We start from the raw sequence: 72,089 nt of genomic DNA, 5'->3' as shown, positions 1-72,089 counted from the left end.
CAGCATTCTGAAGACATCTTGGGAAAAGACGCTGTGTGTACATGTGTCACCTAAAGACAGAGCTGTGTAACTGGAGATCCCCCACGTTGAATGTGATTGCAGCTGAGCACAATACTATCTAGAAGAAGCATTGTCTTCTCTTTTGCCACTGGGTTTGTCTTGACAGCCAAAGCACTTTCTTCAGTGGTCAAGGTCCTCTGGATTTCCAGAACACCATATTTTGGTGAAAGTGGTATCTGGGTCATGATCAGGTTTCTGCTCATGGACAAGAACAGCACAGACTTGCTTCCACAGCAAGCATTGGGCTTTCCAGCCTCTATAGTGGAAGAGGGAAAAGGAGAAGGAGGTCTGCCATGGGTTAGTGTATGAGTTTTCTATTGCTGTTGTAACAAATTATCACAAACTTGATAGCTTAAGATCACAAATTTATCATCTTACAATTCTGGAGATCATAAGTCTAAAATGGGTCCCACTGGGCGAAAGCCAAGGTGTCAGTAGGGCAGCTTCCTTCTCGAGGTTCTAGAGGAAAAACGATTTTCCTGCTTTTTCCTGCTTCTAGGAGCCACCTGCATTCCTTGTGTCTTGGCCCCTTCCTCCATCTTCAAAGCCAGCAGTATAGCACCTTTGAATCTTTTCTGCCTCTCTCTTCCACCTGTAATTGGCCCTTGTGATGAAATTGGGCTCACCTGGATTGTCCCATGTGATCTCCTTGTTTTAAAGTCTGCTGTTTAGCAAGCTTAATTCCATGTGCAACCTTAATCCCTCCTTGCCATGCAACATAACATATTCCTGTGGCCCAGGAATTAGGACATGGGCATCTTTGGGGATCCATTATTCTGCTTATCAGAGTTAAAAAAACAGATTTTGTGCTATGGAAACATGCAGAAAAAAATACTTATCCTTATTTTCCTTCAATCTTTCTCATGAAATAGAAAGATATTTGAATCCAAAAGAGAAGACTCTACATTGGTTTGAATCAAAGCTAAGGGTGGGTTAAGGAGGCACAATGAGCTCTGGGCTCCAGTATTGAAACAGAATTTGCCCAAAATACTGAATGAATTTAGGAAAGAGATTTCCAAATTGCTCATGGAAAGCTTTGAGTATTTATGGAGACTAGCAAAAGCATTAGAAGACTAGATATGGTCAGTGTACAAGTTTTTTAAAGGGAGAAGGTAGATCCCCTAAATTATAGGTGAATGAGTTTGACATTGCTTCTGGAAATAATTTTGAATGAAACATGAAAAGAATGGTTTGCTAGAGTTCTTTGCAATTGTGAAACAACATGGGCTCACTGAGAACAAATCATATCAGACAAATGTTATTTCCTCCTTTGACATGGTTTCTCCACGGTATGTTTAGAGGGAGATAGACTGTGCGTCACCAGACTGTGAGATCCTCATGGAACTTTTCTAAGGCAGAGACTATGTAGGATTTTTCTGTACATTATCAGTGGGTGTGCTGGATATGGCTCATGCTGGTGCCCAAGAGCTGATTGTGCAATACAAATCTTCCCAAGTCCACGTTCAATGACATCACCTTGGTAGTTTGAAATCTTTGTCCTGTTGTAGGTAGTTATGTCGTGGAGATCAGCAAACACTATAAGCCAGGCCTTTTTTCCCCTCTGTGTAGTCAGTTGTTAACCATTGACTACCACAATACTGCTTGTACTGCAAGTGTCTGGTACAGTGCCAAGACACAGCAGGTGCTCCATTCATGTTGGCTGAAGAAATAAATAACTTGAAACTAAACAAAGCCTACCATAATAAAACTGTGGTCAAGATGGAGACATCTGGGCTGGATGCTAGTGCAATAGAAATCCAAACAAATAATCAAAGAAACAAACAAAAAGAAAAGAAAGAAAAAAGAATCAATGTCAAGTTGGAGGGAATTTTCTGAGAGTAGAATAAAGAACTCTGTCCTTGGTCCTGTGAGTCTTGAGTAATCTCTACCACGTGAGAAAATGAGTATGTCGTATAATACAAAGAGGTCTTCATCATCTGTAGTGATGAACTGAATGTAGAGAGAAGAAATTTCACAGGGGCAAATGTAAAGTCTTATTGCTGGATTAAGAGAGAACTAAAATAACAAAACAAACTATGCAAATACAGGATGGATGAGGGGTGAGGGAACATAGCTTAGTGGCATGAACTGTGAAAAGCGGGTCTCACTATTCCAAACCGGTCAGACGGTGACTCTGAAGCATTGTGCCCAGATCCAGGCGCCACACAGTTCAGCATTCAGAGAAGAGTGACTAGAGTGATGGGAAGTACAAAATTTGTCATTTGAGGCAGGATAGAAGGAATTATGAGTGTTTTCACTGGAAAAGGAAAGACTCAAATGAGGTTGATACCAAATAATTGAATGACTGTCATATAGACAGGACCATGACGCTGCCCAATTCAAGGAGCATCATTGACTTGGTAGTCTAAGAAGAGCGACAGATGCCCAGAGCTGAGCAATGTGCGATCTGCACAACTGGAAGTGCTAGTCTTGCTTGTGGCAAGGAGTCGCGATTTCAAATAGTAAGAGCCACTGAGAGTTCTATTTCAGCTCAATCTCAGCAAGACCCTCAGAGCTCCTGAAGAGGATTTCGCTTGCCTTGGATGGATTCACAGCAGAGGCTGGATGGCCACATCTCGTGGAGGTGGAAGAGGGGATTCTGGCAACACAAAAGCAGAAGGAAGATTTTAGTGGATGACTTTTAACATTTTTCTAACTCTGAGATTCACTGATCATGGAGATGGGGACTGTCATTTATGGAGCTTCTACTCCTGCTAGACACTGTGTTAGGTGCTTTAAATTCCTGATTTGATTTAATCTTCAATACAACCCCACAAACTGGATATTATTATCTTTAATTTATGGATAAGAAATTGAGACTCAGAGGTTAATTCCTTATCCATAGCCATTCAATTGTTAGGAATTGTAGCCAGGATTTAAACCTGGGAGTATATGACTCCTCGATTTTTCCTGGACCACTGGGGATTAGGAGGAAAACTCACCCCCACCACCTCCCCAGGACTATTTGTAGTGTGACTTGTGTCAATACCAGTCAGGGAGACTTGTGGGAGGCAGCTCGCTGGAATGAACATAGAACCATGGCCGTGGGTGCTATTGACTGGCTAGTGGTAGCCATGTCCTAAAGGCAAGACTTCATACCTTGCCAGAGCTGATGATTCTGACGCTGAAGACACCCTTACCCAGCCTTAAGGCGCCTAATTTGTGAGACCAGAACCTTACTGGGCTCCTTCCCTTGGGCTGTCATCAAAAATTCACAATACCCCAGGCCAGGCATGGTGGCTCACATCTGTAATCCCAGCACTTTGGGAGGCTGAGATGGGATGATCACTTGACGTCAGGAGTTCAAGACCGGCCTGAGCAAGAGCGAGATCCTATCTCTACCAAAAATAGAAAAATTAGCTGGGCATGGTGGTACGCACCTGTAGTCCCAACTATTTGGGAGGCTGAGGCAGGAAGATCACTCGAGCCCAGGAGTTTGAGGTTGCAGTGAACTATGATGATGCCACTGCAATCTACCCAGGGCGACAGAACAAAACTCTGTCAAAAAAAATAAATAAATAAATAAATAAATAAATCCACACTACCCCAAAGAAAATGAAGATGCTCACAGAAACACAGTTCCTGACTGATTCCCTCTCTGCAGATTAAAGGCTGTGAGGCAGGAGTCTTTTCATCTCGCCTCCCCACTCACTCCACTGAAACTCAGGTTATGACCGCGACTCTATGGGTTTACAATCAGCCTCAGGATTGCTTGCGTGGAGCCAGCGACAGACTGGAGCCAGTTCCTGGGAGCTACCAAGTAGCTGACAAACGAGGAAGCATGATCTTTGACTCATCCGTTCATTACACAACTCATCAGCTTGGGTGTTCACAGTGCGTCACCTCACACCAGGGCCACACCTCCCCGTTGCTGGAATAGCTTGCCTGGCTAGCTCCTGAAGCACTCGAAGACCTTTGTTGACTTGGAAGAACCAGTGTCTTTCCTATTACCTAACGAGCTGTATCAAGACTGCAATTTCCTACTTGCCAGTAATGTAATTCTCAGGTGTGAGAATTTGACTGTGGGCTGATGTTTCGTCTTGAGCAATTATTTTGAATTTCTCTGGAGCCACTCCTGTTGACAATGGCTTATACTCACACCAAGGATTAAAGTCTACTTATTATCAGAGGGCAAACACCTGTCCTCACAGTGAACACAGCTGCAATTACAGCCAGGGGTTCATATCTCACTCTCTTTCAGGCTCTCAAAGGCATAATTTATTTTTGGCCTTCCTATTTTTCTGTCTGAATTATGTCCCTGCTCTCCAGGTACTTCAGACCCCACCATTATTCTGTTCCATCCCACCACCACCATCATTCTTGCCATGTCGGTAAACTGACAACAGGACCATAAACATTGGCACCACAGATGAGACAGAGAGCACAGGAAGCGCTGTCCAACCTAAAACAGCAAGTGCCATGGTCTCACCATGCAATTAACACGCCCCCTTAAACGGAGAGCTGTTGTAATGTGTGGCGGAAACAATGGGAAAGAAATTGGTAAAAGGCAGTGCATATCTTTATTTTTCTAGTGGATTCTAATATTGCCTTGGAATTCACCAAGCTCAGAACTTTATTTTAGGTTGGGTGTGGTGGCTCAGGCCTGTAATCCTAGCACTCTGGGAGGCCGAGGCAGGAGGATCGCTTGACCTCAAGAGTTCGAGACCAGCCTGAGCAAGAGTGAGACCCCATCTCTACTGAAAATAGAAAAATTATCTGGGTGAGGTGGCTCCCGCCTGTAGTCCCAGCTACTCAGGAGGCTGAGGCAGGAGGATCGCTTGAGTCCAGGAGTTCGAGAGGTTGCAGTGAGCTGCGTGACACCACTGCACTCTAGCCCAGGCGACAGAGTGAGACATTGTCTCAAAACAAAAACAAAAAGAAACTTCATTTTATTTATTTATGTTTTTTTAGAGAGAGGGTCTCACTGTGTTGCTCAGGATGCAGTGTACTGGTGCAATCATAGCTCACTGCAGCCTCAAATTCCCGGGCTCATGGGATCCTCCTGCTTCAGCCTCTTGAGTAGCTGGGACTATAGGCGCCAGCAGCCATGCCCAGCTATTTTTTAAATTTTTTGTAGAGATGGGGTCTTGCTGTGTTGCCCAGGCTGGTCACAAACTCCTGTGCTCAAGCAGTCCTTCTGTCTCACAGCCTCCCAGAATGCTGGGGTTACAGGAGTGCACCACTACTCCCAGCCCACCAAGCTCGGAACTTTACGAAGACATTAAAGTGAAATGTTGAGAATAACTGAAGAGTGCTATAACACACACTAGTTAAAAACCCACAGTGGGTTCTGATCTCCAACTCCTGCCCCTCTTCAGATGATACAAGTTGAATATTGTCTGCAGGCAGCCCACGTCTCCCGTCTAACACAGGCTTCCCTGCACCGCGATGTCTGCCTCTTTTTATAGGAGTCTGTTGCCACACGGCATCTTCTGCACATGCTGAAGGTGCAGTGTTTGGATGCTGAGTCTGAGAATAGCTGAGTGAGGCTGGTGCCCTGGGTCTCGAACCCAAGAGCTCTGAATGTGCGCTCTGCTGGGACCCCTCTCCTCTAGTGGCTGTATTCATACAGGTTGTGGTGACAAAAAGGAGTTTTTAAAGTCCTTTCCTATCTTAGGTCAGAGCTGAAAATGACTTCTCCATTCGTACAATGCTCTGGCATTTCCTGTGCAACAGTATTAAATGCCTCTATAGCAAGTGTAACTTGAGATACGGCTTTTTAATCACATCTTGCCCAATATCTCCTATTACACAGTTGCAGTCCTCTCATCCTCTGTCATTCACCACAAAGGCAGACAGTTGGCGACTCGTTGGGGTTCTTCAGCTGCAATCTGTAAGGGGTGTAGAAAGGTACTGTCTGTGTTGTTCTGCTGGAGACATCAGAGCAGGTTTGATGTCACCTAACGACACCTTTCTCAATCGAGACAGGTTGTTGGCTACAATGATCAGAGAATTCCAAAGAATGCTACTTCCTCATTAGAGCCATCCTTAATGGATAGTCCCCAAAACAGAGAGATTAAAAATAAAGTTTGGTACATGTATATCTGTAGGATAAATTTTTAGAATTGGAACTGTTAGGTCAAAAGGCACGTGTATTTGTAAATTTTCATACGGAGGTCGTATGAATTTATACTCCCACCAGCAACGTTTGAGTGCTTGTTTTCCCATATCTTTGTAAATAAAATGGGCTTTTAAACTTTGCCGATATTATAAGTGAAAACTAAAATAAAGTTTGCAACTAACTGTGAGAAAATTCATCCTTTTGTCACTGGAGAGTCTTAGCAGAAGGAGAGTTGGATTCTGCAAATGCTTGCTTGGGGTTTACTCATACCACCCAGGGGCCTGAAGAGAAAAAGGGGATAGAAGAGAAGAAGAGGCCAGGCATGGTGGCGCATGCCTGTAGTCCCAGCTACTCGGGAGGCTGAGGCAGGAGGATCCCTTGAGCCCAGGAGTTTGAGGTTGCTGTGAGCTAGGCTGATGCCACGGCAGTCTAGTCCGGGCAACAGAGTGAGACTCTGTCTCAAAAAAAAAAGAAAAGAAGAAGAAGAAGAAGAGAGGAGAGGACAGAAGCAAGGGGAGAGGGGAGAGGAGAGTACAGAGATCAAAAAAGGGATGAGGAAGGTGAGGAAGGAGAGAAGTAGTACGTTGGAGTAAACAGAGCATAGCCAGAGATTATAGGTCCTAGCTAATGGTGAGCCGGAAGTGGGGCTGTAGGCACTCATCATCTTGACTGTTCATGCCATTCTCAGACCTCAAAACAGGCATTAGACATGGATGCGCTGACTGCCCAAGAAGACCCTGCTAGGAGTGCCAGGAAAAGATGAGTTGCTTTGGGTAAACAGTGAGGTTTTGAAAGCTGCATCACTGATTATTATTTGGGATGGGAGAAATGATCACAGTGAATTCTGGACTAATCAAAAAGACCTCAGGTCGTACTACCATGGGGATAAAAACTAATGGGTCAAAAATTTTATTTTATTTTTATTTTAGAGATAGAGTCTCACTCTGTTGCCCAGGCTGGAGTGCAGTAGCCTGATCATAGTTCACTGTAACCTCAAACTCCTGGGCTCAAGTGATCCTCTTGCCTCAGCCTCCCAAGTAGCTGGGACTACAGGCATGCACCACCAAGCCCAGCTAATTTTTTCTTTTTTGATAGAAAGGGGGTTTTGCTATGCTGCCCAGGCTGGTCTCAAACTCCTGGCCTCAAGTAATCCTCCCGCCTGGGCCTCCCAAAATGCTGGGATAACAGGCATGAGCCACTGTGCCTGGCCTCCCTGGCAAAAAAATTAATTAATACTAATATCTATGGTTTGCACAGAGTGCAGTTAGTTGCCAGGAGAAAAGCTAGTCTTTTAACTTCTTTTGAGTTGTAAGGTACGAGGAGGCTTATGCAGATTACCCCATGTGTTGGTGGTTCATGAAGTTACGTGTGTCAGGCAGAGTGATACATTGGCCATACAGCCAGATCTCTGGTGAACCTACACACAGCTCAATAGCTAGCCTCCCCGGGTCCTAAAACACAGTTCGGTAACTGGGAGGTTACACAGACCCCAGTGTGGTTCCAGCACTAGGTGAGCCCCGCCCTTCCCTCAGCAGCAGGGGGAGCTGCCCTAGAGCTTCACCGTCATTCGAATCCAGCTCCTGTCTCTCATCTCCTGCTGTCCACACCTCTACTTACAGAACGCTCTTTGCTCTCCACCCGAGCTTCCAGTATCTGTCTGTTCACTCATAGCTTCAGCTCACGTCCTCTTACCGCCTGTTTTCCGTGTCTTCCAGCTTCTTCTCTTCATACCAATTGTTCAATACCCAGTGTCTCAAGTGATCTCTAGGGCCCTTTATATTTAATAGCTCTGACAATCTAATTTGGTCATCCTGCCAGTCCCCAAATACCATATCTGCTCTTCCAGGCTATTTGCCTGCCCTCCGATATGATTGCCACATTACGACTGTTCTAGAGAACACAGCAAAGACCGTTGTCTGTAACTTATGATATTTAGAGAGAAATAAGGTCTCTTCTATCTCTTTCCTCTTCAGAATGGGTCACATTGTTGGACAGCTGATGGTCCCTGATAGACTCAGGTTGCTGCAAGGTGAAAGGTGCTGTGTTGAGAGGGAAGAAGGCTTGTCTTCCATTGCTCATACCGTCATGGACGGGGGAGAGGGCATGAGCAGACAAGTTTGCCCCCTTTTTTCTCCACACAGTCCTCCCTGAGAGAGGAAGAGTGACTAACTGGAACAGTGAGCCTGGCATATCCTTCTTCGGAGGAATCTACTCTCAGCAAACTCAGATTCTCTGCTCCTCCCTGCAGTGAACTTACCAGAACGTGTCCTGACCCTCACGGAGGGAGGATTGCAATTTTGACCATAAACACTGGGGAGTCTGGGGAGGTCAAGACATGGTCTCCTTTATCAGCTAGAAGGTTAGTATTTTGATCTTGATCTGTGTAACTCCCATGATTATATCTCAGTTGCTTTGGAAGTTGGCTTAGGAAAGAGGAGTGTGGTTTATTAACACCACCTCACTTCCCAATACCGTACCATTCCTGAGTCTGGATGCTTGAGAAAGCACTCCAAGTGAGGTTTCAGTTCTGAATAGGGTGCTCACAGGGTCCTGAACAGCCTAAGGAACAGAGAAAGACACTGGGAAGGGACTTTGGCCTCCACAAAGGGAGTCCCAAGCCTGTGACTCTATGTAGAAAGATGCTTTATTCCTCATTTTCCTCTGTGGCTGCCAATCATTTTTCTGGGGTTTGACTGAAAGATTTATCAAATTCAAGTCTGTCCAGATATCAGCATCATCATTTTTGTGTCCTCTGATGGAAACATTCCTTGACTGGTTACTAAGATCTCTAAACCAGCAGAGCTCCTGATTGTGCAGTTATGAGAATCAAAAATTATTGAAGTGGGCCATTAGATGTCAAAGTGAAAGATGCTTCACTCATTTCCAACCTGTGGTTACTGGACCCTTATATTTGGGCTACAGAAGAAATTCAGAGCATATACTTCAGCCCAAACTTTCAAGGTTTTCTTCCAGTTCTTGCCATAACTGAATCTTCAATCAACAAGCTCACACATCTTTAAGGGCTGGCTGCTTCTGGGTGACAAGGACACATGGTGAGACAACTGAGTCCCAGGAGAATTAGCCTATATATTATTAAATTGTAAAATGAGTTTCTTGATCAGAGCCAGTGGCGTGTGTGATGCCTGGAAAAATCAAGGAGGACAAGGAAGACAAATTAAAACTCAGAAAAAGTGCCAGGCACTCACGCCTGTAGTCCTAGCACTTTGGGAGGTGAAGGCGGGAGGATCCCTTGAGGCCAGGAGTTCGAGATCAGCGTAGGCAACATAGTGAGACCTTTGTCTCTACAAAAAAATTAAAAATTAGCCAGGCATCATGGCATGTGCCTGTAGTCCCAGCTACTTGGGAGGCTAAGGCAGGAGGCTCCCTTGAGGCTGGGAGTTGGAGGTTGCAGTGAGCTATGATCGCACCACTACACTCCAGCCTGAGCAACAGAGTTCCTGTCTCAAAAACAAAACAAAGAAGAGAATAAATAAGTAAAATCCAGAAAAGTGTCTCTTTCAGGGAGGACCATCCTCTGTGATGGAAGGAGTCCATATAAACAACCTGCCGCTATGTAGCTGACGGCTCGCCTGCATCAGGGCATCATGTCAGGGGTTTGGGTTTGGTCTTACTGCTAGGAGAGCGAGCATTCAGTCAGGCAATAGTCAGGTCAGCCTTGATGAGGGGAAGTTAATATCCTTGAGTTGTACAAAACCTTTACTCTTGCCACCACGACTTCTGCCTTGGGCACTTTGGATAAACATTCCCGTGGGAGACAGAATGTCTCACACTTTATTTTGATAGGTTCTTCAACACTCTTCTTTCCCAAACCTTTCTGTCACCAATCCATGTCCTTTGTTCCAACTCCTTGAACATCTGGCCAAATGAGTAGCCATTTCCTGTGAATCTACATTGTACATTTCCCATGCATCTACGCTATAGACCCATACCTGAGGCCATCCTATACTTTACAGGCAAAGCAGACTGTACAGTATACCGTACCTGCCTATTGGGGGGATTTCCATTTCCCAATGTCTTGCAGGGCCCATCCTTAAGGGAGCCTATTAGCTCAGCATTCTGCTTCCTTCTTGTACCTGCACATCATGCAGAGTCATCTACATCAGGCCAATAAATGAGCCCATGTCAACAATGAGGAGGTAGTGTGACCAGGTAACACTCTGAGACTCTGAGCCACTTGCCTACAACTTATAAGTTTGGTACCTTTTGATGGAATGCTGCTAAGTGTGCTTGACTTGAGTTTGAGCCAAACTCCCGAAAGGCATAATTGCAAATGCCATAATCCCAAACGTTGAAATCCTAGAAGCTCAAAATCCTAAAAATATAATTCTGGAAAAAACAATAAAGATTTCTTTTAAGGACATTTATTTACATTTTTATTAAAAGGGGATTTATTTGAGAAACATACAAAAACATGACAGAACATTTCATAGGCTGCTTTACACATAAAATAAGCAATCATAACGTACATATTTTTGCAAGCATAAACACATATGCTAATGACAGTCACATGGGTATAACAGTTATGAGCTGACAAACTGTATTCATAAAGAAATAGGTGAAAAAGGGAAATGTGTAAGTGCATACCACCACGGAGGGTAACTGTGCACATCCAGCTTTATTTTTACTATGGTCATCTGAGGAAGTTTCAACATTTTTTAGGTAGAGGCACAATGCTTAGACCCAAAGTCAGTGTGGTGATAATGCACTTTTGTGGAGTCAAATTTGCAAAAAATGCATGAAATGAATTAGAACCCTCTAAAAGCCTTTACATAATTTATACCTGAACTGTTGGAAATGATGCAAAGGTGAAATACATAGCATAGTGAATTGTGAAAACTAACACCGACAATTTAAAACAGTGGGAGAAAACCTCAAAATAGAAAAAAGCAAACGAAAAACATCCCAACTCCCCCAAAACTAAAAAGAAAATTTGACATACGAAAAAGTGTATTGCAGAGCTATATTGTGTAGGCGATTGCACAGGGGAAGGCCATAAGAGCTGGCTGACTTCCACCGTTAATTTCATTTTGAAGTCTTGCCTCGCGATGAATAGCTGCTTTTTCTCTTATAGGGCACGGCTCTCCCTGGAGAGTATGTTCACATTCATTTTCTTCTTGGCACTTCTCTTTTTGAAATTATTCTATGACTTGATAAACAACAACATGAGCATTCCTTATTAAATTTTCCCATCTTCTGTGCCATGCTTCTAAGTTGTTTTAGGCACTCAGAAATCCATTCTGCATGCACTCATATATAGGTCACCAACTTGGCAGAAACAATACCGGTAACTGACAGCAACACTGTTGCATAAGTAGATTCTCATCCTACTGTGCACATAATTATTTTCAGGCCGGGTGTGGTAGCTCACGCCTATTTTTGAACAGTCAGTAACTTCACTGCCTTCTTCAGGCATATGTGGCTTTAATTTATTAAAATCTTCTGGAATTTCATCACCTGGAAGGAATGTCACTGCAGACAAATGATGCATTTTTCCACTGAAATGTTCGCTGTTGCTGTATTGTGTGGCTCTTCCATTCATCTAAATTTTCCATCAAATGCAAATAAAGACACTAACAAGGTAATATTCTACCTAACATGATGCAACTATGCTATGTGCAACCCAAAACACACTAATCTCTTCCCTGGAATTCAGCTCTCAGGATTTCAACATGCAGGAGTTTAATCTTTTGGAATTGTGATTTTTGGGATTTTAGACATTAGGGACTTTAGACTTTAGGGACTTTGATCTTCAGGGATTTTGATCTTCTGGGATTTCAACATTTGGTATTATGGTGTTTGAGATTGTGTCTTTCAGGACTGGTACCAGCTTGACTTTATGGCTTGGTGGACAGAAAGCATCTAGTTCATAGTGGACGGTCCATATTGCGTGGATTCTTCGTGTTCATTGACAGGAATTCAGTTTCTAGCTACTGATAGCAAGCCAAGACTGCTTCTCAGAAGGAGAATAGCTACTTGCCAAAGAGTACATGGCTTTTCTCCAAAATCCCGTGGGACTGAGTTTTGATTCTCCCGTTGAGGCTTGTCACAGGCTCAGCTTCCTGTGTCTACTCAGACACATCAAACACCAGCCGACCTGCAGGGGTCCTAAGTGCCAAGTGTTAAAAACAGCTGCGGAATTTTTTCTTTCTTTGGGTCTTACTCAATTTTGGAAGGTTTTGAGGTGACTCAGTAAAACTGTCAAAACAGCATGTTTAGGGTGTGGTGGCTCACACCTGTAATCCTAGCACCCTGCGAGGCCGAGGTAGGAGGACTGCTTGAGTTCAGGAGTTCAAGACAAGCCTGAGCAACAGCAAGACCCTGTCTTTAGTAAAAAATAGAAAAATTAGTCAGGCGTGGCACGTGCTTGTAGTTCCAGCTACTGGGGAGGCTGAGGCAGGAGGATCGCTTGAGCCCAGGAGTTTGAGGTTGCAGTGAACTATGACGACACCACTGCAATCTACCTGGGGCAACAGAGAGAGACTGTCTCAAAACAAACAAACAAACAACCCCCCCCCCCCAGCATGTTTAAATGTATATATTGTCTTCAAAATCCAAAAAAGTCTGTCAAACAATGTGCTTCTTTCTTAATGACAGAAGCTGCAACATGCACCTACTTCTTCCTTTGAAAGTATTAACTCAGTCCCTGGATTTTATGAGCAATTTATACTTTAATGAGGTGGTAACCCTCGATGTGTTCATGGGATACATCTCTCACTTAAGGCATATATACGTCTTATCCGAGGTGTCAAAAACACCTGCTACATCTGGCCTCCAAGTCCTTGATGTCATCAAGAAGCCAGCATCATGTCTGTGGAATAGGGAGAAAGTCAAGCATGGACTACAATGTGGCACAGAGGCAGAGTTGATGTAATCCCCGTGCAAGATAGTGAAGGTGTCTATATGGTTCTGTCTGCCCGGTGAAAGCAAATTGCAACTAATGCTTTCTCATTATTTGAATAGACAAACAGTTAGCATGACCATGGCTGCATACCAGATGTTAGGAACTGCACTGATTGGTCCAGTAAAAAGATCACATTTGGAGCAGCAGATACAATTTGAGTCACTACCTAAGGACCCTTGTAATAATCCTCTACATTTCTTTGAGATCTGACAGCTGCACAGGCAAAACGAGTATGTTAAAAGGTGATAGAAGAAGAACCTTTGCAACTTTCAACTCTCTGTAAATGTAAAACACACACCATATTTTGAAGACTTTGTATAAAAATAAGTACAATAAGAAGTTTTATATTGACTACACGTTGAAATGATACTTTTTTTTTTTTTTTTTTTTTTGAGATAGAGTCTCACTCTGTTGCCCAGGCTAGAGTGCCGTGGCATCAGCGTAGCTCACAGCAACCTCAAACTCCTGGGCTCAAGCAATTCTCCTGCCTCAGCCTTCTGAGTAGCTGGGACGACAGGCATGCACCACCATGCCTGGCTAATTTTTTCTGTATTTTTCTATATTTTTAGTTGTCCATATAATTTCTTTGTATTATTAGTAGAGACAGGGTCTCGCTCTTGCTCAGGCTGGTCTCGAACTCCTGAGCTCAAACGATCCACCTGCCTTAGCCCCCCAGAGTGCTAGGATTACAGGCGTGAGCTACCTCGCCTGGCCAATACTATTTTGGATACATTGGGTGAGAAAACTATACTATTAAAATTAATTTCACCTGTTTCTTTTTCCTTTTTAAAAATGTGGCTACTAGAAAATGTAAAGTTGGATGTGTGGCTCACATTATATTTCTATCGGACAGTGCCACTCTAAAGGCTTCATTTGCTTTTCTTACATAGTAGCCGTCATGACAGGGGTTGCGAAGTTACTTTGGAAATTATGTCAATTGCTGAATTTATTTATCCCAACTCTACACTCAACCATAAGATGGGTTTGGGGTCTCATAGGGCCCGACATGAGGCTGATTAGAATTAAGGCATTTATAATCTTATGATAAGGCTGCCACGGACTGGTGGTCCACAGTGGCATTCTAATCTCCCATTATTTCAAAGCCAAAGGTTTAGATATTTTCTTTTCCTAAGGATACGTTTACTCCTATTAATAGCCGTCTATTTGGAGAAGGTAAGAAATAAATGGCCGAGTATATCCCTGTCATGTTACAACAGAGTCTGCTTTTGACGGGAAGCACCTTCCCTTCTTTTAAGGGAAGTCTCTGAAATGAATCAGACCTGAAAGTTGAGAGAGGAGGCAGGATTCTATGGCGGTGGCTCAAGGAAGGCCTCTTTTCACCAGATTTGGAGTTTTTTGGTTCTATACATCAAATAAAACCTTGCAGTGAGCTGCCCGTCTGTTTCAATTCTGGATCTACTGCTCGGAAAACTAGAGACCACCAAAGAGTCAGACTATTCAGATGACCTCTTAAGTACCTTTGCCAGTGATGACAATTATGGATTCCAAGTCTCCTAGGTGAGGTACTGGCACTTGGCCTTGCTTGCGTGCCCTACGACTCATTCCATCACCCTTCCTGGGATTAGGGGGCCTGTTTCATACAGTTCCTCCCCTGTGCATCCTTGACCTACAAGTGCTTCACGAAGATTCTGGCTCTCCTTGCACCAATGTATTTCTCGATGGTTTAGTGATATGAGTATGTTGCTAGTCTCTATTGGGAGGTGGCATAGTTTTGAGGGAGGTGAATCACATAGGATGAATCCACTCCCTAATACCCATCTTCCTAAGTCTTTGCATTCCTCCCTGTACATTATACCCAGAAATTTCTGGCCTCTTGGGTGTCTTCAGTGTGATCTATCTTTGAGTCATGGCTTCCAGTTAAGCCAACTGAGGAAAAACAATTAGAATCACTCCCAGCTGCTGGAGATAGTGTTTTCATCCAAATCTCCGGAAAGAATACCATTATTAAAACATTTAGCCTCATCTTTATTTATGTCCTGCTTTCCTTAGTCAATCCTTTTTTCTCACACATGTTCTCCAGGGTTTTGCTGATAAAAATGAGCCAAGACTTAATATTCTTTTGATGTCTTTGGCCTTATTTCTGGTTCTGGATCCCTGAAGGCATGAGGAGATACAATTCCGGCTATACTCTGAAGGCAGTCGGAGATGGCAATAGTATAGGGGACGAAGAGAACTGGCTTCTTCGTCTTGCAAAGTAACTCCCTCTAGCAACATCATTGCGGGCTCCCTGACACAAGAGGAGGAGGAGGGGAAGCTGCAATTGCTGGCAAGAGAGGCTCTGTGGGATTTGGGATACTCTGAGTCACATGAATTCCCCTAAATCAATTCTTCGGGACTTATTTCTTTCTGATCCATGCTGTAACTTTTGCAATAGACCTGATGAGGCTGTGAATTCAATGAAATTTTTAATTTGACATTCAACAGGCTCAGAATTTGAGCACTAGGGAGCAGCGGGGAATGCCAAGCTGGTCATCAAATCCAAGAGCAAGTAGGAGACTGGAACAGAGATAAAGTCAGTAGGACCCAGAGCCAGTCACATGCAGGAACAGATTGGAGAGCAACCTCTTGGAGAAGTCAAGTGCAGGCAGGAAGTCAGTTGCAGTGGGTTGTGATCCTGAAATGAACCTTTCTTAGGTGTCAGCCTCCTGGGACTTTGGGAAGTCAGACCCTCATAAGGAAGGCTTAAGTGTTGGTATAAAACCAGGAAAATTCCCATTGTAGGAAGTGAGCAGTTTGTAACTGGTACATTCTCATCTCAGCTGTACAAAAGGAAAAAGCAAAGTTTTTGGCCACACTTCGATCATGGGAGTGGACAGAATTCCTCAGATGGACAAACTTTCAATGACTTCCTACTGCCTTCAGGATAAAGTCCAAATTCCTGAGCTGGCTTTTGAAGGCTCTGCATGCCCTAGAGCTGCACAGGAGCTGTATATGCAATCTGTAGTTAACTTTCCCTAGGGGGAGGACAGAAAAAGGGGGAAGAGCTTGGAAGGGAGAGAAAAGAGAGCAAGGGGGGCTGGGTGGAGGTGGGGGTGGGGCGGAGAGGGAGAGAGAACTACTACAGCCAGTAAGAAATCCTTGATGTAAGAACAGATGAAGGATTTTCAGAGCAGCCATGTCTGAGGAGCAAGTTTAAGTTGTTTGCCATGCGCTGTAGAATGGCATTGCAGCCCCCTTCCTCACAATTCGTAAACCTTAACAAAGCTTGAAGGCACTTTTACCTCTCCATTTTCTTCTTCCACACCCCTAGTCCTAGGTTTTGAGATAACGTAGAATTTTAATCAAGATGGGATAGAACAGGGACCCCTCTTAGGGGACTTCTGGGTCCCCTAAGCATGAAAATAAAGAAACACTTGAGCCCCTTCAGGAAAAGTTCTGGACACCTAGCTAGCCTGCAAGTGTAAATGAAAGTAACAATGGTCTTCTGCAGAAATTTAACTAATCTCTTCCTTTCTTTCTTTCTTCTTTCTTTCTTTCTTTCTTTCTTTCTTTCTTTCTTTCTTTCTTTTTTAAGAGATGGAGGGTTGGAGTGTCTGAGTGTTGCTCTGGCTCCTAGGCTAAAGTGCAGTGGCATCACCACAGCTCACTGTAACCTCAGACTCCTGGGCTCAAGGATCCTCTGGCCTCAGCCTCCTGGGTAGCTGGGACTACAGCCATGTGCCACCATGCCCGCCATGTGCCACCACACCCACCCAGCTAATTTGTTTTTTTTAACTTTTTGTAGAGATAGGGTCTTGCTATGTTGCCCAGGCTGGCTGGTCTCGAACTCCTGGCCTCAAGCAATCTTCTTGCCTCAGCCTCCCAGAGTGCTGGGATTACAGGCATGAGCCAGAAGTTTACCATATGTTTTTTGGTTGTTTTTGAGAAACACCCACCAGATGGAAAATGCAGATAAAGGGGAACTGAAGAATTGAATGGTTCTTTGTCCTAAATTTCCCCATGAGGGTCCTGTCACATCCCTCTTAATGTTCTTTTCTGCGAATCCATGAATCTCTGAATCCACCAATCCCCCCCACCCCTTTAGGATATCCTGCCTTTTTGGGCCAGGCCAATGTATAACCTCCATATATTTTTTTTTTTTTTTTTTTTTGAGACAGAGTCTCACTTTGTTGCCCAGGCTAGAGTAAGTGCCGTGGCATCAGCCTAGCTCACAGCAACCTCAAACTCCTGGGCTCAAGCGATCCTCCTGCCTCAGCCTCCCGAGTAGCTGGGACTACAGGCATGTGCCACTATGCCCGGCTAATTTTTCTCTCTATATATTTTTAGTTGTCCATATAATTTCTTTCTATTTTTAGTAGAGACGGGGTCTTGCTCTTGCTCAGGCTGGTCTCGAACTCCTGACCTTGAGCGATCCACCCGCCTCGGCCTCCCAGAGTGCTAGGATTACAGGCATGAGCCACCGCGCCCGGCCTAACCTCCATATATTGATTTGCAAGTTTGCCTGCCTGAAATATACTCCGGCCTTCAAAAACTCTGACTTGTAAGCCACAGAGGAGTTTGGGTTTGAAGCATTCACTGCTGGAACTCTTCATGGAGTCTTGCAAATAAAGCTTGTCTCCTGCGGTAGCTCTCAGCTTCAGTGTCTGGCTTGACTGCGCCAGGTGAGTGGACCCCAGTTTGATTCAGCAACAAAGGTTATTAAATTTTGCCTTATAATAAATCTCATTTGATTCAAAATTCTTACTACTCCATGTCATGCGAGCATCTATTTAGATTATGACTATTGCATATTTCATTACTCACTATTGTTTCCTTGTATTCTTTGTCTTCCCCTGTTGTTGAGATTTTTTAAATTTTATTTTTTTAAATTGACAAGTAATACTCGTACATATTCATGGATAGCTTTGGAGCTAAGAAATTTCACCAGGACATTTACTTCGTGTGTGTCTTTATTAAACCCACCTGGGACTAGGGAAGTCTTTTTAAAGAAGCAAGTCTTTTGATTTTCTTCTATCTTTTCCTTTCTCCTTCTGGAAATCCTATTATTAGACAATCAAGTGTTCGCCTGAGGGGTCCTCTATGTCTTGTATCTGTGCATTTCTCTTAGTATTTAGTATATTTTGGTTTTTTTGATCTGGGTTACTGGGATTCCACCCAATACTAATTTGATTTTCAGAAGTAATCATTCTCTTTAATTTCTACATTGAATTTCTAAATTTAGAAATCATACGTTTTAGTTCCATAATTTCATTTTCTATGCTCTAATGGTACCCCCTTAAAAGACCTCATTGTTTTTCCCCCTCATTATGTTTTAGTTGAAGCTCATTTCTGTTTCTCCCATTAATTCTGCCTCTATGTTAGCCACATCTTCTGATCATGCAATTTGGTCTTTTTCCTGGAAATTACATGTTTCCTTTGTTTATACTCTTTTTTTGCGTGATAACTTGACTAGTCAGCTTTTGGAATCCCTCAAGCAGTGGCAGACTGACTGCCCCTGGATTGTGGGCCAGCAGTAACTGGGACAGGAAGCCTTGACTTTCCTGTTGAGGTTTTTTTTGGGGGGGGTCTCTTTTATCAGCAAGAAAGCTGAACCTTCTTTCTAGTGCCACTGGCATCAGTGGAATCGACCAGTTTCTCCCAGAGATGGTCCCAGCAAGGGAGTAAGGCTGCCAACTTTGGATCCTCATCCCTAACTGCCAAACAATGAGCTCTTAGCTGTGTCTGGACTCTTCTTTTGGTGGGTGAGTTGTCCTAACTGGGAACGACTGAGGATCAGAAGTGATTAGTGAATACAGGTTGTCATTTCCCAGAATTCCCCGAGGTTGGGCAAGTCCACCACCACTACCATAATTCAGTGGGACTCTGGAGGACAGAGAACGCGTTCTACCTCTACTCCTATCTCCACTCCAAGGCTTAGGGGTCAAGGGGAAACTTCCCCTTCGCCCTCTGAAGTTTCGCTGAAAAATCAACTCACAAAAGGCAGATTAACTGGAGAAAAGGCACACAGCGTTATTTAACACGTGCACAGGGAGAACCACGCAGTGACTGCCCACCGCCTAGTGGGGTTCAGAAGCTGATATGCCACTGGGCAAAACAGGTTAGGGGAGCAGGGAGGAGAGGAATTCTGTAGAGGGGCAATAAAGGGTTCCTAGGGAGAATGGATCAGAGAATGAATGGAACAGAGACTAATTTATAAATAGTTCTCTTTGGCAGTGAAAGGGTCTGTCCAGGTGTGGTTACATTCTTGGTCTCACTGGGAGGGGAAGAAAAAACAATTGTTCTCCTTAACCAGTCTGGATCTTGGGCAAATAAAGGCCTGAGCTTTGGGTGAGATGGTGGGGGCTGGGTGCAGGAAGGTCAGAGAGACCTTAAGGCTTCTTCTCCATCTCAGAGCCCCCACCCCCACCCCGGTCCCAGCTTGGGTTCAGTCTCATTAGACACAGCAGTGCTACTCCTCCCTACATCCCCCTCCCCTTGGGCTAACGCACCAAAACAAAGTAAGAATTTTAAGTGCCAGTCACCGTAGTGACAAAGTTCAAAACCTTAGTTTCTAAGAAAAAAAAAAAAAATTTAGGGAAAAAACCCCTTCTGTTAACTTTTCCATGAGTTTTCCTCTGCCTTACTTTCCCTATCTGGTACCAGAGCTCTTGTTGGCTGAGTTCTGAGTTCTAAGTTCCGTGTGGCCTGGCTTTTAGATTCTTGCATGCTGTGGCATCCACTGGTGAGTACAATTCTGCTGGGTCACTCCACCCAAAGATCAACAAAATGACATCCAAGGGTCTGAGCCTCAACTCTCCAGCCTCAATGCCCCACCTCCACTCCCCTATCCTCAACTTGTGGAAAAATGCATCCTCCTGGTGATAAACCTCTACTGAGATGTTCTTCAAAGAATGGCTGGAAGTGTCTGCGTCTGATCCACAGAAAAGCTTGCAAAGGTGAAGAATCCTGGCCTTCATCACACGGGAATGGGGTGCTGCTGTTGGCATTTAAAATGATTCTTTTTTTTTTTTGGTTTCATTATTTATTTATTTTTTTTAAGACAAGGTCTCACTCTGTCCCCCAGGCTAGAGTGCAGTGGCTTCATCACTCACTGCAACCTCAAACTCCTGGGCTCAAGTGATCTTCCTGCCTCAGCCTCCCCAGTAGCTGAGACTACAAGTGCACACCACCATGCCTAGCTAATTTTCTTTCATTTTTCATAGAGATGGGGATATCACTATGTTGCCCAGGCTGGTCTTGAACTCCTGGCCTCAAGTGATCCTCTTTCCTCAGCCTCTCAAAGTGCTAGGATTACAGGTGTGAGCCACTGTGCCCAGAGTAAACTGATTCTTATTGAGGCAACAGTTTGACAACCTTCAAAGCCTTGTGGAAGAAAACTCCCTTTCAGATGGCTGGTTCTAGAGAGATGTAAGCATCCCCATGCTCACTGCTCTCAGTGCCCAGAGTTAGAGAACACCTGGGAAATTGTCTTTGAATTATAAAGAACTAGTTGTCCATTAAAGGAAAAACACCTGAGGGCCAGTCGCAGTGGCTCAGGCGTCCTGTAATCCTAGCACTTTGGGAGGCCCAGGTGGGAGGATTGCTTGAGGCCAGGAGTTCGAGACCAGCTTGCCAACCCTGCCCGCTGCCCCACTCTACTAAACATAGAAAAGCAAGACCCCACTCCCTGTCTACTAAAAATGGAAAAATTAGCTGGGTGTGGTGGCATGCACCTGTAGTCATAGCTTGGAAGGCTGAGGGAGCAGGATCTCTTGAGCCCAGGAGTTGGAGGTTGCAGCGAGGTAGGATGACTGCCCTCTGGCCCAGGCAACAGAGAGACACTGCCTCTTAAAAAAAAAAAAAAAAAAGAAAGAAAAAAAAATTAACAGCTGGAAACATATCAGCCAAGAATGTTGCCCATATTGTGGGTGCTTATTCCAGGTAGTATGTGCAATGCTTTGCTGTGAACATATTAGCCTTCATATTTTGTGGACTATTCTTACAGGGAGTACAGGTCTATGCAGCTGCTTGCTAGGTTTTGCAGGTATATCTATTGGCTCTAACATACTGGACAAAATTATACTAGATGCAACAGCACTATTTATAACAGTTCAAATAAATCAGATTGATTTTCCCCTTGAACACTGGAATATTTACTCTGAATGATCCAGGGCTGAAGGTCAGTTCTCTTTGAAAAGATCACATAACCCTCTCCATCAGACTGTGAACAATTCTTTTCCTCAAGCCTCGAAGGAGAAAGAGCTACTTTGTCTACTGGGGAATGAAGCTTTAATTTTTACTTAGTGACCAGAGCCTAGTACTTGAGACCCATCTCATAGCAACACAAAACTTTTACTGGGACTGTAGCTTTCCATGTGCATTATCTCCTTTAATTCTCATATCAACTCTGAGAAGTAGAGAACATTGGTGTCCACTGAGGCACAAAGGGGTTGGTTGTACAGGAAGGAAATGGTGATGCTGGAAAGTGAACCCAAGTGCGGCTGCACAGTCTGCAGTCCTCACCACCATGCGATTAGCCGTAGGCATCATATTAGTGATAGAGCCATGCTTATCTTTATTTGTTCACTAATTCGTTCGATAAAAAGGACCTCGTGTCAGGTGCTAAGTTAGGTGCTTGGGACACAAAGTCAAGTCAAATTACAGACCCTCCCTGCCCTTGACATTCCCAATGTAATGATGAATGCAAACAACTAAAGGGGCAATTAAAATAATGAGTGTGTTATGTGCCAGGGCAAAAGTGAAGGGTGAGGCAGGGGAGGCCCAGATGCTACCACGTGAGGGTTAGTCAAGAAAATCCTCAGGGAGGACTTGGCATCGGAGTGGAGTCCCCAGGGCAGAGTGGGGCTTAGTTAGAGGACTTGGGGAACTCAGCTGAGGAAGCAACGTGTGCAAATGTCCCGGCAGGAAAGGCCAGACGTCAGGACACTGCAGGAAGTTGACTATGAGGAGAGTTGATGTGAGTGGGTCAGGAAAAGTGGTGAGAGAGAGACAGGCCGGAGGGGTTGGCTGGGGTGGGGTGGCCTTGCCTGCAACTCTTCTCTCAGATCACAGAGGCCCAAGTTCAGTCGATACAGGGGCTGCAAACCTCCTGCTCAACAGCATAGATGACCAGAAAGAGAAAATAGCTGAAAAGAATTATGAACATGCTGTGTACGTCTCTATGGTATACATGGCTAAAACTGACTTCTAAAAATGTAGAAAGTATGAACTGATTATGATCAGTGAAATACACTGAAAACGTTATTTAAATGCCAGGCCCATAAAGTTGTATGCATAAATTCTTTCAAACATTTAAAGAACAGAGAAGTTAGGTAAATAAATTTTTTCTACAGCATAGGAAAAAAAAAAATAGCCCAACTGACTTTGCACAGTTAGCATATCCTAAACTCTCAAGACTAGAAAATATAAAATAATAGCAAATAAAGTTCAGTAATGTATTGAAAAAACACTATAAAGACCAAGTAAGCACTTATTTCAGAAGTGCAAATATATGCAGACTCTGAAAATACTATTACTTCAAAGTTGAAAATGGTTTTGTTTGAAAAGAGGGAGGGAAATCACATTTGGGAAGACTGATCTTTGATTTGAACGACTTTCATGGGCCATTTAGATGCACAAATGCTAATCAATATTACCGGGCCTACCCCATCTTGCCTTGAAGAAACATTTTCATAAATGGAAAGGTGTCAGAAAGTGAAGGGTTCAGTTTGGTAATATAAATTGTTTCATAAGGTTAAAAGGAAAAGAGATGTGGAACAAGCAATAAGAAAACATTTAGACCCTCATTTAAATAAAATTAAGAAATGGAAGAAATTCCAATGGCTAAAAATCCTACATACAAAACTACCCAATTTTACCAGTCATTAAAAAAATCCATATATCTAAATAATGACTGTACAATATTTTCATCCGTCAAATTCAGAGAGATTTATAAAATAGCAATTCTTTTTAAATTTATTTTTATTTTTTGTAGAGATGGGGGCCTCACTATGTTGCTCAGGCTAGTCTCGATCCTGGCCTCAAGCGACTCTCCTAGTTTCCAAAGTGCTGGGATTACAGACATGAGCCACTATGCCCAGCCTAAAACAGCAATTCTGAGCTCCAATGAGGATGCCAAGTAATGAGCAATGCACATACCCTCTCTAGGTATTGCCAAAGTACTTTAGCAATATGTGTCAGAATACTGGGAGGAAATAATATCTTAACAGTGGTATTTATTTTTCCTTTGCAAACATTTGTATCGCTCCAAAAGAAATTCTGTCAATAGTGACTGCTGTTAGTAATCACTCCCCATTCCTCCCATCCTCCAGCCCATGGCAACCACTAACCTATTAATACTTCCTGTCTCTATGGGTTTGCTTAGTCTAGACATTTCATACAAATGGAATCATATACTATGTGGCCTTTTGTATCTGCCTTTTTCCGCTTAGCATTAATGTTTTCAAGGTTCATCTATGTCATCCAAATCAATACTTCATTCCTTTCTTTAGGGATAAATAATATTCCATTGTCTGGATATATCAAATTTTGTTTACCAGTTCATCAGTTGATGGGCATTTGGGTTGTTTCTAACTTTTGGCTGGTCTGAATAATGCTGCTACGATCATTTATGTACAAGTTTTTGTGTGGTTGTATGTTTTTGTTTCTAATTCTCTTGAGTATATACTTAGGAGTGCTTTTTTTTTTTTATTTCAGCTTATTATGAGGGATACAAAAGTTCAGGTTACATACGTTGCCCATGTACTGCCTATCCCCTCAAATCAGAGCTCCATGCGTGTCCATTCCCCAGACAGTGTGCATTGCACTCGTCATGTAGGTATATACCCATCCCCTCTTCGCACCCCCCCTCCCCGAGTCAGCACCTTCAAGCGTGACCATTCCCCAGACAGTGCGCAACGCACTCATCATGTAGGCATACACCCATCCCCTCCCCCCACCCCCCACCCCCACCTCAGTCTGATATCCGATTGGTATCATTCCCAGATGTGAATTTAGGTGATGATCAGGGAAACCAATTTTCTGGTGAGTACATGTGATGCTTGTTTTTCCATTCTTGGGATACTTCACTTAATATAATGGGTTCCAACTCTCTCCAGGAGAACCAAAGAGATGTCGTATCACTGTTATTTCTTATAGCTGAGTAATACTCCATGGTATACATATACCATAATTTACTAATCCAATCATGAATTGATGGGCATTTGGGTTGTTTCCACATCTTTGCGATTGTGAATTGTGCTGCTATAAACATTTGGGTACAGGTATCTTTGTCATAGAATGACTTATGTTCTTTTGGGTAGATGCCCAATAATGGGATTGCTGGATCAAATGGTAGGTCTATTTGAATCTGTTTGAGGTATCTCCATAATGCTTTCCACAGGGGTTGCACTAGTTTGCAGTCCCACCAGCAGTGTATGAGTGTTCCTGTCTCTCCGCATCCACACCAACATGTGTTGTTTTGGGACTTTTTGATAAAGGCCATTCTCACTGGGGTTAAGTGATATCTCATTGTGGTTTTTTTTTTTTTTTTTTTTTTTTTTTTGAGACAGAGTCTCACTTTGTTGCCCAGGCTGGAGTGAGTGCCGTGGCATCAGCCTAGCTCACAGCAACCTCAAACTCCTGGGCTCAAGCGATCCTCCTGCCTCAGCCTCCCGAGTAGCTGGGACTACAGGCATGCACCACTATGCCCGGCTAATTTTTCTCTATATATATTTTTAGTTGTCCATATAATTTTTTTCTGTTTTTAGTAGAGACGGGGTCTCGCTTTTGCTCAGGCTGGTCTCGAACTCCTGACCTGGAGTGATCCACCCGCCTCGGCCTCCCAGAGTGCTAGGATTACAGGCGTGAGCCACCGCGCCCGGCCTCATTGTGGTTTTGATTTGCATTTCTCTGATGATTAGGGATGTTGAGCATTTTTTCATATGTTTCTTAGCCATTCTTATATCTTCTTTTGAAAAATTTCTATTCATGTCGTTTGCCCACTTCTTGATAGGGTTGTTTGATTTTTTCTTGCTGATTTTCCTGAGTTCTAAATAGATTCTTGTTATCAGTCCTTTATCTGATGTGTACTATGCGAAAATTTTTTCCCATTCTGTAGGTGGTCTGTTTATTCTCGTGACTGTTTCTTTGGCTGTGCAGAAGCTTTTTAATTTAATCAGGTCCCATTCATTTATTTTTGTTGTTGCTGTGGTTGCCTTAGGGGTCTTCTTTATAAATTCTTTGCCTAGGCCAATGTCTGTACGAGTCTTTCCTACATTTTCTTCTAGAATTCTAATCATTTCACACCTAAGGTTTAAGTCTGTTATCCACCGTGATTTGATTTTTGTGAGAGGTGAAAGCTGTGGGTCCTGTTTCAGTCTTCTACATGTGGCTATCCAGTTTTCCCAGCATCATTTATTGAATAGGGATTCTTGTCCCCAGAGTATGTTTTTGTCTGCTTTGTCAAAGATAGGTGTCTATATAAGGATGGTTTTATATTTGGATTTTCTGTTCTGTTCCACTGGTCTGTGTCCCTGCACTTGTGCCAATACCAGGCAGTTTTAAGAACCACAGCCTTGTAGTATAGTTTGAAGTCTGGCAAATTAATACCTCCTGTTTTGTTTTTATTGCTTAAAATTGCTTTTGCTATACGGGGTCTTCTCTGATTCCATACAAAGTGTATAATTATTTTCTCTATATCTGTGAAAAATGATGTTGGTAATTTAATAGGGATTGCATTGAATCTGTAGATCACTTTGGGTAGTATAGACATTTTAACAATGTTGATTCTTCCGATCCACGAGCATGGTATGGTTTTCCACCTATTTACAAGTTCTGCTATTTCACTTAGGAGTGCTTTTATTCATTTTTTACAATTGAGGTTTATAGTAAATATGTACTATAGGTTTTATGATCCGAAAAACAATGTGTGGCCTTAAAAAATAAAACACAACAAGAATCAATGGGCTTAAAGGATGTTGCTGAGATAGATTTAACACAGTCACTTCTTGATTTCTTCCAATTAATTGCTGGCTTCTCAAAGTAAAAAGACAGAACTAGAAGATTCCAGAAGAGGGAAACAATATTTTAGTATTTTCACTCATGTGCAGAGAAATCCTTCTGTGAAGCAGAGGGCAGGACTGGGTGGTAGGGGGATGACATACAAATGCTTTGCTCACATGATGAGGTGAAAAGGCATTAAAGGACAGTTGAGCCAGAATTAGTAAGTTTCTCTTCTGACTATCAATAGCAGACATTTCCCAACTGACTATTATGGGAATGCACTGGAGGCAGGCAGGCCTGCAAAGACAAAAGGGTGCAAAAATGACTACCGAGATATGCAAAGTCCCAGCCTTTGAAAAGCTGGAAATAATTTGCAGACGCTGAAGTGAAATGCGTGATGAAATGAAAGGGACAAAATGTGAGCACACAGGACTACACAGAGGTCCTGAATTGAATGTGAGCTGAGGTCCACAGGATAAGGATACCCCAATAGGAAGGGAAAGTGAAGATGGAGGGAGGGAGAGGAACTTTCAGGGCAGGGAGACAGCATGGGAGCAAGGAGGCTCTGGTTTCACATGGAGAACAGAGTGGCCTGGGGAGAGTGAGGCACTGGCTGGAGGGGAAGAGCTGAGGCTGGACATGATGACATGAAGTGAGAGTAGCAAGGGAAGGACCACCTTTTACTGGGCTTTGGGTAATGCCAAAGAACATGGAGTCCGAAAAAGAAGCTGGAGTCAGAGGGTAAGCTCTAGGTCAACGTAGAGACAGAATAGGAGGTAAAACAAGCAATATAAGCAAAAATAAGCAAATAAGAACAAAAGGAGCCAGGCATGGTGGCTCATGCCTGTAATCCCAGCACTTTGGGAGGCCGAGGTGGGAGGATCACTTGGGCCCAGGAGTTTGGGACCAGCCTGGGCAACCTAGCAAGACCCCTGTCTCTATAAAAAATAGAAGAATTAGCCAGGTGTGGTGGCACATGCCTGTAGTCCCAGCTACTTGGGAGGCTGAGGCAGGAGGATTGCTTGAGCCCAGGATTTTGAGGTTACAATGAATTATGATGACACCACTGCACTCCAGCTTTGGTGACAGAGTGAGACCCTGTCCCTAAAAAAAAAAAAAAAAAAGAGAGAGAGAGAGAGAGAAAGAAAGAAAGTGAAAAGATGCATGTAGACCATGGCAGCTGTGGACGGGAAGCAGGGGAGCCCAAAGCTCCTCACTGGACGCAGATCACGTCGTAGGGAGATGGTCTCGGATAAAGTCAGGAGACTGGAAAATTGAGATGGACAGTAACCCTTCATCATCTCTTTCTGACTTGAATTCTTTAGAAATTTCTCAAAATGCAAGTCAAAATTCTTTTTTTTAGTCTAGTATTACTAGGACCTTGGGTGGGAAATGCATCATTGTTGCAGTTTCCAAATATCCCCATAGCTTTCATTTCTTCTTGACATGCAGCCAAGCCCAAAGATTCTGACTTCTGCTGCTCCTACTCTGCTGAACTGGCTTCGTAGGAGCTGCCATTCTTCAAATGTTTCTTTGGCACCAGAGTACTATGGGCGCTGTCAGGGGTAGGAGAAATTTCTGGCTCTGAAAATCCCACCTTCTTTCTCTCACTGAAGAAACTGTAACTTTATGTAAAACAAGTAAAATCATTCATACAAGAAGCTGTATTACTCCCATGCAGATACTTCACCTATCGCCATCTGAGACAATTCCTGATGGACTGAGATCCAACAATGGTGACACCGCAGGGAGCGGCTGCTCCAGAATTCACCAGCCTCTTCTCATTCTTTATGGTGTCAACGCCCCCTCCCTTGACTTCTTCCTTCTTGAAATCTCTTTCTAGGGTCCCCGCGGCACTCCTTTTACTACTTTCTTCTTTGAAAGGGAAAAGGAACTGGCCATCACTATGCTTTATATACCTCATTTATTCATCTCTACCATCTCAGGAGGTGCTTCAACATGCCCCAGCCTATTTGGTAATAAACCTGGGCTCAGAAAGGCTAAGTAAGCTGCCTGAAGTCCCACAGCTACCAAAATGCCCATTTCGGACCCCAGGTTTGGCAGCCTCTTTTCCTAGATGCTTTCCTCCCATTGTACCTCTAACTAGGTCCCCCAGATTCTTAGTTCTCAGGAGGTGACGCTCTGTCTTTGATTATATTCACTGTCTTCAGCCCTCACTGCTATTGAAACTATTCCCAAGTCCCCACTTTGAACTCTGCTCCTCTCCCCTGCTCCGGGGCTGCACCACGGTCTGCTGGCCTTCTCCAGCATGTTCCCTGGCCAGCCTGGTGTGGTCAGTCATGAGGGGAGATGAGAGAAGTTCCAGGGCTGGTGACAAGGGTCAGAAAACAAAGGTGGCATGACTGCAAGCAGCAGGGGAGGGTGGCGCAGGTATCTATAGAGGAATAAATGGTATCTCTAACTTGTTTAAATTAGATAATTACACGTTCATGCCATTAGCATGTATGTCTTAATGACTAACAGTCTAAACAGCACAACCACAAGAAACGACTCCACAGACACCCACAGTCTCTGCCAATCTCTCCCAGAACTGGGGAGGGGCCACATGAAGGGTTTAGCACATTTTGGTTCTTAGGCAACTGCTTAAGGATCTGTTAAAGATATGTATTTTTGTTTTAAAAAAGATGCTAAGATAGTGATTTTAAACTCTTTTGAAGAGATTGATAAAGAAAATTATTCATTTAAATGCATATTCCCGCAGCTCTGCAGGGATAGGTGTTCACTGTTTTGCAATGTTTGCTTTCTTTCCATCAAAATGAAGTTGATATGATTATAAACTTGAAATGAATAAATATAATAAATTTATTTTTATTACAGAAATGAATAAATATAATAAAAAATAATATATAAATATAAATATATAATATATTAATATAATATCATATATTTATACATAATATATATTATATATTTATATATAATATAATATTATAATATAACATATATAAATATAAATATATAACAATATAAATATATAAATAAGAAATAAATAAGAAATAAATATAAGAAATGAATAAATATAAACTTGAAATGAATAAATAACAACTCAAACACGAGGTCCTGATAAGCTTCAGAAGGAAAGGTCTGAACTATTTTCATTCTCATGAAGTCTTATGATATGCACTAATCTCAATACATTGTAAAGCATTTACTTTAAAAAAGCTTTAGAGTAACTTACATTCTTGTTTTGCAGGTTTGAATCTGGTTCTCTAGGACAATTTTTTTTTTTTTTTTTTTTTTTTTGAGACAGAGTCTCACTCTGTTGCCCAGGCTAGAGTGAGTGCCGTGGCGTCAGCCTAGCTCACAGCAACCTCAAACTCCTGAGCTCAAGCGATCCTACTGTCTCAGCCTCCCGAGTAGCTGGGACTACAGGCATGCACCACCATGCCCGGCTAATTTTTTCTATATATATTTTTAGCTGTCCATATAATTTCTTTCTATTTTTAGTAGAGATGGGGTCTCGCTCTTGCTCAGGCTGGTCTCGAACTCCTGAGCTCAAACGATCCGCCCACCTCGGCCTCCCAGAGTGCTAGGATTACAGGCGCGAGCCACCGTGCCCGGCCTCTAGGACAATTTTTAAGAGTTAGAACAGATGGCTATTAAAACTATGGATTTTTTTAAAATTTCAAGGTTAAGTTTTAAAGCTGTTGTAGGCAGAACTTGAAACAAGGAGAAACGTATCACACCGGGACCTGATGCGGGAGCTACTCCCAGCTCTGCCACCAATGCCACGGTTACCTGACCCTTGTGATCACAGCTCTCCCCGTGTCTCAGCGTCTTCATTCTAAAAGGTTCACTTGGCTCAACTTGGTGTGGATCAAACTAGGAGGAATGAGCTTGTTTACTGGGTGGAGGGGCCAGGAATGGAACCTCCAGCAGGCCCCAGCCAGATCCCTTTTAGATTGTCATAGTCTGCTATGGCTCCTGTAACAGAATACCGCAGACTCGGTGGCTTATAAACAAGAGAAACTTATTTCTTACAGTTCTGGAGGCTGGAAAGTCTACGATCAAGGCACCAGCAGACTCAGTGACTCGTAAGGGCCCTCCTTCTGCTGTATCCTCACATGGCAGAACAGGTAAGGGAGCTCTCTGGGGTTTCTGAAGACACTAATCCCATCATGAGGGTACAAGCCTCATGACCTAATCACCTCCCAAAGGGCCCACCTTGAAATACATTCACGCTGGGGATTAGGTTTCAACATATGAATTTGGGGGGGGAGGGGTACACATTCTGTCTATAGGTGACTCTTTCTCCCCTGGGATTTGCTCTCCTGTTTGGCCTAGTCTTTTCTCATGGGCTGGTGGTAAAACGGGCATGGGAATGCTTGCAGCTTGGGAGAATCCTGGCCCCTGGACAGTGTGTGGGGTACAGCTTAGTCCATTTTCCATTCAGGCCTCAAGCAGCAATGCCATTCCATTCCTTTTCTTGCATTTACCTTTCCTAGTCATCGGAGTGGTAAGATCTAAATGGCTGAGTTCAGAGTTCAAGCCCAGAAGAGACAGGCCAAAGAGACCACTAGGTCTTTTCTAAATATTATTAAGGGCCAGTAATTCTCACAGTAGAACCACAAGCAGAGCTCAGGCCTTACCCAGAATGATTAAACCAGAATCTTTGTGGACAGGGCCCCAGTATATGTACCTTTTAAAAGTTCTCCAGGTGATTCTAACATGCAACCAATGTAGAAAAGCCCTACGTTATCCCATAAGACTGCCTGTGGCTCAGGTAAAAGGAAGATTTCAAAATTAACACTTGACAAAAACTCTTCCAATAATTCTGATGTGAGTGGCAGAACATGTTATTTACAAAATATAAAAGGAAAGACAGTAAACAAAAAATACATTATTGCTAATGTTTTGATTGTATTCAAAGTTTTATTTTTTGAACAAAAAACTTAAGACAATGATTTTAAATAACAAAACATGGTATATTCTAGACACTTATTGGGGTTTTTCTTTTTAAAAAGACAGTTTATTAAATTTGGACTTCTATAGTTCTGTTGTAATGCTTTCTTCAACATTTATATTATTTCTTACCATTTTATCATCACTCCAAACTTGCTAAACAAAGAATTACTCTGTGTGCTTAAGTGATGCTTCACTTTAAGGAAATATTCCACTACCACGTTAAACACACATACAGAACAGTCATTTTTTTATATTTACAAAACACAAGAAGTCTGTCCAGCCATTTTGGTTTTGTTGTTACATTGCCCATACTGAGATCAGCAAAAAGCTAAGTAATAAACAAGGTTTTACTTCAGCAGTGCAAAGGATGGCATCAACCAAACTTCATTAAACAGACCAACAAATTACGAACATGGTCAGCAAAGTTCAACTCAGATAATAGTAATTCAACAAAAATAAACACATAGTGGGTCACAACTAGACTGGTTTTTACTGTGCAACTTTCCTCAGGGAACAATACTACCCATTTCACATAAAGAAAGGAATATGCATCCAAGCCTTTGTTCATAAAAAATGCCCTTCAAACAATTCATCATAAGGCAAAACAAAACAAAACAAAACAAACAAACAAACAAAAAAAAAACCAAAAAAGAATGAAGCAGTTTGGCCCAGAGAAAAGCTTTAACTATAATGTGTATACACATTTATAGATATATTGCAATTTAAACCATGTATATAGTCACTAGACAATTGAATGAATTGGCTCAGTAAAGTGAAAAAGTGTTCATTTTCTATAAATATGTAGTTATTGCTAATGTGCTACACAGTATGCTTTGACATGGAAACTGGAGGAACTGAGAATTTGGAGCTGCCGTATTGCCAGTGTGAGCCCTGCAGTAGGCATTGGTAAGGACAACATGCCATCCGATCCTGAAGAAAAAGCAAAATACCACTACAAAAAAAAATGAAAGGCTTATGCACTATCCCTTACATTTTTGCTTATTTTTTAAAAACAAAAACAAGTCCAGTTCACCACAAGTTAAGCACAACCTGACAAGCAAGTTTAGCGGCATGATGGGGGGAGAAAAGTGAAGTACAGCATGCATTTACAACTAGCGCTCATCTAGTCTACTTTGTCATACAAACTGGAATACAAAAATCCAATTTAAATAAGACTAGACTATAATAGTAAAAAAAAAAAAAAAACACACACACAGTAGACTTAGTTTGATACTGATTAATTTTAAGAGTAAAACTCATCCTGTCCCCTCTTAATACTCTACTGCAATTTATTTATTGATGGCTAGAATATTTACTTACTTAAAAAAGATATTAAATACCTGTATCATGAAATTACATTCTTATTAACAATAAGACATACTGTGTAAGAAAATAGCTCATGTGTGAAATGTGTCTGAAATGCATTTTTCCTTACAACTATCAAAACATCCACTCACACTAAAACAAAACCACTCCCAACCCCCACCCCTGAAAAAAAGTTAAGGAAAGATGGGGTGGGTTGGGGAAGGAGCAGGGAAGGAGAAGATTTAGCTTTACTAATTACAGCACAGTGATTAACAATGGTTCAAGACAGAACCAACAAGAGTTGGTCAAAAAGATGCCTTCAATACATGGCTACAATTAAAAACCAAACTCAGCCACTTTTGGTTCATTGCAGTGAGACCAAAAAAATATCACTTACAGAGTCATATAAATACTAGATTCCAGCTCTTTTATTATTATTAGTTTTTAAAAGTTTTTCCGTTTATTTCTGTAAGGCCTAGCTACCTTATTACAATTTATATTTGCTCTGCAACAACTATAAGAGGTAGGCATAAAGCATGAAAAAGTTTCTTAGTACCTCGCTGTGGGTTTTTCACTGCATTAATATCGTTCACATTGGACAGGAATAGTCATTACCTTCTGGTCTTTTCTAAACCCCCAGACAAAGCTGCTGCCATCTCACCCACAAATATTCTCAAAGAGTGTACTCACAGATAAGAAACTTTCTCTACTGAAGGATACTGTCATAGTGTTTGTTGCAGAGCATTCATATATATGCGTATATATATATATGCATTTATTCATTTATTTAAAAAAAATAAACAAAAAACAAACCCAGGTTCCTAGAACCAATTCTCTTAATTTTCTACTTCCACAAAATAAAGTGTATCATTTGGCCAAGACTACAGATGTGTTTTTTTTTTTTTTTTTTCACAGACATAAGTGCCATGCAAAAATAAATTAAAGAACAGATACCAAAACATAACATGTGATAAAACTACTGAAGGTAGATCTTTTAAAAGCATTTATATAAACATAATTTATAATACTTCTCTTTTTTCCTTTATATACAGTCACAAAGCTGTAGTTATACATCTAGGATTTCCTCTGCTGTACCTCCACAGCGCAATCTGTAGCGACCAGTTCTCCAGCTTATAGTAGGGTCCCATAATGCTGACAAAAAAATGTATATTGTCATGGATTCGCGGATGAACCAAGCGACAGCATAATCAAGTTTTGAAAAACACAGTGTGCCACCCTAGAAATTAAAAAAAAAAAAAATTATTTACTCACTCTCAGACTTAAGACAGTTAAAAAAAAATGAAATTCTTGGATTTCACTTTTTCTAAGTATACTACATAAAATCAAGTCTGTTTCCTTAGGTAATTTAACTACCATGCTACATCGTTTAAGAAAATGTTAATTATTAGTAAAAGCAACACGAAAATAACGACTATCAAACATATTCTTAGTTTGAGTACTTACTGGTATGCTGAACATTATGTTTTTGGATCCTTAATAAAAGTGTACAATCAACTGAAAGATGCAAATCAAGTTAAGTTTTACGTCAACATTCTGCCAGAGACAGTAATGTTTATTTTTATTTTTTTAAGAATACGAAAGTGGGGAGTGAGGAGGGGAGTTCAATTTTCTTTTTTCTTTTTGAGACAGAGTCTTGCTCTGTCGCCCCGGGTAAGGTGCAGTGGCGTCATCATAGCTCACTGCAGCCTCAAACTCCTGGGCTCAAGCCATCCTCCTGCCTCAGCCTTCCAGAGTGCTGGGATTACAGGCGTGAGCCATGAAAATAATATTTAAACCTGATAGTAACCTTCAGTGGGAAGCTGAATAAATGGCTCAAACATATTTTCTTCAACCTTTTCTAAATTAAAACAGTTTTAGTTCCACCAAATGACTGCCAACCTTTTCATGCCTATCTACATACCTGGACACCCCTGAGTTGAATGTAGTCAAATATAAACCATGCCAGGCAATGACACATGAAAAATACCATAATATCCCATCTGAATACATGATGAGCTGCCCATCCAATAATTAAACTGGCAACAAAGCATTCTGAAATTGGTTCACAAATTATTGTAGCAGGAAGCATGTTAATTCTCAATTTGGTCCACCTAAAAATAAAAATAAGAAGGATTTTCTTTAAAACGACAGACTGGTTACAAGACTAATCATTCCTTTCCCAAAGTCATCAACTTTTAACCTTGTTATATAGTTTCTTCTCTTTAAACATTTTTTAAAAATGAATCACTTTTATATTTGGCATATCAAAGAAAAAAGTCTATAAATTCATTTGTATGGCCTATACTCTGAGGAAAATAGATCATAAAATTTTATCAAAGTATAGAAAATCAGAAAATAGAGATCAGCACATTAAAAAAATTCAAAGTTTTAATATCTTTTTTTAATACTTTCAGTCTAACACAGCAAAGAAAATACATCTAGACATTAGATTTACTTTAATATAGAAGTTAGACTGTATTTTCTGGAAATAAACTAAACTCTGACCTTTAGATCGATTTTTTTTAACCATATGAAAGCATTATTAATAAAAATCCCCCCTCCCTTTTCTTTTAACAAACTATAAAAAGACAGTTGATTTACCTGATCATTCTGGACTGAAACTGAGAAATTGAATATGAGCCAGAGTTTTGCATTGCAACTTGGGTGGACATTGCAAACCTCCAACCTCTGAAAATTAAGACAGTTATAAAATAAGCTATGATGATGAACATGTGCAAGGATGACTGGTTATGCATTCATTAATCACTATAAAGAGTGAGCCCAGTCCTCAGGATTAGCACACTACTTAAGGTATACTATACTTATGGATGTTTCAGCAATTAACGTTGGTTCATGACAGCACTGTCTAAAAGCTAAAAGAAACTATAACCTCCTGACTTTACAGTTAAGAAACGTAAAATGCAGTCACTCTGAAATTACTGAATGGAGAGAGTTCTGTATTTAATAGTTTAGTCGCTGATGACTACTAACCAAAAAAATAACAAAAAAAAAATTATGCGTGTAAATATTCAACAAGAAATGTAAACAAAAAGTGGCATAATGTATCTCATGTATCTCACTAGGAAACTATGACCCATATGACCACCATCACAAGAATTTTTTTTTTTGAGACACAGTCTCGCTCTATTGCTCTGGCTAGAGTGCAGTGGTGTCATCATAACTCACTGCAACCTCACATTCCTGGGCTCAAGCGATCCTCCTGCCTCAGCCTCCCAAGCAGTTGGGACTACAGGTGTGAGCCACCATGCCCAGCTAAGTTTTCTATTTTTTGTAGAGATGGGGTCTTGCTCTTGCTCAAGCTGGTCTCAAACTCCTGAGCTCAAGCAATCCTCCTGCCTCGGCCTCCCAGAGTGCCGGGATCACAGGTATGAGCCACTGTGCCTGGCCCATCATGAGAATTTTTAAAACATACTTCAATTTTTAAAACCACATTTTAAATAAATTATCACACAAGGCAGCAATCCCCTTTAAAATCAAAATAAGTATTTTGTGATAAATGCTAAGTCAATCATATGAATCTTTAGGTAGCTTCTCAGCAAAGCATCAAATAATTTACTGAGAAAATTCAAAATTTGAAATGATATTCCTTAAATTTTCACCTACTGGTTTATGACCACACTGATAGTTTTATTATTTTTTAAAAATTTAAACTGATTGGAGAGCAAAGGTATTTTTTTGTTACATGGCTGTATTGCATAGTGGAGAAGTCTAGGCTTTTAATATACCCATCACCTGAACTGGTGATAGTTTTAATTCTCCTACAACACATAGAAATTTACACCTATACTAATGAAAATTCACAATCATGGAGAAGCTTCCTTTAATCACATTAAAACACATTAATTTGAAAAGTTTAGAGGAATCAGAATATTTACTTACTTCATTAGTATATATCTGTAATTACAGAATTAGAATTATCAACTACTTTCTAAAATTATTAATCTATTCTGTACTCAGTAGCAAAAAATAAAATAAAAAAGCCCTAATCCATGGGTTGAACAAAAAGAATAAGTAAACAGAAGTTAGGTAATAAAAATACCAAGGCTTAATTTAGTTTTCTTACCGGTCAGCTATAGCTTTGGCCATAAAGTAATCTTCAGCAATGTACTGAGCAAAAGCTATAAGTCCTCCTGCTTGATCTAACACATCTTTTCTCATTAGACAAGACATTCCTGTTACACATTTGAAACCAGTTACGTTGGCAGAGATATAGTACCTCGGATGTGAAGTTCCAAAATATACCTGCCCCCAAAACACAAATGTATACAATTAGAATATTATCCTAGAAGTATGGTGCTTATAAATTTTTTCCTAATGATCTTTTAAAAATATAATTGAGTGAATATCCTGTTATGCTTACATATACTACCTGAATAAAAAGTGGTACACAACAGTGTTTACATATAGCAAACAGTAAAAATTTAAAGATTTAAGATTTATCCAAATAAAACTTAATTTGGATACAAAATAATACACATAAAAATATCACTCATTGACATAAAATATAAATATTTAATGTATTCTATTTTTAGGATGTTCATATAAAAATATATACGTATATCTACTTATTTTATTTGGATCAATATACCTACACACATATCTGTATATACATGCATAACATACATACATACACACACCATCTATAGGTATATCAAGTCCCTGAGTCACTGACATCCTTCCCAATTTCCAGTTTTGTTGTTCAATATATTCTTCATAAATAAGAGGGATATTAAAATTCTATCTCCCATCTCATATTGCCCTTTCCCCAGATATACTCTGAAGTCATGAGATATACAATCAATAAATCAATGGTAGAAAAAGATTGTCATTGCTACAATTATCAGACATAAAATTGTATTTATTACTTATACTTCAGATATGCTGCCCTTTCTAATAAGTTTAAAATAAAGAGTAGTGATCTTTCTCAATGGCAGGGGTTGCACACAGTCCAGAACAACAGAATTTTAAGGGGTGATTATGATTCTTGCTACCTACTACCCCAAGCCCTGGTGTCTGTGGGACTGAATGGAACCTAAATTTCTAAGACCAGAAGCACACATCTTAATTACTCATGCCATTATTAAGTGAGATTTTAGGAATGAGGTGGGACTAGGGACTGAATTGAAGTCTCCTAGGATTTCTTTAAAGAGTACAACGATTACTCTGGCCTATCTCCATTCACTCTAAGTATGGCAGAGTGACATATAGGGATTAAACCTACACCAAGGGAATGGGTGTATTCTGGAAGATATTTAACATTGACATATACACCAACTTGGATTATTTCTAAGACAAAAATACAATACGGTATATAAGAACATACAATATTTTATTTTAAAGTGGATACACCAGGTTTCTTTCACTTAACAAAAACTCTGGCATTTAATGATTTCATGTAGTAAGACAAATATATTCACAGGCAATACTAAGAAAGAGCTCATGGTTCGAGTTGCCAAAGATCAAATGCCAAGTTCTCACAATGTACCTTTACCCTTTCAGACCGGTGGCAATCATAAGATGGCAATTTAAAGGAATATAAACGCAGATATGTTTTAAGAGTAAGCTGATATATTTAAAGACTGAAACCACATAGCCTTCCCTTATAACCTTAAGACAAGTTTTTCCTCCTAAATGTTTAACAGTACATGAATGATTAAGTCAAGCACTGGACATTTATATGATAGACTATGATATAGCCAATAAAATTACTTTTATGAAAAGTTATTAATGATATGGCAAAAGCTTATGAAGTGACAAAAATAAGATACAAATTGCTTTTAGAATACTATCTTAATTATGTTTTTTAAAAGGTACATAGGAAAAAAAAATCCAAAGTACCTAAATGGTAAAACAGAAATAAACAACCTTAATTTTTAAAAACAGAAACTTCCTCTCATTGGTTTTTTGCTTCTTATGCTTTCCTATAATTTACAGTTTCCTATATAAAAGTTAATATTTCTCTTATAAGTTGAAGAACAAAAATTAGAAGGAAAACATAAAATAAGCTTCTCAGATAATTATTAGAAGCCTGTTTTAAAAGGAAATCAAATGGATTTTATGACTTACATGAACAAGTTTCCTTTTTCGTATATTTAAAATATTTGATATTTTCGGTTCTTTTCAGATATGAATCTTTGGAAGAACAATATAGTATGTCCTTTTATGCAAGTCAATAGTCGAGCACTGAAAGTGAACACCATAAGGGAAAAGAATATACTGTGTTCGGCTGGCAGGAAGGCCACAAGACATTTCCTGTGCACCACTGCTCACTGCCAGGGTGCAGACAGGAGCCCAAGAATTTCCTCACTAATGAAAACAGCTGCTCTCAACCTGAGGATTCTAGAACACAGCAGGTTCCCAAATGGACTTAATACAGTTCCTGTAGAGGGCTAGTCCCAACTCTCAGACTTGGAATATATCTCAAGCTTCTGGGAAGTTAGGGGTCTGATAACATGAGTATTATTTATAACCACCATACTTACCTGTTCTAACGTGGCAGCAAAGCCCTGTCTGTCTGCTACGTAAGGCAGCCCATGAACCAAGCCTACTTTTTCTGTCATTTGATTAACCATGTCAGTAAGTGTGTCTGGAATTACTACAATTAAAAAAAAAGGGAGGGGGGACGGGGGGAGGGGGAGAGAAAAAATTTCTGTTTAGTAAAATGCCCACTAATGTAAAATATATTTTGTGAATGGTTATTACGTTCTTAATAAATTCTTTTAAACATTTGGATCTAATAAGATGAATCTCAACCACCTTTCTGAGCAGAATACAAATTTTCAAAAAGGCAAAATTTATAAGCTAATTTACTCTACACATTTTTAGCCCAGTATATTCCTATTATGTACCAGAGGCAAGAAATACCTTGAAAACATTAACCCCCATGTCAAAACCTCCAAATTGAAATAAGGACAATGTGTCCTAGTGGAAAAGGTTCAGGAGCAGAGGTCAAAGGACCTCAGTTCTTGGCTGACTTCTCTACTCTCCAACCAGAGGAAATGAGCCTCTAGTTTCTCAGTGGGTATATGTATCTGATCTCGTAGAACTGCTAACAGGCATGGACTGTGACTATATTTAACAGAGATTTATACACTGAAAAACATAAATATATGATAGTAAGCAATGTAAAGAATGAACACACTCTCTGACTATGAGTTGACAGATCTGTAATGTTCCTGGATTAATTCATAGGGGTCCTATATTTACATTAATTTTCAAATTTCCATTTTAAGCTAATAAAAAAATTGCTCTATCTTCAAATAGCAAACATCTCATATCATATTATCTTACGTGACTTTATTGCTCACAGGGGACATCTGTCAATGTCTGGAGACATTCTGGGTTGTTACAAGTGAGAAGGGGGTACTACTGTCATCTAGTGGGTAGAGGCCAGGAATGCTGCTAAACATCCTACAGGACAGTCCCCACAACGAAGAATTATCAGGCCCAAAATGTCAATAGTGTTGAGGTTGAGAAACTTAAGGTAATTAGAATATTAAAAAAAATTATAAAACATTGAAACTACTATAAACATAAGTGTTTAAAAGGATTGATAAATGTATTTTCAGATTGCTTTTGGCATTTTATGACCACACAAATAGTTTTATAAAACAAATAAGAAAAAACTCACCTCTTATTCCACTATCGCAAATCCATATAAGATCATACTTTGCAACTTCATATCCTGGCATTAAATTATTAATTTTAGGATTAATGCCAACCTTTTTGCCACCTAAAAATGTAAGGATATGGTAGTAAAAACTTTATGTAACATTAAAAATATTTTCCAGGATAAAGATACATGCTAGAGGGAAAAGTACTTGCACATTTAATAATTTAAACGAACATACTTTCACATTATTTTTTTACATTCCCTATTATTCATAATTATATATTTAGGAAAAAAGTGCTCATTCTCAAAAGGAGAATTATATCATTTACCTTTGAAAATTCAGTGTTTCAGTTTTTCTAATACTTAAGTTCTTGCATTAATAGTTAAGTATGAATCAATATTTAATGACAATTGTACAACATGGTGACTACAATATATTGTTATACTTGAAAATTGCTGAGAGTAGATTTCTCACCACAAATAAATAAGTATGTGAGAGAATATACAATAAAAATGTGTTGTATACTTGAAAATTACTAAGAGAGTAGATTTCTCACTACAAATAAATAAGTATATAAGGTAATTCATATGCTAACTAACTTGACTTAGCTATGCCACAATGTATATGTAATTCAAAATATCATGTTGTACACCATAAACATATACAAATTTTATTTGTCAATTTAAAAAATGGTCCTAAGGAAAAAAAGCTATAGGAAATCATTTTGCAGCTACGATAATTAAAACAGCATAGAGAAATTCACCAATCAGGTGAGATTATATTTAACAAAGATTTGTACACTGAAAACCACAACAAATATATAATAATAAATAGTTTAAGATAGCAAACATGAAGAATGAACTTAATCTCTGACCACGAGTTGACAGATTTGTCATATTCCTGATTAATTCATAGGAGTGCTACAGTTATAATTTTCAAAGTTGCATTTCAAGCTAATGAAGAATTTTAAAAATCATTGCCCTATCTTCAAATAGAAAACATATTCTTTTCTTTTTTTTCAACAGCCCATTCCAAATGAAGATTTTACACGACTTTATTTTTGAAAGAGATCACAGCAGGCCTATGTTAAAAAAAAATTTAATAGCAAATACACCTCTACAAGTGTTTAGAATAAGCCTGTAGACTTTTGGACAAATACTCGTTTTCCAACAGAATAAAAGTGAATTCTATTGCTCACTCCCAATTATAGCCAATGAGATAAAGAAAAGTTTCTACATTGAAATTATTAATGAAACAAAAATAACAGACTCTCATATGTGATTGATGAGTAATTTGCAATTGTTTTATGTTATTTTGTTTATCTCAGATATGGGGAAAAAAACCCTTTTGTTTCCATAACTTTTCTCAAAAGGATGTAAACACCTTTCACTACTCCAAAAAACATGCTTAAAGCAAACATGGCTAATACCTTAACCTATGTAGAGAAGATTACTGATATTTAATACTACCAAAGCAAAATGGTCAGGATAGACTCATTTGTTACTTACCTATAAACAATCTAGCATCAACATTTGGATATTTTCCAAGAAGCTTCTTACATACATCAATGGCTGGATCATCATGATCTTGTACACAAAGGAGTACTTCATACTAGACAAAGAATATATTTTATGTAAATTAACCTCTTTAAAAAAGGAACTCACTAGCACTTACTGAATAAACAAAAAGCATCAGAAGAACAAGCAATTGTACACACACAGATTAAAAGTTGAGAGAGTATTCATACAATGGATGCAAACACTTAGGATAACAAGTGTTGCTTTAATGGAGAGAAGCTTCTCTGGAACAGGGCCCTATTTGCAAGCAGAAGGGATACGGAAGAGATTGGCAGTACCATAATTGAAGTCTGGCTATTCTCAGATAAGCATGTCCTAGTAATTAAACTGGATCCTAGGCTTGTCCATTGCCTTCATTACTGAACTTACTAAATGCTCAAAGGATAAAAAGCAACATAGAAAGGAAGTAAAATACACACAGCCTCTGGTTCCCCAGAAGCTTTGTCTCTGTACTTAATATTATTTCATGAAGGTGCAACAAATTACATATAAAAATCCCATTATGATAAATTTAAAGGGCTTTTCCAAATTCTTCACATGAAAAGGACAAAGATTAGATTTTTTGTTGTGTGTGTGTGTGTGTGTGTGTATATATGTACATATATATATATATATATATATTTTTTGGAAACAGGGTCTCCCTCACTCTATCATTTGGGCTAGAGGACACTGGTGTCATCATAGCTCTCTGTGATCTCGAACTCCTGGGCTCAAGTGATCTTCCCTCCTCAGCCTCCCAAATAGCTGGGACTACAGGTGTGCACCACCACACCCAGCTAATTTTTCTTATATTATGTAAAGACAGGGTCTTGCTATGTTGCCCAGATTGGTCTCAAACTCTCAGCCTCAAGTGCTGGGATTACAGGCGGAGCAACCACGCCCAGCCTATTGTATACTATTTTTGAAAAAAAAATATAATTTGACTGGACATTTACTATCTTAAAAAGGCATGCCTTATAACTATAAAAATGCCCAGGATTTTATTTTGCTCAGTGCTCTCTTTAGTCTTTAACGGTAAATTAAGAAAGTTATTTCTTGACACTTGATTGGCTGTGTCAAAATTACCCCGAGACATTTCTTTTAAAAAGAGAATTGGGCTCTATTCTTAGACTTTCGACTCAGAATGTCTGGGGTGATTCTGACATGTAGCCAGATTTATAAAATCTTGAGCTAAACCTCTGAATTATCATTCAGTAAACTACTACATTTTTAAAGTATTTGCTTTCACATACAAAGATGCTACTCTATTATTTTGTGGGATATGCATTCTAAGTAGTAATTTTTTTCAGAAGTGGTGATAGATTCATGCTGACTCAATGACAAATTTCCTACTAAATCCTCTTTCTAAAACTGGTTGAACATTTTTAAGCACAGAAGGGAGTTTAATTATGTCCATGAAGACATAACAAAGCTGTGTGTTCTAAAAAATAAAAAGGGCTAAGGACACAACTTAAGTGTCTAATATGCAGGGGCTAACTTGGTTAATGAGAAGGCCTGTTTTATTACTTCTACTGATAAACATATACTAGTAAAAAGTGATAAATGTTCACAGTATCCTTGACCATAATATTATTGTTTGCCTAATACATATTATCTCAGCAAAAATTGACAATGAAGAAATTTGTGGCTGAGCACAAAAGGACCAAGACTAAAGTTAATGAAGGTTTAGCTAATGAGGTAAGTTTTTTTTTAAGCGAAAAAAGTTTTTTTTTCAGTAATTAAGTTGATGGGGAAAGCTATGTATACCTTCCTCATAGTTTCTACCTACTATTGTTATTTTATATTCTATCCAGTGTCTACTTTTAATGATGACTGACCAAAATTGCCACTCAAGAAGTACTGAAACCAACCTGGCAGCTATGCGGTCTCCAGAGACCACTTAAAAATCTAAGACTGGAAAGGGAACCACTTCTACTATACCCCTGAAATTTCCCAAAGGGTTGACTCTAAGTCATTTAAACTATCAACCATGCTCCCATCTTGACTCTCAAAACAATGTTTTGTTGAGCCACCAAAAGGCAATGACCTGAAGAGTAAAGATTTGACAGGTTGAGCGACTTTCCTAAGGGCAAAAGTAGCAATTAGCTTTCTTTTTTTTTTTTTTTTTTTTGAGACAGAGTCTCACTCTGTTGCCCGGGCTAGAGTGAGTGCCGTGGCGTCAGCCTAGCTCACAGCAACCTCAAACTCCTGGGCTTAAGCGATCCTACTGCCTCAGCCTCCCGAGTAGCTGGGACTACAGGCATGCGCCACCATGCCCGGCTAGTTTTTTGTATATATATATTTTAGTTGTCCATATAATTTCTTTCTATTTTTAGTAGAGACGGGGTCTCACTCTTGTTCAGGCTGGTCTTGAACTCCTGACCTCGAGCGATCCGCCCGCCTCGGCCTCCCAGAGTGCTAGGATTACAGGCGTGAGCCACCGCGCCCGGCCAGCTTTCTTACTATGGTAAGCTGCTCAGTCAGGCTAGCTCTTAAGAGTGCCTTGTTTGTCCAAACATAGCATAGTTTCTTTAATGCTTTTAAATTTATGCTGTTTTGCAAGTATGAGTGAATATAGCGAATGGAAATATTTATAAGCAATATAATTCCATAAAATATAACAAAAAAGTTAATCTTAGCTTTTATTCTCCCCCTAGCAAGAGGAAACTTTGTAAAATATGGTACTAGAAATGTACTCAATGGGAAGAAAAAAGCTATACTAGGTTATAGTAAAAATTTTTTCATAAGTATATGGTGTTAAGCAAGGGAGGTTATAAGTAAAGGAGGTATAGTTTACCTTTACTCAGATGCGAAGTTTAAAGTTTTAATTTTTATTGATTAAACTTAATTTTTAATTAAAGACAAATAAAATACCTTCCATTTAGTGAGAGTGTAAATGAAACTTGATTCACATTATTCAAAAAATGTTCAGACTCTTAAACACATAGCTTTTATTTAATTGTTTCTGATATTGCAAATTACACCAAATTAGAGATAGCTTTCCAAGTGTTTTCTTAAGTATCAGATTTTAACCAGAAATCATTTTTCACCTCTGTGTCTTCATAGTTTGAACAAACATTTTATTTGCTAGGAATCTCTGTACTAAAATAGTTAAATCATTCTAACTACATTGCAACTGGCAAAATGCAAGACAGCAAATTGGTTAGAGGCTTTCTTAGTTAACACAAAAATAACATTTCAGGTAGTTTTGCACTATTTAAAGGATTAGGCATAAATATACATGTTCAAAAATACAGTTTGTGTTGAAAACGTTACACCTTTAAAATATTTCAAGAAATAATGCTATTTGCAAACTGACAAATTTTTCCTTTTTAATTTCAAATAGTGAAATGGCTAAGAACAAGAGAGGTATAAAAAAATCCACAAACTAAGAACATTCAGCTGTGAGATATTTAAGAACCGAATATCTGAAACTGCAATAATCATGTTACTTTTCTGCATTTATGAATAAATTTAGATGCATAAATACTATTATATTTAAATATATAAATATTATACCTCCTCTTTGAGTTAGCCCTGTAGACATTAGCAATATAAACTTTTTAGTGCAGTAAACAAGATAAAATATCCTCTTAACATAGGAAAATGTTTTAGTATATGAATCAATTATATTGCATATCAAGTGGGAATACCTTGAATTATTTATAAATAACTACACATCACGTTTATAGAAAAATTTTATGATAATAAGACTGCGACAGAATGGACTTAAACTCCAAATGCCTAGAATATTTGCAGGCACAAACTAAGTGATGAACATGCCTGTTAGGTTAACCCATTTGGTCCTAGGTAACTTATGGGTAGAAAAAGACAGATGCCAGGAAGGGGAGTTTTGTAAGAAAACTGCTCTCAATTCAAAGTTTTGAGAAGTAATGTTGAATGTATTTGTTATCTATTCTCAAGAACTTAATGGTTTATACAGTTTTTCAATTTTATCTGGCAAATTCCTAAATCTTTCAGACTTAGGTTTACTACATATATTAACAAAACTTGGGCTTGATCTTTTTTAATTCTTTGTTAGAAGACTAGTTGGTTAGAAAGTAATTCCTCTTAAGGACAGCTATGCCACTGACAAAGAAGAATCTAAACCATGGCACTGGACTTGTAATATTTGCAAAAAAAGAAAGTCTCACTCTGTTAATAACTGATTGTTAATTCGAATATTTTTCACATGGCCAGAATTTATTGAAGTAAAGCCAGTAAGCCACTTCAGATGTAGATTGCCAAAACTTCCTGCTACTGCTGAGTCTTTCCTCAAATCGTGGAAAATGAATTGTATCACTTTTTCATTCTTCTATTTTTTCCCCCAGGAATAAGTATCAATCTAAAAGTTAAATCCCACAAAATTAAATGCTAGAAATTCAGAACAAGTACCAGTAGTAAATCCTCTATGCAAGTGTCTAAAATTAAATAAAATTTTAAAACCTTAACATATATTCTGTTTATTCCCAAAATGGCCTATGACGTTCCAAATCAAATAACAGAGGAAAAAGTTATATCCAGAATGAAAAGGTTTCCATACTTTTGTAAAATAATGTTTACACCCAACCAAAAACAAATATTAAAGCGCACTGGGCCTGGCAGTCACGCATTTATTTTGTGACTACTTTCCTCCTTGGTGACACAAACATCTCATCTGTTCACACTCAGATTTGTGTGATTTCAGTGGTTTAACTGTGGTCTCTCATGGAACATTTGCCATGGTGTTGGTTTTTTAAAAAGCAAATAAAGTGCTATGAGATCAAACATTTCCTTTAAATTGCAGGTACTTTGTACTTTTCCTCTGTTTTCCTAATTTTCTATTTACACAGCTGACAACACTTTTATAATTAGGAAATAAAATTTGTATACTCAAAAAATAAATAAATAAAAGCAATCTCCATATGCTGTTATTCATTTTATAATGAGTATCAAAATAGCTTTCTCCTCAACCTACTTGAATGCCTCAATGACTTCAATGGAAAAAGAACTACTATACGTGAAAACTAGAGCTCTTGAGATAATCCTGAACTATAATTTCAAAAAAAAAAAAAAAAATCTTCATTCAAAAGAAGAAATTACTTATAGAGTCATCTAAAATGTTCATAATTAATGGATACATATGTTCCTGGAGCTGTTTCTAAAAATTCTTTCCACAACTAAAACCCACACTAACTTCCTCAACAGTTTAAATCTCATGACTGTCCTCTCACAAGTGCTACAACATATAAATTCCATAACTAAGTTTTAAGAATGGTTGAATGGGGAAGGATAGGATGATGGTTAAAAAACTGACACATGAGATTCCACAATGATAAGTGCATAAGATTCTAAGCTATGCTCTAAGATTTATTCATAATCAATGAAAATATTCTTCCATTCATAAAGATAAATTCTCCCTTGCATTTACTTATATGGGGCTTAAAAGACTTCCATTTTTCTTATTCCAAAGCTTATTTTACAATTAATTTTATTTATGTCATTATTTCTGAATCATAAAAGGCCATGTTTTGTATTTTTAGTTTGGGGAAAAAAACCCCAAATATCTACAACTATGTTATTTAAAAAAATTACATATTTAATTGAATAGATAATACATACATATAATTTAAATCTCCAAAATTAAATGTATATAAATATACACAAACTAGAATATATATATTTTTTGCTTCAAATTGACTTCTAATACCTAAACTCTAAAACTTCCAGGGTGATGATATAAAAACAACACTGAAAAATAGCTGATGCTCATGTCTACCTACTTAATTTGGGCTGCCTTCAGGCTATCACATCTGTGTCTTCCTTACTCTTTTCATTGGTGCTACCAAGAAAAACAAGGGCTAAAAGGGAAAAAAAAGACGTGAAAACCAGTCACTACAGGAAGTGTGGTGTGTATGTCACCTTCCCTCTCACTACTTGTGCTACACTGTCCTAAAAAATTAGAAGGGAAGACTCTCCAAGTGTCAAAAATAGGTATGGAAAAACTGAAGCAATAGTGTGAAAATTGAGGCAAGTGAATAGAGACTGCAAAGGGAAAATGAAACTGTACTGAAAATCAAGTGGGTAGAAATTTTAAGACATATTCTTCTCACAAGTTATCTACTGCTAAGATGCCCTTTCAGGAGCAGCATCTCAAATGGGCAATTTAGAAAAAGCTGCAGTGAAGTATAAAAATCAAGGAATATTAAGTTCTCCTAAGAAACTACAGGTGGAATTCTAAAGGAAAGTGATAAAAAGACACTTCTATCTCAAGAAAATGCGAAGATCTCCAATGAAGGGAGTTTATAGATTGGGTTTATGGATCTACAGATTATCTAAATAGTATAGGTAATACTATTAGTTATTAAAAATCAGAATAATAAAGAAATTAAAAATGAGGCAAGATGAAGTCCTACCTTGCCACTAACTGTAATCTATTCTTGGCACCAAGCCAGTTTTTCCAGGGAATTATGTTTAGTTCTAGCTGTCCTGTATCCCACTGAACATTGCTTCTCACTACCTTCACTATTGTGTTTTCTTTTTTTTTTTTTCCTTAAGAGACAAAGTCTCTCCCTGTTGCCCAGGCTGGAGTGCAATATTGTGATCATAGCTCATTGCAGCCTCAAACTCCTGGGCTCAAGCGATCCTCTGGCCTTGGCCTCCTGAGTAGCTGGGACTACAGGCGTGAGCCACTGTGCCTGGCCCTTCTATTGTTCACACATAACACTCATGGAAGAAAATTTTTATATTTAAACTACTGGGCACTTGACAATGGCTAAATCCCAGGAGGTTGACTCAGGGATTTCTACTTCAGATGGACATAGAGGTGGTTAGAAAGGAAATTTTACACCCTTCCCCAATCCCATTTTGGTCCTGTGACGATGACAGTTAAAGCTTAAATTTTATGAAGCCAACATCACAGTGAATTTTTAATATCTTCACCTTAAACAATGTTAAAATTCCTAAGTGTTTACCATGAGGGAAAAAACAAAATGAAACAAAAAACCATGCTCTAGCCCATTTCTAATGAATACGACATTGTACTTACTTTGGGATAATCCAATTCAAAGAATGTTTCCAAGTTGTTGATTAAGTTAGGATCTACCCCTTTCAGTGGTTTCAGAAGAGAGACACCTGGGAGCTTGCTATATGGCTGCTTGTCGGTTGCCTTCTTGTTGAGGTGTAATCGGCTAAAAAGCAAATGATACATAAATTATTTCTAGAGACTATATTAGTGTCAAGTCAAATAAAGCATGTACCAACCTATCAATAAATTACTCAATTCTAAGTTAAGGTTTTTAAAGTTGACATCTTTCTAAAAGGAGATCTGAAAATGAAGGGAAATAGAACCAGGTAAGCTTTTAGTTTAAAAAAAAAAAAAAGGAACTAAGCAGAATGAATGTTCTAAAGCCAGAACCTAGGTGTACTCTCTCTGTTTATTGTTTATTGCTGTACTTGCAAAACTATGCTAGGCATAGAGAGGGCATTCAATAGACACTTGGTGAAAGAATGAACGACAGTGTTATTAGCCCACACATTAACTGCCCTTCTTTTCAAATTGCCCAAGTAGCTAAAGAACTATAAAAATAGGTAAAATGAAATCCCTATCTGCACCAGAAAAATATGGAAGGGTAACCAGAAATTTCTATAGCAGTCAGATAATACGCAATTAAAAGAAGTGCCAAGCAGCCTACATGGGAAGCAAGAAAATGGGGTAACTGGAACTCCCAATATTAATAGGCTCAGAATGGCAAGGGTAGAACAGAGGAAGGTTGAAAGTAAGAAAAAAAACTGAGCGATGAGGAAAATGTCTATTAATGACTGAAAGATCTAACAGTGCCACCAGTCCACAGATAAGGTGGCCAAGGTCTTCACTGCTGGTCCATTCCAAGGGTGTGGCAGCACAGGGCTCCTACTGAGGGAAGCCATGCCACTTAGTGAAGAGAGAACGTGCCCCAGTTAGCATCGGGCTGTTGCAACAAAAAGAGAAGCCACTTAGCACAGGGGTGAAGTTCCTAGAGGAAGTCACTTCCTCTCTATTTCTCATAAGTACATTGCAAGTACTTCTCATATGTAAGTCTCTAAGCCTTCAACAGTAATTAGATGCTAGAACATTCAAGGGTCCGTCTGCAAGATATTCTGAGACACATGTTCTTCCAGATTTTAACGTCTCTGACATCAATGGCATCTTACAACTGCTGCCAGCCAGATGGCAGTCCTGACTTAGTACTGTGAGAATGAACTGATCAGATCTACGCAAAAACCACTAATATCAATGCATCTTATATTCAATAAAATCCATCATTAACCTATGATTGACTTTTGAAAGCAGACCAGGACCACTTCCGTGGGTGGTGCCATCTCCATACAGTACCACCATCCAGACCAGGTGCCCATAGGCTTGTTCCCAATGAATTAAGGCAGGGGTGTGCTGCAGCAAACACCTTATGTTTCAGATAAGGCCATACAGACAATTTTACAGAAAGAAAACAGGTTACCTATAATGAAAAAATTTTAAAGCAACAAGAAATTTAAAGAACAGGCTGGTATCAACTTCTGATCCATAACACCAAATGCCAGCACGTAATGGAGCACCACCTACAGCAATGCTATGCAAAGTGTGGTCTGGTCCACTAGCTGCTTTTTACTGGTCTGCAATAAGAAGAAATTAACAGGAAGATTTTAAAAACTTTTATAGCAATTTGACATTGCCATGACATCCAAGCATGTGATTAGCAATTTATTTTTATTGTAGTTTACCAAAATATCAGCCCATGGCAGATTGGAAAATTCTTAAAGAACTAATCCTTTGCCACAGATAGTGTGGAAAATAATGGATCTACGGAGTTCATCTAGAGGGCTAGACAGAGGTAAAACCATGATCTAAAATTTATATAGCCACAAAAAGGATCACTATTCCATTTCTAACAAAACAGCAGTCTAGATACCTATAGAAACCCACCCAGTACAGAACAACTAGATTGCTGAGGGCAAAAAAGTTTATATCGCACATTTAACTGATTGCACTGGTACCATATTGACATGGTTCAAATCACTAAAAACATTTAAGAGGTTCCCATAACGACTCCCTGTTACCCCTGCCCCATCTGCCCTGCTTCCATCACTGCCTATCCACCATTACTAGTTTGTACTTATCCTGCCACAGATTTTTAAAGAGTATATATGTATTACATATGTATATATTCAAATATCATAATATATATAATTTTCTCCCCTCCTTTTTAATACAAGTGTACTAAAAGCATGTTTTTAACTACATGATTGAACTGTTGGGAGAATAAAGGATCTCTAAGGTCAGAAATAAGGAGAAACATCTCAGTGAGTGCTGGAGTCGGTGTTTGCCTCCTGGTCATCTACTGGTCCCTGCTGACCTAGAGATGGAGACAAGCCTGAGATATGAATGAGAGGAAATCTGTTCTGAGAGCCTTGTATAAATCTGGAATCCCTGAACGGCAAAGTAGAAAAATCCTGGCCAACAGCGGGAAGATGGAGATGCTCCCTATCTTGGATGCAGTCCTGGGTGAAGCAGAATAAAAGAAAAGTCTTCCCGGAAAACATCTGGCCATGTGCATTTGAGCCCAGAATGCAAACTACCTGTGCTGCCTGAACAAAACCCAAGAGGAGGAATGGGAGAAACCATCACACAGAACCACAAATACATGAAAAGAACCACATGATGTCTAGCAATGAAAATTATGATCACTGACATTAGAAACCCAAAACACAGGTAAAACAGAAGTTTGCATACACTCACTTTGAGAACTGGAAGCAAAATTAGAAAAAAATTATGGACAAAGAGAACTGATAAATACTGTATCTGAAATCTAAAAACATATTTTGACCCCCAAATGTACACTAAACATTATCCTATGAACTAGAGATACAATGATGAACAGAATTCTCTACTGCCAAGAAGTTGTGTTTTAATGAGGATGCTACACATGTATGGAAGCTCTTATAAAATGCTTACAGATGTCAACAAAGTTTTTTTTTTTTTTCATTTTAGCAGTTTTTAATGACAGTTGTATATAAGATTATTTTATTTCTGCATCTTCTCAACTGCTTCTTTCTTGTACTTGCCTTTTCCTTTCCTACTCAGTGAGATTTGGCTTTCTGTTCAAGGAACATTTTGTGGTCTTTGTCCAGTTTAAGCCCAGGGATAAGCACCCCGCTGGGGTGAATGCCCACATGGACAGCTGTGCCATTAGCCTTTTCCCGCTGCACCATTCAATGTAGATGACATATTTCTTCCTGTAAACCTGGACTACTTTGCCCATTTCCTGACCTTTACAGTGTCCCCAAACAACCTAAACTTCATCATCCTTTCAGATGGGCATCGATCAAACACTGTACTTCTGTCTCAGCTCTCTGGAAAGAGGGGAAGGAGTAATATTCCTGCGAATGTGGGAAGGTGCATTGAAATGCCTTTTGCGGTTCTTGCTTCAGTCACATGTCACAAAGGGATTGAACTTCATTTTGGCCGCTGCCTCTTCAGTGATGGCCGCAAAAGGGAAGAGCAAGAAAGCTTTGTTTTGGGGCAAGAATGTATTAACTTTGTCTAACTTCATGTGCCATACACAGAAATGATGCCTTTGGCCATGACCGGTGTGTTGTAAACCAATTACAGTTTTAGTTTTCAAAAGTGATCAATAGCCCAATTGCCTGGTGTCTCAAAATGGGCTTTGGTGGTAGAATCCTTCAAGTGGGCAGTACTATGAGTGGCTCTGGCAGGGTCCTACAAGGTAAACTGGTTTCAAACCAGTTTTTATGTGAGTGTCTCAGATCAGGGTTTCTGCATTACCTAGACAGTATGAACTTGAGCCCAAGACACCTACATATCACACAGGATTTCCCATGAGTGTCCATTTTGATTCTCAGTCTAGAGCGGACGACTTGCTTTCTGCCAGGATTTTGGGTGCAGCACTTTCTCAGTTCCAGGTTCTATACTGGGACTCCAGTTCTACCTTCCCATCATGTGTTTGGCTTGCAGCCTTGACCTTTTTGTTGGGGGGGGGGTACTTTTCATTGATGCATGCCATATACACATTGTAAAGTCACAATAAGTATACAACTAAAAGAATTTTCTCAAAGTACTCTCATGCAACCAGTACCAGATCAAGAAACAGTACTAGCAGCCCCCTAGAAGTCCCTGTATATGCCCTTCTACTTACCACCCTCCCCGCAAGAGTAATAATTTTCCTGACTTCTAACACCTAAGACCAGTTTTGCTGGTTTTAAAATTTTATATAAATGGAATCCCATAGGATATATGCTCTTTCCTGTCTGGCTTCTTTTGCTTAACATTATGTTTGTGAGATTGATCCATGTCATTACATTAATTATAGTTTATTCATTCTCATTACAATACAGCATTCCTTGTATTAATATGTCACACTTTCTACCGATGGATATTTGGGTTGTTTACAGTTTGGAGCCATCACACACAGGGTACAGCTTTGTCTCTGTCCTTACATAAGTAATTAAAAACCCTACTTTTTCCCCTGCCCTCCCCTCTCGGACTTCAAATTTTGAACAAGATGAAGAAACACAGACTGGATTTACTCTCTCACTTGAAACAACCCAAAGAAATCAGATAAACTATAGGAAACAACAGTTTTTTAAGATGCTGGACATCAGGTAAAAGAGGACAGTGAGTCCTGAGACATGGAAAATAAATGAGGTGAGTCCTACAGTTGACCCAGCTTACTGCTTTGAGACAATTTCCAGGCCATGGTGCAGGCAGCAGGAACCAGGCAGAGCATAGCAGGCCCCTCTGAATTAAAGACATGAAGTTGAGAGTCCAGAAAAACAAAAATATCCCGCACAAGACAAAGTGAAATTAAAAATGCCTCCCATCTAATAAAAAATTGCCAGGCATGCAAAGAACCTGGAAAATATAACCAATAATGAGGAGAAAAATCAACAAATAGAAACCTAGCCAGAAACATCACTGGGATTAGAATTAACAGACAAGACCAACTCCCTCTTCATTTCTGGAACGTAGAGGTTTTCCTTTCACATTTTCAGGCTGTGTGTGTAAGTGTCTAATCATTACAGCATTTCCATGTGTTTAGAACAGGAGAGGTGGTTCTCACATGGGCACAGGCCACCTCTCATTCAGAAGTTACTTACAAGCCTCTATAAATGCAGGGTGATACAGAGTATAATAATCAAAGTATGTTTAGAAGACTTTAAGAGAAGAGAGAAGGAAGCATCTAGTTTTTTTCTTTTGGAGACAGAGTCTTGTTCTGTTGCCCTAGCTACAGTGCAGTGGCATCAGCCTAGCTCACTACAACTTCAAACTCCTGGGCTGAAGCAATCCTCCTGCCTCAGCCTCCTGAGTAACTGGGACTACAGGCACATGCCACCACACCCAACTAATTTTTTCTATTTTTAGTAGAGACAGGGGCCTGGCTCTTGCTCAGGCTGGTTTCAAACTCCTGAGCTCAAGCAATCCTCCAACCTCCACCTCCCAGAGTGCTAGGAATACAGGCATGGGCCAATGAGTCAGGTCCGGAAGCACCTAACTTTTCCTAGGATGTGGTCCTTTAAGACTTTCATACTTTAAGTGTGGTCCACTGACCAGCAGCATTGGCATCACCTGGGAGCTTGTTAGAAAGTCAGAATCTCAGGTCCCACCTCCAGGATTACCAAAACAGAATCTGCATTTTAAACAAGATGGCCAGGTGCTTCACAGGCACGTTCAAGATTGAGCAGCACTGTTTTAAGACTCATCTCTGCTATAAACTCCTCTGTGACTTCACAGACAAGGCTGAAAAGGCCTACAGCTCATCCTCTAGGCAAGAAATAACCATGAAAGACTAAAAGGAAGCAATCAGGATCATTTTTCTATTTATAGAAGTTAAGAGAATAAAGTACAGGCAGGGGAGATGGAAGGCAAGGGAAAATATTATACGGGTGCAAAAGGAAGAGGTAAGTACACAATCCAAAAAGGCAGCAGAGGGAAGTGAAGGAAATGAAGAGTCAAGAGAAAATGAGATTTCAGAATTCCTAAGGCTTGGTCAATGACTAATGGGAGTCAGGGGTGGGGGGCAATGAGGGAGAATGAGGGATGACTCCCAGGTTTGGGCTTAGGTAATTAGCAGTGCTAGTCATAAAATCTGGGCACAATGAGATGAGAGAGAGTAATGAACATAATTCTGAACACACTCACTTTAAATAGTTACTCTTAAGACATCAAGGGGTGATGTCTCTTATCTAGGAGACTAGTGGCTTGCAAATTTTAGTATAAATACTTAATGGACCAGTTGAAGAGCCTAAGAATCTGTATTTTCTGGGGAGACATTATAGTAGACTATAAATTCTCCAGGACCCAACAAAGCAATGATACATAGTAATGTTCTCAATTAAAAAATTGTTGAATAAATGAAGGGTAAAGAAATAGATATACAGAGCTCAGAAGGTAAGGTTAACCTAGAAATAAAAATATGGAAGCCATCCACAGTTCGGTAAATACATAAGCTCTCCCAGGCAGAGCATGCTATTAGCAGGTGTCTAAGAATGAATATAACTAATATTATAGAACCAGTAATGCATGAAGGAGCCTAAGAGTGAGTGATGAGCAGAGAAGTAGAAAGGCAGCCAGGATGCAAATAAAGTCACAGAAGAGTTTATTTTCCTAGTCTGTTTTCTTTTTCAAAGGGTTCAAGAAAGAACATGAATGCTGAGATGAAGTCGAGAACTGAAACGTCCACTAGATTAAACATGTTCACTGGTGTCCTCTGAGTACTCTTAGCAGGGACAGAGCAGTTGGTGAGCATAGGCGTAGATAAAAACAAGTTAAAAAGTAAATGAATGGGAGGTGAGATGTGACAACAGTGAATAAACACAAGTTTCTCCTGAAACCTGACAGTGAGCGAAAGGGCCAAAGAATAGCTAGATGGAGCAGAGGGTTTCTATTATAGTTAAAATTTTAAAGAATACTTGAGTGCACAGGCTTAGAGGAAAGAGCTAATTAAAGGGTAAAGAAAGGGAAAAGAAAAAAAAAGTATGACATGACAGGATCCACAGTGTGAAGTAGGAGTTAAGATAATCTGCCAAGAATGCGGTGGAATGGAGAAGATTTAGAAGAGGTTCTGTCAGTAATGGGTGTCAGAGCTAAATATAGAAACGAAGTATTGCCAGATGGCACTGTAAGCTTACCTGGGATCTGAGACCATGAATGTGTAGTAGTACTAATCCACACGGCTGGGTGATGACCCTCTGCAGGATTTTGAAAGTTGAGAAGCTATAAATTATTAGATGGATTCAGGACAACAGGGCAGAATGATATGAGATGAGGAGAGGTGAGGGGCAAATAATGAAGTGATGACCCATGGGCTGTGGGCTAGATGGAGAATTAAATGCAGCCAAGAGGGGGCAGGTGCAGGGACCAGCTGTGGGTTGATTACCTAGCGCAGTCATTCCAGCCTAGGCTGCACATCGAAATCAGCTGGGGAGTTTTAAAAACTCCTGATGCCTAGACCAATTAAATCAGAATCTCTAGGGCTGAGACCCAAGCAGTAGTGTTTTTGAAGCCCTCTATGTGACTCCAAAGTGCAGTCAAAGTTGAGGACCACAGGCCTAGAAAGACTAGGTGACTATAAGAACAGAGAAGAGCCGACATGGAAACTTGCAGAATGATCAGCGGTAATGGGACAGGCTGAAAACAAGAAGCCTGTGAAGGAGCAGGACAAGTGCTGTGAAAATGTGAAAGGGTAGAAGAGAATGCACAAGGGCCATCCCATCTTAATCTAAACGTTGCCGATTGTCAGAAACTAAGATTCATAGCAACTGGAGAAATTCCCATACAGACACCCTATCCCTATGGATTACTTCCGGGGTTATTTTTAGGTTACCTCTGGCAGTATATAGCATACTGTTTTAAGAGCCTGGGCTGCAGGCAGACTGCCTGAGTTTTTATTCCAGCTTACTAGCTGTGTGTCTTTAGGCAAGTTCCTTCTTTAAGTTTAACAAAAAAAAAAAAAAAAAAAAAAAGTGTGGATAATCATACCTAGTTCATAGGGTAAGTGTGAAAAATGCAAGAGATCAAGCCACAAGTAAACATTCAATGATAGCTATTGTTATCTGTAATTAAAAGAAAAAAGAAAACCCTGCTAATTTCAAGGAAATTTTCTATCAAATGGAACTACTCTGAATTACCACAGTTCTGATCATAGATTTAGAGATGTCAAACACTGATGAATTTTATACACCAAAATGGAAGGACTGGAAATTCATATATTTAAAAAAGTTTCTTTCACATATATTTGTGTTGGCCATTATGTTGGATTTTTTTAAAACATAAAACCAACTCTTGTGTATTAATAAAGATTAAAAGGGGGAAGAGAATGGTTAAAAGCCTCCAATTATAGTTAAAACAGAGTAAGTCACAATATGGCAAGAAACACATCTAACGCAGTTTAAATTATGTCCAATATTTAGGTTAATGTTATAGTCAAAATTACATCTAATATTTAGGAATAAATTTAAAATTCTATAGACATAATCCAAAAGTGTAAAAACAATGTAAGTATGAGTAAGAAACATTAAATGCCACTAACTGTTATTCATTAAAAATGGCCTATTTGGGCAAGGGTGGCTTATGCCTGTAATCCTAGCAGTCTGGGAGGCCCAGGCAGGAGCATTGCTTGAGGTCAGGAGTTCGAGACCAGCCTGAGCAAGAATGAGACCCTGTATCTACTAAAAATAGAAAAATCAGCCGGGTGTGGTGGCACGTGCCTGTAGTCCCAGCTACTCAGGAGGCCGAGGCAGGAGGATTGCTTGAGCCTAGGAGTTGGAGGTTGCTGTGAGCTAGGCTGATGCCACAGCACTGTAGCTCAGGAGACAGAGAGAGAGAGACACTGTCTCAAAAAAAATAATAAAGGCCTATTAACTATTTTTTTTAAAGCTGAACTCTCCTTTTAAATTATCATTAATAGATAGGTTCTCAGTTGGGCAGAGATGCTGCATAGTCCTGGCTTCTCACTCACTCTCTCTTGTTCTCTCTTTTTTTTAAATAAGGTTAACCTGTCAAGTCCTGGCTTCTCTTAATTCCTCTATCCTCAGAGCCTCACTTGAGATGTGGGATCACAAAGCCACAAGAATCCCCCTTCACTTGGCTCTGTTAGAGGGAGAGAGCCAGAAGGGGCAAGGACAGGATTATTTCCACATTGCAGCAGATACAGTATAACAAAGTAACTACTGGTTACTATGTATTCCAAGCAATGCCACCTTCTAGTATGAAGATGTTTCCAGGGATTCCAGAAGAGTCTCTATTCTGTTTTGCTGACCATTATATTCCTGTGTCTGGCACAGTCCCCAGAGCAAAGGCTACAAGTCAGCCTTCCCACCCTACTCCCCCTAATACCTGGAAAGCTGTCACCTAGTGGCAGCCTGTCCCAGGCATTAGGACCAGCAGAAGTCATAATTTGAGATTTTAACAATATTCTTAGTGTTCTTGAAATAAAATCTTCCCTCCTAACACGTATGTCCATTTAATTTTCAGAAATGTGATTTTATTACATTTTCAGGAATGCATTGGGGTATAAAGGGAATGGACTTCCTATATGGCTTTGGTTTTGTTTCATTTTTAATGAAAATAATTATCCTGAAACTTGAGCAGGCAATTTTTGGGAGTGAGAAAGCATAGTAAAATTTCAATACATGTATCATTTTCCCAAGGAATTGTTTCTAAATTGAATTTTAAATAGGGAGCTCGAATCACTCTATCAAAAAATAGGATTCATGTAATTAAGGCAGCACCATCATCAAGGCCAGGGAGGGGAGGTGCTCACAGTAAGTAGCTGCAGGGACAGGGAAGGGAAGGGAAGGGAAGGGGAGCACAAGTACCATCTGGGTGCTTCTCAAAGTAACTGAGACCTACTTAAAGTCCAAAGGGTTGTGAGGGATAAATCATGGGCAAAAGAGAGAGAGGCTTTCAGAGTCCTGCCTTCTGCCATAAGCTGCTAGAAGGACATCTATTTGGGGAACACTTCAGAGAACTCCAAAGTAAGAAATATTCAGGGGTTCTCCTGGACTTTCCAGCTACTCTAGCCTGATGAATCCTAATTGCCTTTCTGCACAAGGATTTTCAACCTTTGAACTGATGGGATGGCCTTAGTTGAGCTTAGTTGATTTTTATTCCCTAACATCCCTGTGTTTAAAACTGTTACCGTCTTTTTCATCATTTTAGCTTATTGTTTTTATCCTTCTCATCTTTCAGTCTCACCTCCACCCCCAACAGTTTTTGATTTAATGGCTTGTAGCATTTTTAATGGTTTTGCAGTTTTGTCTTCACATTTGGCTTTAGCAGGAAGGAATGCTGTTATGCAGGGAAACCCCTTGGAGACAGGTGAACCGCTAAGCAAGGGTGATGCCCCTGGCCCTTCAGTTGGCCGGAAGCAGCCTCTGCAGCAACCTTAACACAGCTCTTCACAAGTGAGCCACAAGAATTTCACTCAAGGCTTCTGAGGAAGACTATGGATTTCACAAGGACAAAGTTCACCTTGCTTAACAGCCCTAGATTGTGCTGTTTTTATAGTTCTGCTGTGTGATTCAGTTGAACCAATTTATCTGACTCTAGAAATTTATCTCCCCTGCTCCATGCTACCAAGCTTGTTAATGTTTCATGTAAAATTAGGCTGACTGCTCTATCAGCAGGTCCCCCTACTTCACGTGGTCCTTGCCAGCAATTTCCAATGACTAAAGACCTTTGTTATCGTTGTTGTTACTCATGATTGTGCTCTGAAAGGCTATTAAGGTGTGTTTATTAGTGTGTGTCATGACTGCTACAACATATAGCACTTATCATTTCAAAAATGGTGCTGCATCAAAATAGGCTTCATCAGCAAAACAAAACACACCTTCTGAAGTGTAACCTTAACTTTCTTAACACAAGATTCCCCAGAGAAGACAAAATGACCAATCATGAGTTAGCTTTATGGGAAAACACAAACTATTTCCACCAGACAATGGACTTACATACTATAGAACATAAAGGATTCTAGCACCATAGAAAACAAATAAGAGATCTTTATTAATTTCTCCAACCAGGACAAAAATAAAAACAAAAACCCTAATTCACTAACCCTTTGGCGACAATAGGGTTAGTCCCAGCATATGGAAACACTTAGAGCATGACATTTGGCTGACAGCAACTAAGAAAGGCACCTGGCAGAAAATATGAACCTAGGAGATAATGCTAAAAAATACAGAACATCCTCAAACTTACTATAAACTCAAAATCCACACTTTTCACATCAAAGAGAAACTAATGAGAATGCCCCTATCCTCTTCTACATAATTCCCTAAAGCTACCCTTGTAAAGCTGAACTTAATGTTTAAATTAAACTCTTTTGTGTATAAAATAAAAAAATTCTGCAGAGGGAGGAAAAGTCAACCAACTTAGGATAGCCTTGGGCTCTGCATTCCCCAAAAGACAGATCTAAGTGTAATGGTAATTTACGGCAAGACAGGCATTCCCTTCAGAAAATCTTAGGGTGGGGGTGGGGTGTCAAATTTAACAAAGACTCTACAAACAAATTATTGATATAGCCTGGCTTCTACTTTAACCTGCAATTGGTTAGAAATAGTAAGATAAAGATTCTATTTGGTCCAATTAATTTCATTAAAGTCTATGGCTGCTGAAAACATTCCAAATTCTGACAATCTACCTCAAACAACAATGACCTCAAATTGAGACTGAATTAATGAATGAGCAAAAATCTATTATTGCTATTGGAAAAAATTCAAAGATCACTCATTCAACATGTAATAACTGAATGCCCGGTAGACAATAGAGATAAACAGTAAATAAGACATCATTCTTACCCTCAAAATCTTACAACCTAATTGGGAAAAGAGACAACTCCTAACACAGTAAGAATTAAAGTCTAAAATGACCTGAAGAAGTAAGAGTTAATTAAAACAGGAAGGAAAGAACGGAGGGAGAGAAGAAGGGAGGAAGGAAGGAGGAAAGGAAAAATGGAAGGAAAAGAAAAAAGAAACGAAAGGAAAGGACAGAAAGACAATTCTAAAGAAAGTACACTGCCCATTCAGGGGAATGCCAGTAATTCGAAGTTCCTAAAGAAATTGGAACAAGTGAATGAGTTAGCTCCTAAAGAGCTGTGCATGTCTTGTTAAGGAATTTGAATTTTAACCCAGATGCAATGTGAAGTCATGGTCAGATTTAAGCACATGATCCAAGATTAGTGTGCCAAGAAGGATAAGGCTATAAGAAGAAATACAATGTAGAAGGGCAGAAAGGCTGTAGCTAGAGATACCACTGAGTAGAGATAGTTTCAATAATCTAGGGTAAACATGAAGGTGTACTGAACTAAGGATGTAGTGAAAGGGACAGATAATGAATAAATACAACCATCACTGAATATTAAAACTGAATTACAATTTTCATTTTGCGCCTTAAGGCTATCACATGATAGTCCAATTCTGTATTTTCCCAGGCTCAGGTTAAAGGGGCTCAAGTGCTGAACTGCCTCATTCATTCACCAAAAGCTGGTTGTGCAGCAGTGATCCTGACTGATCAACATTTGACTAAAGTCCAAGTATTTTAAGAAAACTTTTGTCATTTATCATTAAGCACAAAAAACCCACTTAAAATAACTCTGGAGTTTCTCAAGTCTAAGAGTACAAACAAAGTATTAGGGTACATTGTAGTGTTAATTTTAATTAAAGAAGAGTAACATTATCATTTTGTATACATAATGGAGAGAGGGTGAGATATCATGGTCCCACATGGAAAGAAGACAATTTTCTTTAAATTGAGCCATAAAATTTAAAAATTTCAACAACAACAACAATAAACCCCACAAGATTACTTAAGATTCCAGAAAAAAGTTTCCATAGTTAATCTTTAAGTAAAATGTGTAAACCCCCCCAAAAATTTTGCATAAGAATAAGGAGAGGCTTGCCTCGTCTATTAATAAAAACCCATTAATTAAAACAGTGGATACTGGTACAAGACTACTAGGTCTGTGAAATGGCATTGGAAGCCTTGAAACCCAAGTACGAAGAAGAATTTAGTCTATAATAAAGATAATATTTCAAAACAGTGGGATAATGAAATGAAAATTCAATAAATGGTTTTGTGACAAGTGGCTAAATACTTACACAAAACTAAAATTAGGGTTCCAAATCTCATCAGATAACAAAGTAAAATATTAGATGATTTAAAGAGTAAAGTGTAAAGAATTAAGAAACAAAGCTCAAAATACTAAAAGGAAACAGAGACTAACATATACTTGAGGGGAATGAGGAAGAAATTACACCAGAGTCAGAAAACAAAAGAAAAAACAAAAGACATGTCAACCTAAAACATGCACGTACTTTTCTCCATGTTAAATATACCTACAAAGCTAAAAGACAAAGACTGGAAAAAAATTGTAACATATAACAGATAACAGAAAAATAGCCTTCATATGAAAAAGATGAATTCAGCAAGAGACTGCAGCACAGGCAAAGGATTATGAGTGTGTACTTTACGACCAAATGTAACTAGCATATAAATATATAAAAAGTCTTCAAGGGAACTAGTAATTAAAGGAATGACAATAGAAACAAAAAGTAGCAAAATGCCTGATACTTAGTACAGGGAAATGGGGCCATCATACAATGTTACCAGGACTATGAATAGATACAACATTTCTATGGGACGGTATGTATCAAGGTTTAAAATGCTTACCACTTCTTGCCCAATAATTGCTCTTTCAGAAATGTCAACTAAGATCATCTCTCAAAGATGTATGCATACAAATTCATCACAGTGTTGATTGCAATCTAAACAAATTGGAAACAACCTAAATGCCTATCAATAACAACAAATCTTAGCACTTCGTAAACCAAAAATACCATGCATCTATTAAAAATGATGTAGAGATCATACATCTATTGACATAAAATAAATGATCATGGCATTCACTTTATATGGCAGCTGCATGTGAGCAGGAGCCTTGGATGTCTTGTTCTTCACTCTTATTTCCAGCACCTAGAACAATGCCTTGCACAAAACATCTTTTCAGTAAGCATTTATTAAATAGATGAATTTTAAAAGCAGGTTACAGAACAATAATCATAATATAGTCCCTTTCTCTCCACCGCCCCCCCCCCCCCCGACAGAGAGGGAGAGAGAGGAAGAGAGAGAGGGAGAGAGAAATATAATTAGAAGGATAGTGACAAAAGGTTAACAAGGTAATGCAGGTAATTCCTCTCTGTATTGTATAAATTCCTTACATAGTAAGCATTTTCTTTATTTTTATGACTGGAAAAAGTAGCAACATTGTTTTTTAAAGAACTCATATATTTAAAATGAACTCCAGAATGTGTTCAGCAACTACAGTTCAAACTCCAAAAACTAAGAGCAACAATATCCAAGTGGCATGTTCTCTTTCACGTTCAGAGAAGTGTCAGTATATCTTGAACAAGTAGCATCTTTTCCAGTCCCAGGTACCACACTATACTAATAAAATGTAGTGTTTCCAAAAGGAAAGGTACACTTTTTCTGCAGTAAAAAGGAAAAAAACCCTGAAAGTAACTAATTTATTAAAGTACTTCCCTATCCACTACTAACATAATACCCTAGTCTAGTTCATGGTAAAGGCTATTATATACGATTCTTCTTCTTCTTTTTTTACAGGCTCAAAAGCTAAGGGAATCCATATCAGTAATGGGCGCTACATAATTCTTTCATTTCTTTATATAGGCAGATTTCATCTTAAAGACAGTTAAACAATCGATATATTAAAACTAGCCACATACCCATGTCTCTATTCATCCCATCACCCTGTTCTATTTTATTCACAGGCTTTATCACTATCTGAAACAACCTTATTTGAATTTTTATTTTCTGTGTCTTCCTTCTAGAATGTAAGCTCCACGAGGACAGGAAGCCTGTCCTGCTCACCATAGTGTCTTCAGCCCAAGAACAGTGAATGGTATCTACTAGGCCTCGCATTTGTTAAATAATGAAAAAGATGTGGCGGGCGTGGGGTGGGTACAAATCTAAACAAGACAACAAATGAGGAATTGAAAAAAGGAAAGTAAACCACACTGAAATGTACAAACTAACAGTACTCAAAGCTATAAGGCCAGCCCGGAGGTTTGGTGGACATTTTCCAAGGTGGACAGGTGCTTCACACCTATCTAAGCGCATAGAGCTCTTCCAGGAAGAAGAAAATTCACACGGAGATCTCCAGGTAGCTGTGACTAGCTCCAAGAAGAGTGGAAACCATCATCACCATAACAGAAATGTGACCCATGATCGAGAGAAAAAAACAATACACCATACATCTTGGCCCAGATGAAAAAACCCACACGAATCCCCAACACAATCAAACCAAGCAAGCAATCTTCCGCCTGACACGTTAAGAGCGGTCTCCTTTCCTCTGACTGTGCAGTCGCCTGCAACCCAATGACCCCTCCACTCGCCAAATACTTTTCCCTGCCAGAGATCCCCCGCCCCAGCCGGTCCAAGGGGAGAGAGAATGGGGGAAATAGTCTGAGAACTAGCTTTCTCCACCCCCACCCGATCCCAGTCTCCTCCAAAGCGCAAATGCCTTCCTCCCATCCTCGCCTTTCCGCCGAGGCCCCGACTCCTGCCCCGAGCCCCTCCTGTCCTGCTGCCCCTCACTCACGTGTAGATGATGGCCATGAAATGCATCAGCCACAGCACCAAGAAGAGGGCGAACCCAAAGACAGCCATTCCCTCCAGGGCCAGGTCCAGCAGCGCCATCCCCTGGCCCGCCGGCCCGGCCTGGCTCGCTCCGGCCGCCAACGCGGACAGCGCTCCCGCAAGAGGAGGACAGGGTGGGCGCCCGGTGCCGGGGCGCGGGAGGCGAGAGGAAGGTGGGGAGAGGAAGAGACGGAGGGGGGTGGGGACGGAAGGGGCGGGCAGGGCCTGCGCGCCCCCGCCGGCGCGCTCTCGCCCGCGCTCTGTCCTCGGCGGGCTCGTAGGCGCTGCGGTGTCCGGGTTCTGTGGTCAGGGCGGCCGTGGTCCTGCGCTCCGGCTCGCCTCTCCGGACTCTCGCGGCCACTGGCTGGACCCTGCGCGCCGCCGCCCCGCCGCCTCCCCACCTCCCCGCCGGGCTCCCGGCGGTGCAGCTGCGTCGCCCTGCTCGGCCGCCGCAGCTCCGCGCACTAATCGAAACCGGCGGCTCGCACCCCGACTCCCCAACACGCCCCGCCCCGCCCCCGCCTCTGGACCTGCGGTGCCCGCCCCTCCACGCCCACTCTGCCGCCCGCGCGCCCGCTGCGTATCTGGCGGGAGCGCGCCCTGGGGAAGCTTCTGTAGCTACGCGCAGGCTGGGTTTTTCCCGGCTTCTCTCTCCCGCTGCCGCCCACCTAGCCGCGCAGGGCGGAGGCACCCGGAGCAGGCAGCATTGCAGCCCTGGGCTGGGCTCCCTCGGCGGTGGCGGCTCCGGACCGTGTATTCGGCTCGGAGGCTGCTCTCTGTCTGGCTCGCCTATTCCAAGGCGCCCCAGAGAAAGACACGGGGTTCCAGGCAGCTACAGAGCTTGTCTCGAAACCCAACTTCCAACGCCGTGTCTGCAGCCTCCCCGCTGGGCATTGCTCGGAACGGCTAGGCCCTCCAGGCCATGATCCTGGGCGCAAGGGTTTCCCATTGCCTGCCCTACTCGCTGCTTTTAATGCCGCGGGATCTTGAATCAAAACGGACCCGAGAGTAAAATAATCTCCATGTGCTTAAACAGATCTCTAAGCGCCTTGGATGTATTATAAAAGAAATTCTCAAACTCAAAATGTATAGAATCAGTTGACATTGAAATCCCCTGACTGTGCTGTCCAATACGGTAGCCACGTGGGGCTGAGATGTGCTGTGCGTGTAAACAATACACCAATGTGGAAGAAATCGCATTAATAAATTTTATATTGATTACATGTTGAAACGATACTATCTTAGATATATTGGTTAAATTATGGAATTAATTTCACTTAAAAAAATTTTAACGTGGTTAGCTGCTAGAAAATTTTAACTACACATGTGGACAGCACTGCTCTAAAATGGAAAGAAGTGTTACTTTGGATAGTAAAGTAACTTAGTATTTATCCTAATGTTCAGTCAGCCCAGGGAGTTACTAGTACTAAATGTTTTTGTTTGTTTCTTTAACCTAGATGAGTTTATATTGTTCCTCGTTTATTTTATGTTTAAACAATGTTTATTATTGCAAGTAATTTCCTTTTAAATAATCCATGACCTCTCTTGAGAGATTTCAGAATTGAATTCAATTTTGAAAAGAAGTTTATTATTGTTATTTATTATAGTTTATGATTGAATGAGCTACCTCAATCTACACTATAATTAGAATAGTTTCATGTCTGTATTGAGAACCAATCCTGGATTTGATATCCTTTATTCTACCGGTGTAAGTCAGAGGGAAAGAATAGCGCTTAGAAATCAAATTCCCCTTGTTGAGAGTTATCGGTTGATAAAAATAGGATAGAATCCTAACATGAAAATAACATTTCAAACGGAAACTTTCTAATGTAACTATTGTAGTTAGTCAATTCTAAGACACATTTTTACAAAATACTTTAACACAGATCCTAACATTTCTTAAATGGAAATGCCTCTCACGGTCAATGCCATCTTACAATTAATTGGCATGTGTTTTTTCTTAGTCAAATATAATGCTGCATCTATAATAAATGCTGTCTTAGATTTGATGAACTACTCAATGTAAGCATTTTGTTATATTCTGCGTTTTTCCAAAATGTTTTCTGGAACCTTACAACAAAAGATTTTATACAGTATGATTAATACTGTATAAAAAGTGAAAGTGGATATTCTTAAGAGTTAAGAAATTTTCTGGAATTAAGTATAATCAATTGGTTACAGGTCAGTTATGTTATGCTTGACCCTAAACTAGGTTTGCCCAAACCTGGTTTTGAAGGAATCGTTTTAGAATATGTAATCCTAACATTCTGTAGACAGTGTACCTTCCAAAGTCTGTATTTCTTCCATGTGGCAGCATAGGATTCTAGCAAAGATCCTGATTAATGATTTCAGTTAACTTTTTCTTTTTATTTTGTTGTTTATTTAAAGGGCCCTCCTCTCTTTGCAAAAAACAATTTTACCAAGTTCAGTTTCTGATTTTTCCCAGTGGCAATCCAGTAACCTTAGTTATATATTAGAATTCATACATTTTTAAGGAACAATGTTTTTAGAGGCAAACAAAATCCAAATTTGACTGTTATTGAATTGCCATAGTTTATCAAACATTAATGAGAAAATAATTCAGAATGTTTGGTTCAAACCAAGTAGTTGGAACACATTTTTGGCTTGAACTGAACCCAAACCAAAATAATTTAATTATAGTTGATTCTAAACTGAAATGAAATGAAAATTGCATTAGTTCAAATCCCATTTCTCAGAAAAGAAAAAAGCAGAAGGCTGGGAAAACTGTCATATAAATTATTTCAGGGAAACAAAACAATTAAACTATGGCAAGTTAATACTCTTAGGTATATTTTCCCAAAATGCCTATATTTAAATTTTCATGGTACAGTTTTAAAAGTTATCATATTTTGAATAATTGAGATTCTTGATTTGGGTTGTATCTAAGAAAATCATCTTTGATAAGATTTCTAGATAAATCGAGTTTAAACTGTGACATTGGAAAGCCATGTACAGCAAAAAGACTGAAAGAAATGACATCAGATGAGTATGAGTATTTGTCTTTGAGAAATAGAATAGGTTGATTTTTTAAATCTGCCTTTTTATATAAGCATTATTATTTTTATGATGAAAACTGACTCTTTCTGTTTTACAAAGGAGTTCATCATTGATTAAAAACCATGTGGTAACTTTTCATGATTTATTTTTTAAAATTAGTAAGTAATACAGCCACTCTGCAAGACAGTTTAGCAGTTTCTTACAAAACTGAACATACTCATACTGTATGACCCAGCACTTTCACTCCTTTGGTATTTACCCAACTGAGTTGAAAACTTATGTCCACACAAAACTCTGCATGTGGATATTTATAGGATCATACAAACTATATGGCTGGGAGTGGCTGGGTGAGGCAGTGCAGGAGCGTATATGGGAACTCAATGTACTTTCTGCTCAATTTTGCTGTGATCCTAAAACTGCTCTAAAAAATAAAGCCTATTTTTAAAAAATTACTGACTGCTGCACTAAAAAAATATATATTATGTATATATTTATACAAATATATTATATTATATATATAATTGGAAATGATATAAATGTCTAAATAAGTAAGATGAAAACTAGTTTGCCATCAGATCCCAGGGCTTAGCACCTTGTTGGGCACTCAAATATTTGTTGAACCAATGGATGCATTAATTTACATTGACAGAAGTCACTGGGAAAATTACTCAGCTTTCTCCTTTGTCTGTAAATATTTTTTAAATGGTTTTTCTTTGTGGAAAAAAAAAATCCACATTAACTACTATACCCCATCCTTCATCTTACGAAATTAAGCCACAGAGTTAAAGTAACTACATATTAGTTCACCTAATCACAACCTAAAGACCTGTTTCAAAGCCTGCATCCTATTTGACAGTCAACAGCATAGTTTTCATTTCAATATTGGACATTCTTCCGTCTTTGTCATTATTATAAAGAATCTTTCATATACGGAGTTTAAAGATCACAATTCAGTTCCCCATGGTTAATGTGTTGTTTTTAAAAGACAGGCATACTGTAAATTTTCAGCCCTATAAAAAAAAACTTTAAAAATAAGGTGAAAGCAAGGTGATTATCCACAAATTGATTAAATTTGAAGTTGCAAAAACAAAGTTAGAATCAATTGACATGAAATTTGTGGTGCTAGTGCCAAGAGAAACAATAAATACTGTCTTTTTTTCTTTTCTAAGTGTTTGGAATTAGTAGAAAAATTACCTTAACTTCTTATTAGTTCAGGTGATTAACTTACATTGGTTTGTTACCCATACAATGGGAACTTTGTAAAAGGATTCAGATCCTAAGACACTGTATTGCTGTGAAGAGCCTTCAAAACATACAAAGGTTCTAGGCAAATTATCAGTTCAGGGCCTGATCTTGATAAACTACTGGTATGGTGTGTTTATACATGTGGGTGTGGTCCAGGGGAGTGACTAGAGTTCACTAGAGTTCATGTCATTCTCAGTTGCTTTGCTAACTCATATTCAAATGCCTAATCAAAATCTATTTTACCATATACACATTTTTCCTTTAAAATTTCATATTTGATCTTGTTTTAATCCATAATTTGCTAGGTTGAAGCACTAATGTTCATTCTTAAAGGATGCTAAATTTAAAAGATTTCCAAATATGCTCCATGTACATATACCAGCTATTTTTCTTTTTAAAAATGTTTTGAAATTTCTTTCCTTTTAGATAGTTATGGCTCACTCCAGTTTATTTATTAGAGTTCATAATGTTAAAATCTTCACCTAGGCTATGTATGTGGTGTGTGTGTGTGTGTGTTTGTAAACAAACTTCATAAGTTTATTTGAGAGAGAGAGAGAAAGAGAGAGAGAGAGAGACTGAACACAAGAACATAAATTTTATGCCAGGCAACTTTTAAAAATACTAACTTGACTTTCACAGTCATGAAATGTACAATTGGAAACCATAAAAATCAAGTTTAAATACTCAGATGACATTTGATTAAGTGAGGGTGATGAAGTTTGTACCCAGGTCTGTCAGGTTCCAAAGCCAAGGCTGTTTATATAAGCAAGGACAGTATTGAGTTAATTTAAACAATATGCAGTATATGTTCAACTCTCAAAATTCAGTTTGCAAAGCAGATTTTGGTCTAGCATTATTTAGTTTGGTAATTAATGTTATGTATATTTCATCATCTAAGATTTAGGAAAGTCAATGTCACCATCTGAGATTTAGGAAAGCATATTAAAAATGATGTGTTTTTCAGATACACTGGTAATTTAAACATCTTGCTCTTTCCTTCTACCATATCATTTGCTTCCATTCAGAGGAATTTCATGAAATATACTGCCATTTCAGAACAATTCATTTAAGACCATAAACAATGAGTAGAATAATAATTTTTTTTTTTTATCTGTTGCCAGGCTGTGTAGTGGCATCATTATAGCTCATGGCAACCTCAAACTCCTGGGCTCAAGCGATCCTCCTGCTTCAGCCTCTCGAGTAGCTGGTACTACAGGCATGTGCCACCACACCTGACTAATTTTTTAAATTTTTTGTAGAGATGGGGGGGTCTCAATATTGCCCAAGCTTGTGTTGACGCCTGGCCTCAAGTGATCCTCCTGTCTCGGCCTCCAAAAGTGCTAGAATTATAGGCATGAACCATGGTGCCTGGCCAAGAATGATTTTTTATAAGTACTTTTCCCTCACAACATAATTCAGAAAAATTCCAATAAAATCTGGATTTTTCCAAGGAATACCAAAAATATAATTAAAATATGAATTTAATTTTTACTAAGGAACAAAGGCTGTTGAGATAAACTAGACCTCCTGAGTTTACACTCTCTACAAAATACCTTCTATCTTAAGAATGCTTTGTTTTAGGATATAGTATAGACTATTGGCTAAGCACATACATTGTGAAAGTCAGACTGGTGAGGTTTGAATCCCAGTTTTACTAGCTATATGACCTGAGCAAATCATTTAACCTCTCTTGCCTGAGTTTCCTTGTCTATAAAATGAGTTGTAAGAACTAAACAAGTTAACATACGTAAAATATCTACAGCAGTTCCAGGCAAACATATATTCTATGAAAATTTTATTATTATTCCTTAATAGAGAAAGTGCATTCATTCTCTCTTATTTCATCTAGATCATTACCTTTTGTTTTCTCTATTTCTCCCTTTATTGTTTCTACCTATAAAAAATAAAATTAGCTGTCATTATAAAGACTTTTTTTTTTTTAGCAAATTAGTCTCTGTGACAGAAGCATACTTTACAATTCTGCTTACTATACAAACCAGAATTTCCTGTAGATCTCATCTTCTTGCTAATGTACTTGGGTTAGTCAATCAGAAACAATGCAATTAGATGACAATTGTATGGAATACGAGAAATATAATTAAATAGTAAAGAGCAAACAAAGATACTTATATTCCATGGGAAAAATATATTTCAGGAATTGAAATACAATTCTACACAAGCAAAGTATAAGATTACAAAGGTACACATGCAGGCGCTCTGATGTGTAAGAAACAGGTATCAAGTAGGTATTAAAATAGTTTTTGTAATAAATACCTTAGAAAATAGCATAAAATGCATCAAGATTAACACAAGGAAACATTTAGAGTCAAGTTTTCATGAAAATTTTTTTAGCTTGGAATTGGCAAAAAAATTTACAACATTTGCACAAATGAGTACCAAACTAACAATAAACTTGTGAAAAAAAGATGAGCCCTCTCCCAGTGTAGTGTTAATAATTTTGTGATTCAAAAATCATATCCAATTATTTTTAAGCCTTTATTTCATTGTAGGTACAAATTTGAAGTGTTATCTAAAATGTGAAAAAGCATGAAACAACCCATTTTGCAATTCAAAGATATAGAATCAACTATTGCGGCAACTATTGGGGCCTTTTCTATAACATAAGCCCATGTCTAAATTCAATCACCCACATACCTTAACTATTTTGGGATCCCTTGGACTTGAGAGCCGTCATTAACGGTCAGTTGCTATACAATGGAAAATATTGAGCAAAATTATTTGAACAAACTATAAAGATGATAAACAAATTAATGGGTTTGTTATCCAGTTATTTCTTTTCTTTTATTTCTCAACAAATATTAAAATACACTTTGAAAAAAATAAAAAATAAAATATACTTTGTTCCAGGCACATAGTATTCTCATGCTTTGGATACAAAATTAAGAATGATATAATCCATTTTTTCAGGAGAAGTTCACAGCCATGGAAGATAAACACAAAAACATATCGTTGAAATGCAATACGTGTTGATACAGAGGTATGAACAGAATTGTTTGGAGTTGGGAGTGATTCCTTCTATTTTGGAAAGTCTAGAAAGACTCTATGGAGAAGGTCATCTGGGTCATGAAGACTAAGATATTGCCAAGAGTGAGGAAAACAGAATATCTTCTGTGGTTACTTTTTGAATCTAAGTATTTTAAAAAATTGAACAATCTGAGGGAGCTTTCTGGGAGTCAGCCAGGAAACAAGCTGAGTGGACCAATTTGCAAAACAGTTGACCTTGGTTATCTAATAAATTAATTGATATTTAACTCCAGTTGTAGGGAGTGTGACCATATAAATGAATATCTAAACCAGAACACTTTTGAGAAAGGGAGCACTATTAACAATGAGGATAGGAGAACTGTTGTAAACTGGCACTGTCCTAGGCAAATTAGTCACACAATCCCACCCTATTTAAAGGACCGAAGAGTAAAGCATGGTTCAATCAGGGCTCTTGTTTAACTTTTCTATGATAACCGTAGCTCGCTCCTTCTCTGTGTATCAGTTTTGTCTTTAATCTGACCTCTCTCCTGCTTGTAAGATACTGCCAACAATTATCTGTACTTCATGGTTTCCCTTCACATCCAAGAAGACAGTGTGTGTTCATTATTCACAACTAACCTAACAAAAATCTTAAGCTTTTTTAATTTTTGTAATGGTTACCCTTGAATACCATTTGCTAATTGACTTAGGCTCTGACAAGGAAGGCTAGAATGGTCAAATCAGGATC

General features: G+C 39.3%; 1 protein-coding gene and 1 pseudogene across 1 annotated transcript; both read right to left on the bottom strand.

The window, feature by feature from the left end:
* Positions 1–30,858: 30,858 nt before the first annotated feature.
* On the bottom strand, positions 30,859–64,559 carry UGCG (UDP-glucose ceramide glucosyltransferase). The gene is made up of 9 exons (XM_069476680.1): positions 64,056–64,559; positions 48,434–48,575; positions 41,359–41,461; positions 39,868–39,969; positions 38,720–38,832; positions 36,301–36,479; positions 34,818–34,904; positions 34,138–34,327; positions 30,859–33,453 (listed from the first exon to the last, which is right to left on the bottom strand). The coding sequence occupies exons 1-9, from the start codon at positions 64,151–64,153 to the stop codon at positions 33,283–33,285; spliced, it is 1,185 nt and encodes a 394-aa protein (XP_069332781.1). The 5' UTR covers positions 64,154–64,559; the 3' UTR covers positions 30,859–33,282.
* Positions 51,446–51,881, bottom strand: LOC138387491 (large ribosomal subunit protein uL24-like; annotated as a pseudogene).
* Positions 64,560–72,089: the final 7,530 nt, after the last annotated feature.

The sequence above is a fragment of the Eulemur rufifrons genome, chromosome 7, assembly GCF_041146395.1.
Source record: "Eulemur rufifrons isolate Redbay chromosome 7, OSU_ERuf_1, whole genome shotgun sequence".
Lineage (NCBI taxonomy): Eukaryota > Metazoa > Chordata > Mammalia > Primates > Lemuridae > Eulemur > Eulemur rufifrons.
This window is presented reverse-complemented; position numbering and strand designations above follow the sequence as displayed.

Coding starts and splice junctions, on each gene's coding strand:
- UGCG (XM_069476680.1), bottom strand. CDS start 64,153: ATGGCGCTGCTGGACCTGGCCCTGGAGGGAATGGCTGTCTTTGGGTTC. Junction 41,462..48,433: donor TTGAATTGGATTATCCCAAA/GTAAGTACAATG, acceptor TTCTTTGTCTAG/TATGAAGTACTCCTTTGTGT. Junction 34,905..36,300: donor GCCAAAGCTATAGCTGACCG/GTAAGAAAACTA, acceptor CTTAATTTTCAG/AGGTTGGAGGTTTGCAATGT.